Source organism: Mandrillus leucophaeus, unplaced genomic scaffold, assembly GCF_000951045.1.
Source record: "Mandrillus leucophaeus isolate KB7577 unplaced genomic scaffold, Mleu.le_1.0 Scaffold666, whole genome shotgun sequence".
In the NCBI taxonomy this organism is placed as follows: domain Eukaryota; kingdom Metazoa; phylum Chordata; class Mammalia; order Primates; family Cercopithecidae; genus Mandrillus; species Mandrillus leucophaeus.
In genome coordinates this window covers 747,303-808,250 of record NW_012107208.1, presented here as the reverse complement: position 1 = coordinate 808,250, position 60,948 = coordinate 747,303, and the positions used below count along the sequence as shown (strand labels likewise).

General features: G+C 40.2%; 1 pseudogene across 1 annotated transcript; it reads left to right on the top strand.

Annotated features, from left to right (window-relative positions):
• Nucleotides 1-8,340: 8,340 nt before the first annotated feature.
• LOC105554944 lies at nt 8,341-10,259 on the top strand (annotated as a pseudogene). Its single transcript, XR_001008406.1, has one exon. The product of XR_001008406.1 is annotated as an RNA-binding protein 39 pseudogene (transcript).
• The last annotated feature ends 50,689 nt before the right edge of the window (nt 10,260-60,948 follow it).

Sequence of the window (60,948 nt, the reverse complement as noted above, 5' to 3'; positions counted from 1 at the left end):
ATAGATAAAACTGCTAAGACACTGTTTATGGGTTTGTAACTCAGCACTTGGAGCAATGCAAAAGAACCCTCTGTGGCAAGATAGCAATCTGCAGACAGAAAACAATGTCCCCAGTGAGATATTATAAAAATGCCCTAAAGTAACCCCACTGAGAATACGTCAGTGTTCAACACTTAGTCAACACCCTAGCAGGCTTCACCGATGGATTTTAAAATTATAGAACTTTGAAGTTTATTAGGATGTTAGAGATTATTTAGTCCAACTCTTCCAAGTATAAAAGGAGGAAACCAAGGCCCAGAAAGGTTAAGAGGACCACAAGGCTAGCTGATGACAAAGGCAGCGTTGAATTTCTCAATTCTAATGGTGACTCTGCTAACATCCTCAAGGTCACTCTTATAGCAGCAACAGTATAGCAGCAACAGTATAGCAGCAACAAATCTTTGAAAAGACAAAAACTTCTGGAGTATTTCTGTAGCATAGCCAGGCTACCATTGATGCTGTCCACATGCACTCTCCCAATTCAGGGATTTAACTGATGTTTTTTCAAGACACATTATGATGTTTGATGGTTGCAAACAATCAGCATCCTGAAGGCAATAGTTAGCACCCCAAATGTATATACAAACATCTCTCCACTCCTTTGCGTTAACTTAAGACATTAAGACCTCAGAAAACTCTTGTTAAAATGGAAATCTATTCCCAAGAGAGATTATACACGTATCCATTATGGATATTCACATGCTAGCAGTGATTCATTGATCAAATTAGTTAGTTGTCACTTTGCTATACAAGACACCTCCTGGAATTGAGGGACTGGAACTCAGGTCCCATATATTTTTGTTGAGTGTACAAAGAAGTTGGGTAGAGAAAGGCTAGCTGAGCTAGGGGGTGCAAGTGTGGGGGGTCTGTTTGGGGGCTCTGAGGAAGAGGTAAGCTTTAGATAGGGAATAAACACCAAAAAGAAGGTATAAACGGGTCAAAAAAATTCACTTACCTGACAATTTTACCATGAAGAGCTACTAGGAATGCTATAGTTGGAAGCTAAATGTCCATGTGACCCATATTGTGTGAAATATAAAATAATTTTTGATTATCCAACAACCTCTAAGACAAAAAAGGTGGATCTGCAGTGTGGAACTTTAAAAACTTGGATTCCAAACTGTTCATACACCCTGCAGTAATATTCCTACTTCACAGAGAATAGACTAAACTTGGCTAAGATAACAACCATGTTGCTATAAAAGGAAGGGAAGAAAAAATATTATGGAAAAAACCTCTGATATTCCACCAATGATGGAGTCACCCCGTTTGAGGGAACTGTGTCCCCTCTGTCACTAGACAATTGAGACAGATAGATAATGCAAATAGACCCTTTGGAAATGGACTGAGATTAAGGCAGAGTGAATATTTATTTTCTTTACTTTATCTTTATTTTTCCTATATTCATGTGCTGCATGTTGATTCAGCCATTAGAGACCGTGAAGGTTCAGATAAGCTCAGGGAAACCCCACAGGAGTGGTGGCTGTTTTCCATTCTCTCTTTGGTGCATGTATTTGTTTTGCAGCCAGCCATGCTGGGTGGCTGGTTCCCTGGACCCAATTCCTGATACCCAGGAAATTCCAGAGATGCCAGGATCTTTGGGGTCAGTCACAGAGAACTCACACCACACCTGATCTTTGCCCGGGGAATTTGTCCCAGACAATTCTGAGGGTATCTGGGAATGGCAAATTCATTCTCCGGGAGGTCCCAAAGGACTTACTCGTCAGAGAGATGTAGCACTCATAAGAAAGTCTGAATAAGAAAACCGTGACTAAAATGTTCACAAGGGCAGAGATTCCTGGGCAAGCCACTATTCCCTCATTGCTTATAGAACTTCTGATACTCCCTGGTTAACCTCATATCCCTTTCTTGCTCTCCTACCAATCATTAACATACCATTCTGAGCACAATTCTAAGCATTTTACATATATTATCTCGTTTCTTTCCACTGTAACCTTGCTAGATAAGTGCTCTTATCATTCCCCTTTCACAGATGAGAAAAGTGAGATTCAGAGAAGGAAAATGAATCAGCCCAGGTCACAGAATGAGTGAGGAGCAGGACTCAGACCCAGCCTCGTGGAATTACAAAGTACATGGTCTTTACACAAACTGTTTTTTCTCCTCAGTATCTTCGTTTCTCTGGGAAATGAGGAGGCTCCTTATTTCTCTGCTCCATACCCTATTTCCCCAGCCCTTCACTTTGCAGCCTCAGGACTGAGCCCGGCCTAAGAAGAGTTGGGCTTTGAGGAAACAATCCCTTGACTTCTGCTTACTAAAAGCTGCCAAAGGTCAACAAGACCCAGATCCTTCCATGGGTAGTGCCCTCCTCTGGGTTCAAGCCACCTAGTCTGGCTGCCTGCCGAAGACTTTCCATCCCCAAGGGGAGACTGTCCAGGAGAGATGGCCATCTGGGAACAACCTTCTTGATGTTCCTTTGGCTACGCATTTTGTTGATTTCCTTAAGTGTGTTTTCTTAATGGGGTTTCTGTTTCTTTTCTGGCTTGGTTTGTGATTTGACTTCACTTCTGTTTATTTCTTATTATTTGGCCCAACACACTTGTTTTCATTTGACTTTTTTCTTCTCAGACTTCTGGCATACATGACCTAGGGCTCATTTTGCCATACGATATGCCACCCTGTCTGTGTATTTTGTCTGAAGTTCTTGGAAGCCAAAACTTAAACATCATGAAAATAGGATGGGGGGAATTATTCAAGCTTTTTGACTTAGGCAAAGATCATCTTGTGAATGAAATACATAGCTGCTATTGAAATCACGTTACTTCAGTGGTTCAGTACTTTCATAAAGGATGAAAGCTGCCATTAGAAATGTAGCATCCATCACTTTAAAAAGAAATTAAAAAGTGAAGTGTTTGTGACCTTTTTCTTTGGAGATGCAGGCATGGGGCAGACAAGGCTGGGTGATCACCAGCTCAGAACCCTGGGGAAAAGGAGACACTTAATTCTCAGCCCTGAAAACTAGAGCATGGACCAGCTAGGATGGTGTAGGACAAAGTGTAGCAGGGCAGGGTGGACTCAGTCATTTCCCATAGAAGATCATCATCAGACTGAATATGGCATGTCACGTGTATGTGCCCAATCCAAGGTAATGTTCTTAAAGTTTTTTTAAACCAAGCTAGTTTGTAGTCTGCCTGGACCTAATTATTTTCCTCACACATCCAAGAATGTGTTTGGAAGACTTGTAGCAGAAAAGATGAGATATTAAATAATGATACAATAGACTTGAGTTTTAATTCTACTGAGAGTGAAAAGAAAAGGCCCAAATAATAAGCATCCTGGGTTAAAGTAGGAAATATTTTCCAATAATCACAAAATACACAGAGGAGAAGGCCAAGTCGAGTAGATTCCAAATGTAACTAAATACAGAGGACAGTGAAGAGCTTTATAATGAGGCTGTACTGTTCTTGAATTTATTTAGAAGTCTTAACAGTTTGCTATGTGCTAAGGTTTTAGAATCAGTGAGGTCTGAGTTCAGGTCCTGGCTGTGCAACTTACTAGCTGAATGATGTGGAGCATTCAGTTACTTTGTCTGTAAAATGAAAATAATAATGTGTATCATTTAGGGTTGCTATGAGGTTCAACTGAGATAATGCATATAAAGCACTTAGTACAATGCTGACATATGATAACTTTTCATAAGTGGTTATTCTTCTGTGTTATTCTACCACTGCATGTATTTCCTGTTAGCATTTGTTGAGAGCCTCATGCACACAGCCTAGCACCCTATGAAATCACAAATATTGTCTCATGTATACTTACAGTAAACATTGAAGAAGAGTTGCCTTATTGTTTACCTAATTCTGTCTTTATAGAAACTGAAGTGAAGGCTGTCTTGACCAAAAGCATACGGGAAAGCAAGAGGCATCAATCAAAGCTAAAACCGAAAGCTCTAGCAGCTCCTCTCCAACTCCTTTCTCTAGTATCTCCACTACCCCCAGAAGTATAGTGGAGAGGACCTAATACAGGCCCAGACGGCCCAAGAAGGCTTCCAAGAGGAGATGCTAAGATCTGAGATTATAAACTAGATGTGGAAAGAGGAGAAGGAATAGAGAGAACTTTAGATCTGGAAGACCCCACATTGGGGTCTCCCCTCTTTCCTCTAACTTCTTTCCCAAAGAATGTTTATGTCTAGGGATTTGTTGCAAAGTACCCACAATCACCAGCTGGAGAAGTGGGTCTCAATGGGCATGTGTACATGCGACCTTCAGGGACTCAAGAATGCACCAATAACAAAATAAATCCGTCCATAGCAGTCACTTGCATCAATATGTAATAGATGTTTGTATGTTTACAGAGATCATAGGACAAAAAGTGTTCTATATCATTAACAACTGCACTTTGGAGTACCAAAATAAACAAAATGCTAAAATGCATAATAGTGCTCAATTTTGCTAGGTATAACAATATAAAAAATTCTATATAAAAAACAAAATAAAAAATTCTGAGAATGTAGGCGCCAAGGTCAACTTGGAACTTAATTCTAGGTTCAAGTTCTTGCAAACCACCAGCTCTGCTGTGCTCTTTTCTGAGGCAGGAAGGAGAAAGGATTGCCTCTGGTGGTTTAAGTCATTGCTATGGTGGATCTTTGATGAGTTCGTGGGCCCATCACCTCTTCCCTCTTTTTCTGGTAATAGCATGTTTCTTCCTCGGGAGGCTGCTCCTCCCTAACTTCATCCATGTGATTTCAGGGAGCTGCCCTTAATGCTATCCCACCCACCTAATCAGAGATGAGAGCACGTAACTGAGGCCTGAACATCTATAGTGCCACTTTCCTGTGAACAGTGATTACTCAAGGGATGGGCGCATGCTCCTAGCCAGGCTAATCAGTCTTTTCCCTGGACTTTTCTAAATAGAGCTGACAGGGAAGAGCTCTCTTTCCTTCTCTGGCACCAAGACTGTGAGGACATAAGCCTAAAACATTTACACCAAGCTACCATCAGATAGAAAAAGCTCCTCTATAGTGGAAGATGAGTCATGGTCCTGCTGGAGTTGAAGTCCTTGGTTCTAGGGTGTTCCTGGGGCCAGCTCCCCTCCTGCCTTTCCCAGGCACAAGTTGTGTTTCTGTTATTTGCAACTAGGAGTCTTAGATAATAGGGACGGAAAACTCAGCCAGATACGTTCAGGACAAAACAACTGATAAAACTAAAGGGGTAATAGAAGTCATCTATCCATTAGAGAAACTTTTAGAGGAGGGATTGTAGGGACTATGAATCAGGCAATGAAAACAAAAAGATGGAGGGTATGTTAGAGCAACCTTGACTGCCATGCTATCTACATTTCCTAGACTTCAGAGTGGAGCTGAGCTTCTCAACAAAACAACAAATTTGGATGTTTCATCTCTGCACTGTACACATACTTGCATATTTTGTGTAGTATTTCAGGACGGTCACGAACCCCTTGAAGCTGATTAGGAACTGTCTTCTTAAAGGCTATATGAAGAAACTAGTGCTAATGATGATGCTAGTGATTCGAATTTTCACTTAGCCTCTTGCTAGCTGTGTGTTGTTTAACCTCTCCAAGTCATAGATACTTTATTTATAATACTGAAATAATACAAAACATTGACTGTAACAGAAAAGTTCAGAATATTAAATTAGATCATATATGCAAAGCACCTGGTACAGGGGTGGCTCACAGTTGCTACTCAATAAATGCAGTCATCATCATCATCATCATCAGGTAGGCATTGGGATGCTTAAAGATTGATTCACTGAAGATACACAGATACCAAGAATTTAACTTTCATAATCAACTTTATATTTAATCTTGAAAGTGTCATTGTATTATAATTGTGTTTCATTGCATAAATACAGGAGCCCTCTGGTGGTCAAAACCACTTGCAGAATACATGGAAAACACAATCTTTTTTTTTTTCTGAGACGGAGTCTTGCTCTGTCGCCCAGGCTGGAGTGCAGTGGCGTGATCTCGGCTCACTCCGCTCACTCCAAGCTCCGCCTCCTGGGTTCATGCCATTCTCCTGCCTCAGCCTGCCCAGGAGCTGGGACTGCAGGCACCCACCACCACACCTGGTTAATTTTTTGTATTTTTAGTAGAGGTGGGATTTCACTGTGTTAGCCAGGATGGTCTCGATCTCCTGACCTCCGCCCACCTCGGCCTGGAAAACACTATCTTCATTTAAGTATAAAAAGGACTCACATAAGAATATTTTTATCTCCATCCCATAACATAAATAAGAAGTAATAGGTGTACATATAGTATCATGGGCTGAATTATGTCCCCCCTAAAATTCATATGTTGACATCCTAACCCCTAGTCCCTCAAAAAGTGACTGTATTTGGAGATACGTTCTTGAAAATGGTAATTAAGTTAAAATAAGGTCATTAGGGTTGTGCTTAATCCAATAGGACTGTTATAAGAAGAGAAGATTTAGACATAGATATGTACAGAGGAATGACCCTATGGGAACACAGGGAGAAAGTAGCCATCTTCAAGCCAAGGAGAGAGACCTTAGGAGAAAACAACCCTGTCAATAATTTGATCTCAGACTTCCAGCCTCCAGAACTGTGGAAAAATAGATTTCTGTTGTTTAAGCCACCTAGTATGTTATGCTTTATGGCAGCCCTAGCAGACCAAAACATATGAATGGAGGTCCCAATCAATAGATAACATCAATTTTCTGTTCAGTGTAAGTTGTGCCAACAGATGTAACCTGTTGTCTTCTCTGAGGTCCATTTGGATATAACCTGGGATGACATATCCCATAAATCATGGTTCTAATGAGGTTAGGGCCAAGGAGTTCTTTCTGGGTATAGGTCACATGAGATTTACCTTGTTTCATGGTCAAACAGTAATCATTGAAAATAAAACCAAGAAGACCTATCTGAATACAGTATATGGCTAGGTACAGTCCAAAACCATCAATCAAAAATAATAGAAGCAACATGTTCATTGACAAGGTCTAACACATGTAACAAAATTTAATCCTATAAATAATTATAATTTGTAATAGAATTTTCATAATTTGCTATAGTTTTTGCTTAAATTTTTTTCCAAACTTCACAAGAAGTGCCCTTACAATCGCTATTCTTCTTTTTTCTACTCTTAAAGATGATGAAGTGAAAAGTCGGAGAAGGTCAGTAAAGAAAGTTAGTTGCAAAGGTACAGTTCAAACCTTTTTGACTCCATATCCCATGCTCCGTTTACTACTTCCGGCTGCCTCCTCACATTTCACATTTTACATGAACCTCAATTGCTGAAAACTTCTCAAAGCATCAGTATCAAATATGAGATTTTTTTCACAGAGAGTGGCAGCCAATTGTCCTGTAAGCTTGTGTTTATGGACTGAACACATGAAAAAAGTAGGTGGATATGAGATCTCCTGTCCAGAGTGTCAAAATGATTGGAAAGGTACAGAGCTGAGAAGGAAGAATCTTTTCATCCTTATAATTTTATGTTATCCTGTGCAGTAACTGTTTAATGAGAATTGGTGTGATCTCTCTGTGTTGACAGAAGCATACTTTCGTTACAGTAGAGTCCTACATTGCCTTTTCTTGGTTTGAAGGTAATCTCTTGAATAACTGACCCTTGGTTGCATTTTAATGCTGACCATCTAAGAGTGTAAATAAGAATTCATGAGAAAATTATTTAACCAGTGGAATTCAGCACTAGCAAAGCGCTCTCACATCAGATAATTAAATTCAAACATACAAAACTGTTGCATTAAATGCAGTAAGGTTTGATTGATTGGGAGTCCATTAATGCATGATGATTTAATTTAGCTGATGTTAAATTTAATTTAATCTAGCTGACGTTTACCTCTGCACTTTCTCTGAAGAAAGAATGTGCGAGGAAAATTACTATAGCGTGAAGCAGCGGCCGCCATTCCAGGGAGCTTGCCGACGCTGTCGCAGGGGTGGATCCTGAGCTGCCAGAGCTGCAGTCCTGCTCTTCCTGCGTGGGCTTCTCTTTTCTTTTCTTTTTTTTTTTTTTTTTTTTTGAGACAGAGTCGCGCTCTGTCGCCCAGGCTGGAGTGCAGTGGTACAATCTCGGCTCCCTGCAAGCTCCGCCTCCCGGATTCCAGCAATTCTCCTGCCTCAACCTCCCGAGTAGCTGGGACTACAGGCATGTGCCACCACGCCTGGCTAATTTTTTCATTTTTTGGTAGAGACGGGGTTTCATCATATTGGCTAGGCTGGTCTCGAACTCCTGACCTCGCGATCCGCCCGCCTCGGCCTCTCAAAGTGAGCCACCAGCCACCGCGCCTGGTCTCGCGTGGGCTTCTCTAATTCCATTGTTTTTTTGAGATTCGCTCGGGCCTAGCCATTCTCGCAGCCCGATATTCGGGTTGGGCAGTCCCGCGGCCTGGGCGTAGGGACTTAACAGTAACAACAGCAGCGGCGACGGGGGCGGTGGCAGCAGCCGCAGTCTCTTCCCAAACACGAGCACCACAGGCGCCCGAAAGCCGGCACAGGCGTTTAGAGAAAATGGCAGACGATACTGATGTTGAAGCAATGCTTGAGGTTCCTTACAAGAAGGCTGAGAACCAGTTGAGCAGGGCCAACGGCCATGAAGAACGTAGCAAAAAGAGGGGAAAAAAGCAGGAGCAGAAGTCGTAGTTGTGAACGAAAGAGAAGCAAAAGTAAAGAACGGAAGTGAAGTAGAGGTAGAGAAAGGAAAAAGGGCAAAAGCCATGAAAGGAAGCGAAATCGAAGCAGAGAGGAGAGGGAGCCGTTCTGGAAGTCGAGATCGAAGATTTAGAGGCCGCTACAGAAGTCCTTATTCCAGACCAAAGTTTAACAGTGCCATCTGAGGAAAGATTGGGTTGCCTCATAGTATCAAATTAAGCAGACGACGTTTCCGAAGCAAAAGTCCCTTCAGAAAAGACAAGAGCCCTGTGAGGGAACCTACTGATAATCTAACTCCTGAGGAAAGAGATGCGAGGATAGTCTTCTGTATGCAGCTGGCGGCAGGAATTTGACCAAAGGATTTGGAAGAGTTTTTCTCTACAGTAGGAAAGGCTGGAGACGTGAGGATGATTTCTGATAGAAATTCAAGACGTTCCAAAGGAATTGCTTACATGGAGTTCGTCGATGTTAGCTCAGTGCCTCTAGCAATAGGATTAACTGGCCAACGAGTTTTAGGAGTGTCAGTCAATAGTACAGGCATCACAGGCAGAAAAAAACAGAGCTGCAGCCATGGCAAACAATGTACTGGGCCTAAGAGGCTTTATGTGGACTCATTACACTTTAATATAACTGAAGATACGCTTCGTGGAATCTTTGAGCCTTTCGGAAGGATTGAAAGTATCCAGCTGATGATAGACAGTGAAACTGGTCGATCCAAGGGATATGGATTTATTACATTTTCTGATTCAGAATGTGCCAAAAAGGCTTTGTAACAATTTAATGGATTCGAACTAGCAGGAAGGCCAATGAAAGTTGGTCACGTTACTGAACGTGCTGATGCTTCGAGTACTAGTTCATTTTTGGACAGTGACGAACTGGAAAGGACTAGAATTGATTTGGGAACAACTGGTCGTCTTCAGTTAATGGCAAGACTTGCAGAGGATACAGGTTTGCAGATTCCACCAGCTGCACAGCAAGCTCTACAAATGAGTGGCTCTTTGGCATTTGGTGCTGTGGCAGAATTCTCTTTTGTTATAGATTTGCAAACAAGACTTTCCCAGCAGACTGAAGCTTCAGCTTTAGCTGCAGCTGCCTCTGTTCAGCCACTTGCAACACAGTGTTTCCAACTCTCTAACATGTTTAACCCTCAAACAGAAGAAGTTGTGTGGGATACAGAGATTAAAGACGATGTGATTGAAGAATGTAATAAACATGGAGGAGTTATTCATATTTATGTGGACAAATATTCAGCTCAGGGCAATGTGTGTGTGAAGTGCCCATCAATTGCTACAACATTGCTGTCAATGCATTGCATGGTAGGTGGTTTGCTGGTAAAATGATAACAGCAGCATATGTACCTCTTCCAACTTACTACGACCCGTTTCCTGATTCTATGACAGCAACACAACTACTGGTTCCAAGTAGACGATGAAGGAAGATGATATAGTCCCTTATGTACATAGCTTTTCTTCTTTCTTGAGAATTCATCTTATCTTTTATTTACATAAAAATAAAGAGGCAAGAATCTATTGTCATTTGTATACAATTCCTGTTACCTTGAAAAAATAAAAATGTTAACTGGAATGCAGCGTGCTCATTCTCCCTAAAGAGCAAATCTCACTGTATAAAAAACTGTTCTCTTGTTCTGCCTTTTAAAATGTTTGTGTAGAAAATTAATGAACTATAGGAGTAGCTCTAGGAGAACAAATGTGCTTTCTGTAAAAAGGCAGACCAAGGATGTAATGTTTTTAATGTTTCAGAAGCCTAACTTTTTACACAGCAGTTACATTTCACATTTCACTAATGTTGATACTTGGCTAATGGTTGAGCAGGTTTCTGAAATACACATTTACTGTATGGGAATACAAGACAGCTAAAGGGCTGTTTGGTTAGCATCTCATCTTGCATTCTGATCAATTGGCAAGAAAGGGGGATTTCAAAATTATAATATTTCTTGGTAGTATCTTTTCAATTAATTTATCTGTAAAAGTTTCTTCGTAAATACTATGTGTTCTGATGTGTCTTAAAATTCCAAACAAAATGATCCCTGCATTTCCTGAAGATGTTTAGTGAGAGTCTGGTAAGCAAAGCAGTCTGAGAAAGAAATAGGAAATGCAGAAATAGGTTTTGTCTGGTTGCATGTAATCTTTGCTCTTTTTAAGCTCTGTAAGCTCTGAAATATATTTTCGGGTTACTTCAGTGTGTTTGACAAGACAACTTGATATTTCTATCAAACAAATGACTTTCATATTGCAACAATCTTTGTAAGAGCCACTCAAATAAAAGTCTCTTAAAAAGGAAAAAAAAAAAAAAAAAAAAAAAGAAAAAAGAAAATTACTATAGCGTAAACAAGAATGGGTGAAGGTATGTCATCTTGAGTAAGCCAAAATAATTGTTTTAAGAAACCTTGGCACATTCATTGTAAACCAATCATATCCAACCCATTATGTGGGTATGGAGTGGCTGTGTGCCCAGTCTGTTGAATCAGTCAGTGAATAAATGAATACAAAACATGCAGCTTTCCTACCCCTCTTGAAGAAGGCCTATAATTGTGTGTCTGTCCACCAAAATGGTGGTTCTCAGTGTGGTCCTCAGACCAGCAGCATCTGCATCAACCGGAAGCTTGTTAGAAATGCCAATTCTCAGGCCGCAGCTCAGACCTATGGACTCAAATACTCTGGTCGTGGGGCTCAGCCGTCCCTGTTTTAATAAGCCCTCCAGGGGATTCTGGTGCATGCTTAAGTGTGAGAATACTGCACAAGAAAATGGTTGTTTGTTAGATGCCTCAGTGTTCTTAATTACACTCCAAAGAAAGAATTGTCGTTCTTTCTGAGTATTCTGTTCTTGAACTCTTTCACTGTTTCATGGAAGCATCTCCCCAATGAATTCAGGGAGATGAACCACAACTCAGTGTTTGTTTTTAGTGATTCCAAGAGGTCAAACTGATGCCCATTGTCCTGACAGAGGAATGAAGGCTCAGCTGCTGGGCCTGGCTGGGCCTCCTGCTGGTTGAGGAGAATGGAAATTGACCAGGATGTGGAGATCTCAAATGGTTGCAATAACTTCCAAATCTATTTTTCTCTTTCTCTTATTTAGGTTGTGTTGCAAATGAAATCCAATCCATATTTTCCCTAATTTACATTTAAAATGGTTCAAATGTTATGTTGATAGGAGATGAGTGAGTCCCCAAGAGACCTTATGAACCTACTAAAACTTAATCTTCAAAACAGGAAGTTGCACTTTACCCAGTGCAAACAAAGTTTAGCACGAAAAGGCCTGATTTGTATTTAACTTTCTTAGCCCAAAAATTTGGAATATATTTTAATTTTCAAAACACATTCTCTCCCATTCTCCCTACCATCATCAATCACATCTGCTGCCTTTCCTTCTCATATAAACTAAGATGTGAGAGCTCTAACCTTATTTTCATAATCATATTCTTGTCTTTTATGGCTAAGGGATCATGAAACTCTGGAAATACACTAGTTACCTCTAAGATTAATTCAGTTCAACAACCATTTATTGTTGCCTGCACCAGGAAATAGGACTGGCCTGTGGTGAGAAAGGAGATTAAAAAAAAAAAAAAAAATTCAGAAATGAGTTGATCTTAGCTGAGAAATGACTATTTGGTGCGCTAAATATATGTTTGATCATCATTTGCCCCGATTGCTTGAGCATAAGACATAGCCTCTATATTAGATCTCTGAAATTTTTTTGGAGATTCTGAAGAGGATCTCCGTATTAGAGAACAAGCAATTTAATTAGTGGCTAGAGGAGGAGGGGGAGGAGGAAAGAGAGAGAACTGTGGCAACCTGCCTAGGCCAGGACAGGACACAGTCAAGCTGTCTTGTACCCAACTCCTCTATGTTCCCGTGGTACTTTGTACATACTCCCATCTAGTACTCCCCCTCAAGGCAACTAATGATATACACATCTATTTCTCTTAATAGGACCATGAGCCTTTTGAAGGCAAGGGCTGCTTTTTTTTCTCAAGGAAGTTGTGTTGAGTTGCCCCTGCTGCTCAATACAATGTGCATACTTCCACTGCTTCTCTTAGGTTGTTTGCAACTTGAGGCCTCTTGGAGGATTACAGAGATATTATCACTTCGGCCTTACACCTAGGAGAAGAGGCTCCCAGCCAGTGTAGGGCAGGGCCTTTTTAATTTAAAAATGCCAGAATTTAGGAATTCTTTTCCTTTATGGGAACCGATGGCCAGTAACTAGGTGTGGAGGCAGAAGAGCCCTGAGGAAATATGGTGAAAATAGGGAAGCCAGAGAGATGAACCTCCCTCACCCCCACCTCCATCCCCACTCCATTCAGTGCCTCATCCCGAGCCAGTGTGTCAGTGTGCAAGTTATTATTGCTGTATGGCAAATCACCCCAAAATTCTGGTTTTATAAAGGCAGCAATCACTGTATTATCTTTCCAAGCTTTTGCAAGTCAGGAATTTAGGAAGGGCTCTGTTGGGGTGGTTCTGGCATAACATTTCTTGCTGCAGCTGCAGTCAGGTAGTAACTAGAGCTGGAATAGGTGGGGGACTGGAGCAACCAGAACCTGGATGGCCATTTTTCTCACTCTTCATGAAGTCACAGGGCCTCTCCACATAGTCCCTCCATGTGGGACTTCCTAAAAGCATGGAGACTAGACTGTTTACAGGGAGACCCAGGATGGCAAGCATTAGTGTTACAGTAAGCAAGGTGGAAAGTTGAGTGGCCTTTTATGAACTAACCTCAGAAGTCTCACCGTGTGACTTCTGTCATAGTTTATCAGTTGAATAGTGCCACAAAGCACACCCAGTTTCACAGAGAGGGGACATGGCCACCCCTCCATGACAGAAGGAGTGTCAAAACCACGTTGTAGAAGAGTGTGTGAGATGGGAGATACTGTTTCAGACATCTTTGGGGAATATGTGATTTGCCATGGCCAGGAAGAGAGCTAACAGCTCTAACGTCTTTTTCCTTCCCGCCAAAATGGTTTCCTTAACCCCTTTCTCTCCCCACCAACACACATACACACCCTGCACTTTTTATTCCAGTTATATTTTTGGTTTTGTTTTACACTGAAGGAATCTGGCATAACATTAATGTTAAGAAGCCCTAAGGTTTCTGTCTAAGGAATGTGAATTTAGGTTTCATAAAACTTAAAAATGTCATAGGTTTGACTGTTCACATAGATTCCCAAGTAATTTTCCTAGGAAAGACTCTTTCAAGTCCTGTTGGTGGGGAAAAAGGTAGATGAAAATCAATATCGATGGGTAGCATTGTACAAAAAAATGTGTGCTGTAGGTTATACTACCACAGAGGTAGTTTCCTGTGGAAACTTTTTCCCCCTAAAAAAGGTTTGACCGTTCAAAGGTGAAACCTGTTCACATACATTCTCAAGTAATTTTCCCTGGAAATACTGTTTCAAGTTATACATACCTCCCAAATCAACCTGTGTACCACCAGTCGTTTACTGGTGGTAAAGCTCAATTTTAAAATATTTTGAGAAACAGGACAAAACTTGGGTGGGGAAATCTAATTTTCTATTATCCAAAGAAAAGTTCATTAATTAGTATTAACATTTGAAAAGACAAGATTAAAGTTTGTACCTTTTCCAAAGGTAATTTGTAGCATGTTCAATAGTAGATGTCATATACTGGCAAAAAAAAAAAAAAAAAAAAGAAAAAAATCACTAATAAATCCATTCACAAATTGTAGATGATTTTCTTTTTCTAGAAATTTTAACTTTTTAAATAAAGAACTGCCAGATTTTTAAGTTTCACTGAAAGTATCTAAAGCAAGCAGCAAGTAGCTATTGAGCTTGGTGAGATAATGACTATTTTCTTTAATTACCTTCCTACCAAATGTTGTGCTATTGAATATATTCTACACATAAATCATTCCAAAGGCAAGACTCAAGCCATCACAGATTTACATTTCACAAAGAAATATAAATTACCCTTGTCTCTATTTTCCACATTGATGATCTGTGTAATGAGCTGAGGAGGTAAGACTCAGGAAACCATCTTCATTAACAGTAAACTAAGAACAATTAATAACATTTCTTAAAAGAAGGAGGAGAAGCCATTACCCGGGACTAGATAATTGAATTGTATAAACTTATTGAAGCTTTACTGTAACTATAAGTATGTTTGCAAGTAATTATCACCCACAGCATAAATAACTTTATAATATTCTACCTGAGTCAGCGTTAGTCAGATTTGCAAAACACAAAGGAAAATAAGCAATGAGTTGATTCCTTATCCAAGAAAAGCATATTACTTAGTTACAAATAATTCCAAAATTCCCAGGGGAATGAGTGGGCAGAGACTGGTCCTGTACAGCCTATGACCCAACTTCAGATGTGGCAAACAGGTCCCCTGTTGACCGGAAGGCCACCTTCTGATAAATTGCAGCCCAAGCTTCCTTTACGTTTCTGAAAGCCCTTAATAATAACACGGAATTGTAAAATATGGAAGCCTGAGGGCTGGTATTATAACCTGAGACAGTTTTGGGAATCTTCATATGGGTAGTACCTGAAGTACACCTCTTGATTATTCCCAGAAGCAAATTTTCAGAAGATCTTCTGCCAAGAGCTTCAGATCTGTGAGAGAAAAACCTTGGGGGTGGGGGGTAGGGGGGAAGGTAGGGGGTACATAACCATGCTGTGAAATTCCTGGGCTAAATATTCATTTCAAAACAATAAGGTAGAAATGGAAACACTGAAATAGTCTATAAACTATCTAAATATTGTCACTACATGATTTTTCTTATTAATGCACTCATCTCTCTCCCTGTCAAAACTTCTGGCTGCTTTGTTGAATCCTATCAAAATAATTATTGGGGACTCATTTTTCTGGAATGAACAGAGGGCAGGATCAACTTCTCTGAAGCTGAAGTTTAGAGGAATGTCTGTATTTGAAATCTCACTTGTATAACACCCAGCCATCTTATTGCCCATGATTCTTGTGGACAAGAAACCAACCAAGGCATGTGTTTGAATGATTATGGTCTCTAACCTGAGCCCGAGACTGGTAAATTGCCAGGTGCTGACTCCTCACCGAAAGCATTTCTGCCTGGCTCAGTCTTAATTGTCACAGCTGTTTCTCTGAGTACGTATGGGATGTGGTGCCCTAGTTCTTCCTAGGAATGTGCTTCTTGAATGAAGGAAACATGTTATCTGCTTCTTATCTGATTATATGTTTATAAATGCATACCTACTTCTAACCTTGTCCACAGGCCAATTTTGGGTCAGCTGAAGGCACTCATTTGTTGTCTTAACTTTAGAAACTCTGTCCCAATAATTTAAGAAAGCCTAATCGGTAAAAGCCATCAAATTTCTAGGGAGAATTTTTTTTTTTTTTTTAATACACAAGGTGTTATTAAGCAGAGTAACTTGATTTGTACTTTTTCCCTTTCATTTTCCATAGGCTACAGACTGAATGTTTGAGGTCCCCTGACCCCCGGTTCATATGTTGAAGCTCTAATTTCCCAGATGATGGTATTAGGAGGCGGGGCCTTTCGGAGGTGATTAAGTCATGAAGGGAAAGCCCTCATAAATGGAATTAATGCCCTTATAAAAGACACTCCCCCCAAGAGCACGCATCATCTTTCTACCAGGTGAGGATATAATGAGAAGATGGTTGTCCGCAACCAGAAGAGGGCTTGCACCAGGAACAAAATCAGCCAGCACTTCATCTTGGACTTCCCAGCCTAAAGAACTGTGAGGAATACATGTCTACTGTCTAAGCCACCCAGTCTATGGTACATTGTTACAACAGCCCAAACAGACTAAGACATCATCTAAAAATGTCCATTCGCAACTGAAAGTGAACTATATTAATTATTTGTATATTACAAATAATATACAAAACATACCCACCATTTTATTTCTCCTTAAGTTCCATGTATAACAATCCTCTGGGAAACTGAATACTTTTCTCCCTTCATTGCCAGTAAAGATACCCTGTGATCTCGAGAGTTCTGCTATCAGTGGAGAGTAATCATTAAACAGAAAGCACCCCATGTGTAGTAAAAGACTCTGCACATAGTTCTAGTTATACCACCCCGGATTGCTTATTTGCTGAAGAATCCCAATTCTTGGCCTGGCTAACTTAGGTTAAAGAGCCAGACCATCAATATCATATACAAAAAGCAGGAATATTTTTTATTTAAGTGTTAATTTTCATTTAAAATGTTATACCTTTTAAAGCAATACATATGTACATTAGTCATCTATTGTTAACTTTCAAATTCTACAATAGCATTGGCATTTGTGCCTATTTTTCAAATTAAAAAAAAACTCTTTTCCTACTTGCTTTAATGCCTACTCACAAGGTATTAAAGGATATGAGAAGCTGAAGGTCTGTGATCCAGCCACCCCACAGGCTGACACCTTGGTGGTACTTTCTAAGTAACATTTGGATATGCTCTTCTTTAAAAATTGGATTCAGGGGAAAATTAGATTTAGGACTTTGTGGTTGGCATAGGGGTAAGTGTTGAGAAATGTTCTCTTGGCTTGCATGAAGGAAAGAATATGGCCATCCGGAATCTTTTTTAAAAAAACAAACAAGCCTTTAATCTTCTTGTTATACTCAATTTCCTTTTGCATGGAGAGTGTGGCACTGGGGCTGCCTATTTGAAAGAACTGTAAGGAAACAATGAAGAAGAATGGCAAAGGGAGTGGCTCCCAGGGTCCTCTATTCATTCCTATTCTTTATACAATGCATACAAAGACCTATAAAAAAGCATCTGCAGAAGATCAGTTAGGCAGAGGAAATTGGGATCTGGGTATTTATGCCTCTGGCTCCCTTCTTGCTGTTTTGCCTCAGGCTAGAGACATCCCTCAACCACCTTTTCCAGGTGGCAGGCTCTATGACAACTCAAAGACTCACCAGCTCCTTCCCTATTCCAGCAACCATTCCCTCCTCTCAAGCCGTCAAGCCTGAGTGGTAACAAGTTGGTTGCTACAAGTTACAGATACCTGCACTGTCCTTTGTGTTTCTCCTATGCTAACTTTTGTCAATAAATCCTCCTTTAATTATCCTTTTATTGAGCGTGTCAACTGTTTTTTGCTAGAACCCTGACCGATGCATCCATAGGATAGAATGTCTGCACTTTTCAGGGCCTCTGTAGAACATCTAGGAGGAAGTGCATGCAGTAAAAGGTAGGTGGCAACCACTCACAACATCAGCATGGAGTTTTGGGACTGAGTTCCAGACTGGGGGATGCTGGTGGGGTGCGACAGGGAGAGACAGTCAAATTTTTGCAATTTGTAACGTGCCACCACCATGGTGCACTTATTGCCTATTCCACAGGCAGGTGGAGAGAAGCTGCTGGACATGGAGCCAAGAAAACGGAACTCAGTTTCCCACTTCAAGTCCCTTTCAGAGAACTACAGCCTGAGTTTGCAAGGCCCTTCATTGTCACAGTTCCTTGTGAAGGGTACCTTAAGCCATCTTTATGAGTAAGAAGTGAGTGTCCTTTGGATTGTTTTCCCAAAATCTTTTAAACTCTGTAGGAAAATGTCAAGCAATAAAAAGTTATACGATGATACGTTTATGGTAAAGAGATGGTGTTTAAAAACAGTTAGGAATTTTGTGCATGTACTTACTTAAATAAAGAAACATCAAATTACCTAATAGTAATACATGTTTTCTTAATGACATTGCATTAAGAATTGCAAAAGATCATCTGTGTCAACCTGCCACCTACAAGGAAAACCACGTTTATTCCATTGAACCCCGCCTACTCTAGAAGTTCTTTAGGGAAATGGTGATAAAACAGCCTTCAACTTACCCTTGAAGTCTGCATTAAAACAGATATAAAGAGTTAACAGTTATTTTTGCAACTGAAGCTATAAAAGGGGTGACTATGGGATAGACCAGATCAACATCCAATCTCTAATAGAATGTTTTTCTTCCTGTCTCGCCCATCCAGCATTGGAATTCAGGAACTAGACACCTGCCTTATGTTTAATGTATATATATAGTGTCTAGGCTGATGAGAAAATGTCCTGGGAAGAATTTCTAAAACTAGTATATAATCATTTTGGTTCCTCAGCTTGATCTATCCATAGATCATCTTGGCTAGATTTTATTACACTGTATATCTAATGTTTAGACAGATATAGAACATTATTACTTGATTGGAAAAGCATTTTCTAAGCAAAGTAAGGATTTTTGCTGTATCATGACATGGAGATATAGAAATTTGGGGCCAGGCCCTGACTCTGCCATCTAACACATGTACCTCAGGGGTTTGTCACTTCACTGCCAGGGCTTTGGTACACTCATGAAGGGATAGAGGTAAATGATAAATAATGTCTTTTTCAGCTAGAATGAAAACCCTATTATCTGAACATGGGAAGATGGAAGGTCCTAGGTGTATAAATCAGGATTCTGCTGAAATAATTCTCCATAATAACTTCAAAACTTGGTGGTTTATAACAATGAACATTTATTTCTACCTCAAGGATCTGAAGATCAGCTGCAACTCAGGGCTCAGCTGACCTCAGCTCCAAACTTCAACTTGGGTTCAGATTTGCTCCATATTTCTTTTCAATCTGGTACCAGAAACTACCCAAGCATGTTATTCTCATGGCTGATGGCAGAAATACAAAAGAAAGGAGTGAGAGGAAATACACAATGTCTCTTAAGGCTTCAGCTGGGAACTGACACCCTTTCACTTCTATCTACATTTCCTTGGCTGAACCAAGTCACATGACCACGGCCAAAGTCAATGGATCAGGGTATATAATCTGCTTACTCTCTTGAGAAGTACTGCAAAGTCAGATGGCAAAGGATGTGGTAGTATAATTCTATTGCAAGAAAAGAATTAAGAATTAGGAACATAAATCCAATCTGCTATCCCATTGGCCATTGAGCATAGCCTATAATGTCTAAACTCTCCAGCTCTGATTGGTATGTTCCCCTCCTGTCTCCATATAGGGCAGTAAATCCATACATCATCACTGAACTTTACCAGCAAAGCAGAGCTACAGCTCTTTGAGAAGGGGCTGCTGGTTGTCTGAGAGGAAGCACCCTGCTGTTGGCCAGTCACTTCAAGACAGCACAGAGTTCGCATCAGTGGTCTGAATCAGATGGACATTTGTTGAGGACCCTCATTCATCAACATTCAGGACAGCAGAGAACTGTCTTGAGACATTCTATTCACCCTGATGAAGCCCCAAATAATTCCATAACAGTCTTTAAGTTCCCCAGTAAAACAGATTTCTTAGCTCTTCTCAAAAGTTCTCATACAAGAGATTCAATAGAAAACTGTGGAAGTTTCCTCAGTGACAGCCCCAGAAGGCCTGGCAGGGTGGTGGACTGCCAGAAATGCAAATTACCAGACTTGCGTCAACAGAAATCAGGAATTTCATCTCTCATTCAAGATCTATTGAGTCCTCTTGAAATCTGATCTTTATTCTGACTTGCTTGTAGATTTGCATCCAAGTCTGAGTCAGGAAAATCACCAAGCTACCCTTCTCAGAGATACTCAGACCCCTGTGGGGTATTCTCTTCCTTGTTCTCATTTTGACTCTTAGAATTATGGGTTGTAATGGAAATATTGGCATAATCTGAACTTTAGCTGTGGACTGTACAAGGAGAACTCATGGCTGTAATTTTGATTTTTTTACGTATAATCTGCCAACACATACACCCCCATAATGTAAACTTACTTGGTTTAGGTTTATAAATTGGGTGTTTTTGACAAAATCTAAGACCCTCAGGGAAATCACTATGCCATTAACAAGTCAGTTTATCTAAGGAGCCATTAGTGAAAGAAAGGATGGGAGAGAAGAAGCTGAACTTGTATCTTTCTTCCACGTCTTAACCCAAGAAATACACCTCCTTCAGATGGTGAGACCTCCCTTCTGTGGACAGTCATTCACCAAATCTGCAAGAAAACATCATGAGCTGTTTCCAGGCTGAATTATAGCTATGACTTCACACAGCTGCCTCACTTTCAGACAAGACAGTTTCAGTCAGATGATCTTGCTGGCCAGAAAAGGGGAGAAAGTCTCCTATCAACAAGCTACTGGCCATTGGCCAAACTGGTTGTCTCTCAATAGTGACGCAGGTTTAGAGCTACTCCTGGAAAAGCAGCTGTCTTCAAAGGATATGAAATGAGCTCATGCATGAAATAAGACTTGAGCAGAGATGTGATTCTGTTTATGTAATTGCTTTAATTACTACCCTCTCTGTAAGCCATTCCAGTATATTTTGCTTATGGAAATTAATACTTTTAATGTTATGAGATAAAATCAGTAAAAAACAACTTTCCCTTTCAAGAGGAAATGGAGATTTAAAAAGGGAAATATGCAATCAAAGTCAATATTCGCTCCAAAGATTAATTTTAACATTCTATGATACTAACAATGGGTATTGTGGGTGACCATCATACTCACTTCTACTAGAACTGTCTTGGAAGAAACTTTCCCATTGATTAGTCAGTTCCTTTTCGAGATTTAATCATTCACATTTTAGAATCCTTAACTATGTAAAATCTTACTATTTTAAATTTTATATGGATGTATTGGAATAATGTTCTTCATAGGCAGATGACAGTAGAAATAAATGCTTCTTTCCTTGATCATACCATACCTGTGATCTTGTGTTAATTATCTACTCTTATGTCATACTAGTGACCTTGTGTTGATTATCTACTATTGTGTAACAAAACCCCCAAAAGTTAGTGTCTTAAAGCAACATTTATTATCTCATACTTTCTGTGGGTCAGAAATCTGGGTGTGGTTTAGCTGGATCTTCTGACTCAGGATGTCTCACAAGGCTGCATTCAAGGTGTGGGCCAGGGCTGCCGTTTCATCTGAAGGCTCTACTAAAGAAAGTCTGCTTCCAAGCTCACTCACATGGTTGTTGACAGAATTCGGGTTCTCACAGATTATTGGACTGAGGGGCTGCAGTAATCACTGGCCATTAATGAGAGGCTTCTCTCAGTTTCTTGCCAAATGGGCCTCTCCAGAAGGCAACTTACAACCTGGCAGCTGGCTTCCCCAAGAGCAAGGTCTCTGACAGAAAGGAAGTGTATAAGAGATCACAAGTAAAAAGGAAGTCAGATTTTTTGTAACCTGATCTCAGAAGTGATATTCCATTACCTTTGTTGTATCCTGAGAAGGAAATCACTAAGTCCAGCCCCACTCAAGGATGTAAATATAAGAAGATAGAGATCATTTTGCGGCAGTTTAGAGGTTGGCTGACATAGCTCTTTTAGTCATTTAATAAAATATACTTTGAGATAAAGAAAAAAATTATTTATACAAACATACTAGAACTTACAACATAAATATATGGTGTTCCTATTGAGCTAGGCAATTTATAAGGCTCTAACTATTCTAATAATGTCACCTCTACTCAAACTACTTTTCAAATTAATTTTTAAAATTATTTTTCAGAGTTGCCTTAAGTGCCTATGTCACGTTCTTTCCATTTGAATAATGAAAAGAGTTAAAAGTCATTCAAAAAAATAAGGTTAGTTATCAAGATCGATAATGCTGTTTTTAGTCTTGGTTTTTGTAAGCATGAAATGAAAAGACTGATTTCCTTATGCAGCTCATAAATTGGCTTCAAAGGCAATGCCTAAAAAGGATTATTTTGATTTAACCTTCATTTGGATGCTTAAAACCTGATACTTATCTGAAGATTTTCAATCTGCTTCCTTCATAGCTATGGTTTTTGTGTTTACACTTTTTCCTCCATATCTAATATTCCAGGGCAAATAGAAAGTATAGATCATGTTGGGACATGTTGAGACAGAAGGGGACACTGAGGAAAGAACCAGGGTCCCCCAAGTGGGCTCCGGAGTACACTTTCTCTCACAAGCAGACAGAACACCTTTAGAGCAGCATGCACTTGGATTATCTACTGTACATCTAAGACCCCGCTAAGGTTTGCAGTTGGAGTCAGTATGAAACTGACATGCCACATCCACACCCAGGAAACTCCTCAGAACTGAGAGAAATCTGAGGAAAACCCACAGCCACTAATCTTAACCTGGTTGGGAGGAGAAGAGACACTGCATCACAAATAGGGGGATTGTTTTCTGGGGATCCATCCACTCGCAATCCTCAGGATTATAAACTGTTCATGAGATTCCTACTTGTTAAATAAATGCCTTCAATTTTGTCAAACTTAGCATAAGTGATTTCCATTAATCTCCATTTTCCTGGGCCCAAGGCAAGAGGTGAAAGGCTAGGCACTAGTTCTGTGCTGAACCCTGAGTCTGTGCAAAATGACCTCAAACTCTATTTTTCCATTTCCTCAGGCCACCCCTCCCCACTCCCACCCCTGTTTCCCTTTCCTCATACCTAAAGAGCAAGCCTAGAACCCTGATACTGTCAGAGGCATTTGAACCACAGCAACTCCATGTTGAGTAGGGGACTGGGTAAAATAAGGCTGAAACCTACTAGGCTGCATTCCCAGACAGTCAGGCATTCTAAGTCACAGGATGAGATAGGAGGTCAGCACAAGATACAGGTCATAAAGACCTTGCTGATAAAACAGATTGCAGTAAAGAAGCCAGGTAAAACCCACCAAAACCAAGACAGTCATGAGAGTGACCTCTGGTCATCCTCACTGCTACATTCCCACCAGTGCCATGACAATATACAAATGCCATAGCAACGTCAAGAAGTTACCCTATGTTGTCTAGAAAGAGGAGGCATGAATAATTCACCCTTTATTTAGCACATCATCAAGAAATAACCATAAAAATGGGCAACCAGCAGCCCTTAGGGTTGCTCTGTCTATGGAGTAGCCATTCTTTTATTCCTTTATTTTTTTTTTTGTTTTAAATGTTTTATTTCCACAGGTTATTGGGGAACAGGTGGTGTTTGGTTACATGAGTAGATTCTTTAGTGGTGATTTGTGAGATTGTGGTGCACCCATCACCCGAGCTATACACTCCACCCAATTTGTAGTCTTTTATCCTGCACCCCCTTCCCACCCTTTCCCCCTGAGTCCCCAAAGTTCATTGTGTCATTCTATGCCTTTGTATCCTTATAGCTTAGCTCCCACTTATGAGTGAGAACATACAATGTTTGGTTTTCCATTTCTGAGTTACTTCACTTAGAATAGTAGTTTCCAGTCTCATCCAGGTCCCTGCAAATGCCATTAATTCATTGTTTTTATGGCTGGGTAGTATTCCATCATTTATGTATACCACAATTTCTTTATCCAGTTGTCAATTGATGGGCATGCAGGTTGGTTCCACATTTTTGCAATTGCGAATTGTGCTGCTGTAAACATGTGTGTGCAAGTATCTTTCTTGTATAATGACTTCTTTTCCTCTGGGTAGATACCCAGTAGTGGGATTGCTGGATCAAAATGGTAGTTCTACTTTTAGTTCTTTAAGGAATCTCCACACTGTTTTCCATAGTGGCTGTACTAGTTTACATTCCCACCAGCAGTGTAGAAGTGTTCCCTGTTCACTGCATCCACGTCAACATCTATTATTTTTTTGATTTTTTTTATTATTGCCATTCTTGCAGGAGTAAGGTGGTACTGTATTGTGGTTTTGATTTGCATTTCCCTGATCATTAGTGATGTTGGGCATTTTTTCATATGTTTGTTGGCCATTTGTGTATCTTCTTTTGAGACTGTCTATTCATGTCCTTTGCCTACTTTTTGATGGGATTATTTGTTTTTTTCTTGTTAATTTGTTTGAGTTCATTATAGATTCTGGAGATTAGTCCTTGGTCAGATATACAGATTGTGAAGATTTTCTCCCACTCTGTGGGTTGTCTGCTTACTCTGCTGACTGTTCCTTTTGCCATGCAAAAGCGCTTTAGTTTGATTAAGTCCCAGCTATTTATCTTTGTTTTATTTCATTTGCTTTTGGGTTCTTGATCATAAAATCCTTACCTAAGCCGATATCTAGAAGGGTTTTTCCAATGATATCTTTTAGGATTTTTATAGTTTCAGGTCTTAGATTTAAGTCCTTGATCCCTCTTGAGTTGATATTTTTTATAAGGTGAGAGATGAGGATCCAGTTTCATTCTCCTACATGTGGCTTGCCAATTATCCCAGCACCATTTGTTGATTAGGGTGTCCTTTCCCCATTTTATGTTTTTGTTTATTTTATCGAAAATCAGTTGGCTGTAAGTATTTAGTTTTATTTCTGGGTTCACTATTCTGTTCCATTGGTCTACATGCCTATTTTTATACCAGTAACATGCTGTTCTGGTGACTATGGCCTTATGGTATAGCTTGAAATCAGACACTTTACTCTATGGACGTGCCCTAAATTCTTTCTTGGGTGAGATCCAAGAACCCTCTCTTGGGGTCTGGATCCGGACCCCTTTCAGGTAACAATACCTTTCTGGTAATAACTCTCCTGGATAGAGAACTGCGTTATTACTCCATGCCCACACGCAGCAACAAACTTCTGAGCATAACATGGATTTGCCTTCATAAAACTAAGGTAACAGGATGATCTTAGTAAGTTTTGATATCTGGATTCCTTTCTGTGCCATTTCACTTTGGTGATGACCCCTCCTGTTCTTCAGAGACCAGATTCTTTTACTGTTTGGTGGTGGATTGGCACACTGGTAGTCCCTGAATTTCCCTATATTTATGCCTTCATGTAGTTCCCTCCCAAAATGATTCTGAGTTTGACCAGGCACCATGTGACCTGCTTTGGCCAACAGGACATTAGCAAGCAGAGACCTAGTAAATGCTTGCACACTGGGGGACATGCCCTCTTAGAGAACTCATTGGAAGTCTCTTGCCACGGTATAAGGAAGTTTAGGTCAGCTATTGAGTGTGGAGAGGACACAGGCAGAGAAATCCTAGAGGGTGAGAGGCCACCTTGGATGTTTCTCACCCAAGCAAGCTCCCAGATGAGTTCAGCTACATGTGTGACCTCAGCTTTATGATATGGAGCATAAGGTGGCCTGAGTTGAGCCTCATGAACCCGGATAATCATTAGAAATGATAAATTGTTGCTTTACACCAAGTTTTAGAGTGACTTGTTATGCGGCAGAAGAGAAGTCAAACACTTCCTTCTCTTCCCCAGCAGCAAAGCAAGAAAGTGGAAAACAATCATCTTTACATCTGAAAATTGATTGCTTGGTTTTAAGCATCTGAAGGCCTGAAGTATGTTGCTTCATCTGCATTTCAAATTGTGGATTGGAAGATGAGGTTATTTGGAGAAGCATGTCTTCTTATATAGGTATAATGAAAGGAGGGCTTAGTTTTCTACAACTTCTAGGATTCCACTCTGGTAAGCAGCCAGGAAGAGAGGATCCCTTACTCCTTAATTCATCTCTTTCTCCTTTACCTTTTCTACTGACCAGGATCCAGCCTTTATTTCCCTTAATACTTACTCAGTTGATTCATCCATTTCATGTTTTCTATTGTGTTAAAAGATGTTCTGCTGACTATTTTCTCAGTTTGCTCTTCCGGCTCTGTGTTTCTCCTTTCTCATTCCTTCTCTGTGCCCTGGGTTGACCTCTGTGGTAATGCGGCACCTGAGCTCACCAGAACTCTGGTTTCTTATTGAGTTGGGCCAAGGGGCAGCACTCACAGGAAATCGAGGGCTAGAGGAGAGTGGTCAGGAAATGCATCCCAGCCCCACCCTGCCTTCCTACAAGTCACAGTCTCCTTTATGGACAGGTAATCCCTCTCCCACAGCAAGAGCTCTCTCTGGGTTCTAGTAATGGTGGCTTCTCCCTGCCCCTTTAAACCTTGGGTGGTAATGGATTCCTACTTTTGTTAGTCCCTGGCGTGCATCACCAACCTTGGTGGTTCCATTAACCCTGTCCACAATTCTGTAAAAGGATTTTTTTCTCATCTATCACCCCTTGAGTGTGCCATCTGTAACAGTGGTCACATCTGTTTCCTCAAGGATCTTGATTGATAAAAATGCTAACTAACTAACTATACTTATTGTAAAGACATTTTCAATTTCTTACTAGAGATGTGCATAACTGTTAATATCTTCTTACCTACATAAAGCCAAGAGCCCCATTGCTGAGTTGGTATCATTCCAGTGAACAGCAGAGGAGGGCTGGGTGCCGTGGCTCACACCTATAATCCTAGTACTATTGGGAGGTCAAGGTAGGCGATCACTTGAGCCCAGGAGTTTGAGACCAGCCTGGACAACACAGTGAGACCGTGTCTCTAAAATAAAATTTTTGTTTAAATTTTTTAACAGTGTAGTGGCACATGCCCGTGGTCCTGGCTACTCAGGAGGCTGAGGTGGGAGGATCACTTGAGTCCTGGAGGTCGAGGCTGCAGTAAGCTGTGATCATGCCACCACACTCCAGCCTAGGCAACAGACAAGACCCTTTCATCTTCCCTCCCCCCAACCCATAGAAGCAGGGGAGCACTTGGGGTAGAAGTTACAACATGACCACTTCTTTGTGTTTCAAGGAGTAAGGAGGACATGTCTCTATCTCTGAGATAGAGTCCCCAGGACTGGGAAGAGGAGTGGGATTTATAGTTCTGTGAGGGAGGTGGATGACCGAACCTCATCTGGCTGGCTGGGGGAGTGTGCTCTTCCAATAGGTCACAGTAGCCTAGGGCCAGCAAGATTTCACTGGAACACAGCCAACAACAGCTGGCAGACAGAGGGGACCAGGGCCCCTTGGAAGCTTTGAGGAGTCCAGGAGGGATGGCAGCTATGCAGCAGCAAGCTGACTGACGCCAGGAGTGGCCTTCAGGTGTCCAAGAGGACAGATTGTAAGCAACTGATGGGGAGTGGGGATAGTTGACACAAGTAAAGCGTGCTGGGCCTCTTGCCAAACTGCCTCTTCATTCATTTTAAATTTAATTTTGAGAAAGAAGATGTGATGGGACCAGATCCCTGATGGTTACTGAGTGGATTTTGGAGAACTACTTTGTATCGACAATGTTTCCAGTTATGGAAATGTTTATGATTTTATTTAAAAATCTGCTTCACCGCCGGGCACGGTGGCTCAAGCCTGTAATCCCAGCACTTTGGGAGGCCGAGAATGGGCGGATCACGAGGTCAGGAGATCGAGACCATCCTGGCTAACACGGTGAAACCCCGTCTCTACTAAAAAAATACAAAAAACTAGCCGGACGAGGTGGCGGGCGCCTGTAGTCCCAGCTACTTGGGAGGCTGAGGCAGGAGAATGGTGTAAACCCGGGAGGTGGAGCTTGCTGTGAGCTGAGATCCGGCCACTGCACTCCAGCCTGGGTGACAGAGCGAGACTCCGTCTCAAAAAACAAACAAAAAAAAAATCTGCTTCACATAAAATAAGATTCTACAAATACATAGCTGATCACTTAGAATCTCTTCCGCAAGGCACAAGCCATCCTAGGAGGGTATAAATTCTAAAGTTCAGTTGAAATCAATGATATAATCAGGTCTAGCTATGGGTGGTTAATGGGAAAAGATAACTTCAATTTCTGGAGGTTGTTTTTTGTTATGACTTTCAAGTGTAACGTGCAGAGTTACATTACAGAGAATTTGAAAGGATACTAGTAGTTAAATGTTAGGATAGATGACAGGCTAATACCTCTAATATATTCTTTGTCACCTTAAAAAGGAAGAGAGAAAGGAAGGAAGAAAGAAAGGAAGGAAGGAAGAAAAAGAGGAAAGAAGAAAAGAAGAAACTGTTGGAAAAATACAAAATATTTTGAATAGAGAGATTTCAAAAAATAAGTCTCTAAAAACATGGCCACACTCTTCCAATGAACAGCATAGCAAAAGAAAATGGGCTTGAATAGTGAGTAAGAGGACTCTACTCCCACTACCTCCTTCATCCCATAAGGTCTCTTTTTTTTTTTTTTTTGAGACAGAGTTTCTCTCTGTCGCCCAGGCTGGAGTGCAGTGGCGTGATCTCGGCTCACTGCAACCTCCGCCTTTGGGGTTCAAGCAATTCTCCTTGCCTCAGTATCACAAGTAGCTGGGACTACAGGTGCATGCCAGCATACCTGGCTAATGTTCTGCATTTTTATTAGAGACGGAGTTCACCGTGTTAGCCAGGATGGTCTTGATATCCTGACCTCGTGATCCGCCTTCCTTGAGTGCTGGGATTCATAAGGTCTTAAATCATGATTTTAAAAAAATGTCCTTACTACAAATTAGAACTTCCAACCTGGACACTGAAAAAGAAACTTTAAATATATATTAATAGATGTGATTATAGATAAGATACTGTACATACATTATCTCCCTGAATCCTTGCACTAATTCTAGACAATAGATATTACCCCGATTCTACAAATAAAAAAACAGGCAGAGAGAGGTTCAGTGAAATGCTTAATGACTCATGATCAGAAGGTAGTGAAGCTGGGAATTGAGCATAGGTTTATGCTTTTTCAACAGCTTTACACTGCCTTCTAAATAGGAAAAAAGTGTGTGTTGGGGGTGGGAATCAAGCAACTGGCATTTTTAGAAAGTTAATTTAGTGAGAACATGTGGTATTCGGTTTTCTGTTCCTGTGTTAGTTTGCTGAGAATGATGGTTTCCGACTTCATCCATGTCCCTCCAAAGGACATGAACTCATCCTTTTTAATAACTGCATAGTATTCCATGGTGTGTATGTGCCACATTTTCTTTATCCGGTCTATCATTTATAGGCATTTGGGTTGGTTCCACGTCTTAGCTATTGTGAACAGTGCTGCAATAAACATACATGTACATGTGTCTTTATAGTAGAAAGACTTATAATTCTTTGGGTATTGGGATAATACCCAAAATCCCAGTAATGGGATTGCTGGCTAAAAGGTATTTCTGGTTCTAGATCCTTGAGGAATCACCACACTGTCTTCCACAATGGTTGAACTAATTTACACTCCCACCAACAGTGTAAAAGCATTCTTATTTCTCCACATCCTTTCCAGCATCTGTTGTTTCCTGACTTTTTAATGATCACCATTCTAACTGGCATGAGATGGTATTTCATTGTGGTTTTGATTTGCATTTCTCTAATGACCAGTGATAATGAGGTTTTTTTCATGTGTTTGTTGGCCACATAAATGTCTTCTTTTGAGAAGAGTCTGTTCATATCCTTCACCCACTTTTTGATGGGGTTGGTTGTTTTTTCTTGTGAATTTATTTAAGTTCCTTGTAGATTCTGGATATCAGCCCTTTGTCAGATGAATAGATTGCAAAAATTTTCTCCCATTCTGCAGGTTGCCTGTTCACTCTGATGGTAGTTTCTTTTGCTGTGCAGAAGTTCTTTAGTTTAATTAGATCCCATTTGTCAATTTTGGCTTTTGTTGCCATTGCTTTTGGTGTTTTACTCATAAAGTCTTTGCCTGCTGGGTGCGGTGGCTCACGCCTGTAATCCCAGCACTTTGGGAGGCTGAGGCAGGAGAATGGTGTGAACCCAGGAGGCGGAGCTTGCAGTGAGCCGAGATTGCGCCACTGCACTCCAGCCTGGGCGACAGAGCGAGATTCCATCTCAAAAAAAAAAAAAAGTCTTTGCCCATGCCTATGTCCTGTGTGGTACTGCCTAGGTTTTCTTCTAGGGTTTTTATGGTATTAGATTTTACATATAAGTCTTTAATCCATCTTGTGTTAATTTTTGTATAAGGTGTATGGAAGGGGTCCAATTTCAGTTTTCTGCATATGGCTAGCCAGATTTCCTAACACCATTTATTAAATAGGGAATCCTTTCCCCATTGCTTGTTTTTGTCAGGTTTGTCAAAGAGCAGATGGTTGTAGATGTGTGGCGTTATTTTGAGGCCTCTGTTCTGTTCCATTGGTCTATACAGCTGTTTTGGTACCAGTACCATGCTGTTTTGATTACTGTAGCCTTGCAGTATAGTTTGAAGTCAGGTAGTGTGATGCTTCCAGCTTTGTTCTTTTTGCTTATGATTGTCTTGGCTATATGGGCTCCTCTTTGGTTCCATATGAAATTTAAAGTAGTTTTTTCTAATTCTGTGAAGAAAGTCAATAATAGTATGATGGGGATAGCATTGAATCTATCAATTACTTTGGGCAGTATGGTCATTTTCATAATATTGATTCTTCCTATCCATGAGCATGCAATGTTTTTCCATTTGTTTGTGTCCTCTCTTATTTCCTTGAGCAGTGGTTTGTAGTTCTCCTTGAAGAGGTCCTTCACATCCCTTGTGAGTTGTATTCCTAGGTATTTTATTCTCTTTGTAGCAATTGTGAATGTGAATTCACTCATGATTTGGCTTTCTGTTTGTCTATTATTGGTGTATAGGAATGCTTGTGATTTTTGCACATTGATTTTGTATTCTGAGACTTCGCTGAAGTTGCTTATCAGCTTAAGAAGATTTTGGGTTGAGACAAGGGGTTTTCTAAATATACAATCATGTCATCTGCAAATAGGGATAATTTGACTTCTTCTCTTCCTATCTGAATACCCTTTATTTCTTTCTCTTCTCTGATTGCCCTGGCCAGAATTTCCAGCACTGTGTTGAATAGGAATAGTGGGAGAGGGCATCCTTGTCTTGTGCCAGTTTTCAAAGGGAATGCTTCCAGTTTTTGCACATTCAGTATGACATTGGCTGTGGACTTGTTTACCTAGTTTATTGAGAGTTTTTGGCATGAAAGGGTGTTGAATTTTATTGAAGGCATTTTCTACATCTATTAAGATAATCATGTGGTTTTCATCGTTGGTTCTGTTTATGTGATGGATTACGTTTATTGATCTGCATATGTCAAACCAGCCTTGCATCCCAGGTGTAAGCCGCCTTGATCGTGGTGAATAAGCTTTTTGATGTGTTGCTGGATTCAGTTTGCCAGTATTTTATTGAGGATTTTCACATCGATGTTCATCAGGGATATTGGCCTGAAATGTTCTTTTTTTGTGTGTCTCTGCCAGGTTTCGGTATCAGGATGATAAAATGAGTTAAGGAGGAGTCCCTCTTTTTGTATTGTTTGGAATAGTTTCAGAAGGAATGGTAGCAGCCCCTCTTTGTGCCTCTGGTAGAATTCGGCTGTGAATCCATCTGGTCCTGAGCTTTTGTTGGTTGGTAGGCTATTAATTACTGCCTCAATTTCAGAACTTGTTATTGGTCTATTCAGGGATTCGACTTCTTCCTGGTTTTTCTGGTTTAGTCTTGGGAGGGTGTATGTGTCCAGGAATTTATCCATTTCTTCTAGACTTTCTAGTTAATTCTGTAGAGGTGTTTGTAGTATCCTCTGATGGTAGTTTATATTTCTGTGGGATCAGTGGTGATATCCCCTTTGTCATTTTTTATTGTGTCTATTTGATTCTTCTCTCATTTCTTCCTTATTTTTCTGGCTAGCCATCCATTTTGTTAATCTTTTCAAAAAACAAACAAACAAACAAACAAACAGCTCCTGGACTCATTGATTTTTTTGAAGAGATGAACAATGAGAACACATGGACACAAGGAGGGGAACATCACACGCTGGGGCCTGTCGGGGAGTCGGGTGATAGAGGAGGCATAGCATTAGGAGAAATAACTAATGTAGATGACGGGTTGATAGGTGCAGTAAACCACCATGGCACGTGTATACCTATGTAACAAACCTGCACGTTCTGCACATGTATCCCAGAACTTAAAGTATAATTTAAAAATATTAATTTATGTAAACGTTTCAACATTTTCTTAAAAAAAAAAAATCTCAGCCTGGGCAACATAGCAAAACCCTGTCTCTACAAAAAATACAAAGAGTAGCCAGGCATGGTGACATGTGCCTGTTGTCCCAACTACTGGGACGTGGGGATAGCTAAGGTGGCAGGATCTTCTAAGCCCAGAGAATTGAGGCTACAGTGAGCCAAAATCATACCAATGCACTCTAGCAGCCTGGGCAACAGCAACCCTGTCTCAAAAAAAAAAAATCCTTCTATTTTATTTACTGATATTAACTCCAACTCTATATTAGTTTTATAATAGTGGCTTGTTGACTACAGACCAAAAAAAAAAAAAAATTAATTTGGAGTAAAAACAGTAGATTTGGAAGAGGGAGTCTTATCCCACTAGATTAGTTGGGTAATGCGACCACATTTCTCTGTTTCATCTTTTCGTTCCTTGATGGGCTCTTACAAAGGAACTAATTCATTCCAATTAGTTTTGAGAAATGGTTTTAGTGCCTGGGCATTAAAGCATTAATATCTAAATCTATAGGAAAAATAAATAGTATAGATATTCGTGCAATTCTCCAACATATTTGGTATACATTCCGGAAGAAAAAGCTTAAGTTCTTCTTCTTGCTGAAAAAGCATATGGATAAAACTTAAAAATCCAAATCTGTATTGAATGTGAAAAAGAAACAAACTCCCAGCATTCCATGTACTAGGTTGAATTTTCTCCTCTACCTCTCAGACGGAGACAATTCTATTCTAACCTGCTCCACCCACCATGTGGATATGACTTGATCTATCTTTGCTGTCTTTCTTTCCCGGAACACAGAGAGACACCATCCACAGGGCACAAGGGAATTTGCCCAGTCTGCTCTGGGCATATAAATCCGTACTTGATCAATAATGGGGGAGCAGGGAGGAGGTTAAATGACTGGAAATGACAAAGTGTCATATGCTAAACCTGGTTTACCCCTGGTCCAGTCCTTATTTCCTATACAATCATAGCCCATGACCTTTGCCATGGAAACTAGGTCACTGTGGCAAGATAGATCTTGAATGTATTATTCATCTCTGATAATATTTTGAGTAGACTGCTGATGTCTATGCCACAGGAATCTGCTCCTGAAAATGAAATGGTAGTTTCTTCTAGATAACTTCATGTAGATATAAGCAAAGATTTAGTTATTCATGTAAATCAAATTACAGGTGTGAAAATGAAGTTGTGGGAATCTAGGTGCGTGGTAACGAGTATTAATGTCTGAGGGAAACAGTGTCAGTTTATTTTTTAACATATGTTTGACTTTAAAAGCTGTGAATGTGGGAAAACTCACAGGATGTTAGCATGTGTGAACATGGCAAGATTCGCAGTCAAAGAAGACCTGGGTGAAGAAACTATTGCAGTGGCATCCTGTTGCTGATCTCCATCCCACTTTCAGCTCAAGAGCAGCTGCCTGTGAGTGATACTGAATATCAGGAAAAATATGTTCAGTTCTAGGTGAGAAGCAGAATTAAAGCCACATCACAGGCATATATTTGCAGTACTATGGTCTCTGGAACCGGTGTCCGGTAGTATGTTGGTAAATGCTTAACAACCAGCTCTCCAGGAAATTCGAAACCCTGATCTGTAACGGCTGCCAATTTTCATGGTATAAATACTCCCACCCTAGTCAATTTCAAACTACCAGCCTGACCTCACTGCAGACAGAATTAGGAAGAAATGTGAAGCTGGCTCCAGTGCGCCCAGTGTAACCCTTTTCTCCTCCAACCCCAAGCACTCCACTCGCATGGGACAAGCACCTGAAAGAAATGAAACTGGTCAGTTTCTGTTTCTGAAGAAAAGTGATAGATCAGCCCTCTGGGTTTTTGCTCACACTGGCTCGTCTACCTCAAACACATTTTCCTATCCATCTTCATTCAGCTCAGCCCTTCTCATCCTTCAGAAGTAGAGAGGTATAGAAGTCTTCCTTCATCCCCAACGCCAAAGCTAAGTGAGGTTCCTTTCCTTCAACTCTGAGGTTCCTGTCCAGATAACATTCTGTTTTAAGAGTCTGTTCACTGTTTTGGGAGCTCCTTGAGAGCAGGTCCAGGAGCCCTTTCACCATTATATCCCTGATGCTTAGCACAGGGCTTAACACAGAGAAAGGGGGTTAATAGGTATTTATTGATTGAAGCAGGGAGGGAGGGAGAAAAAGAGTGAGAAATGGACCTTGAATTATCATCCTCAAGCGGCCTCCGCCAAAAAACACAGCTAAGCAGTTGGAGTTGCAAAAGCACTGTTGCGGTTTTAAATGTGTTAATTTATTTTATCACTTTGATTACAAACCATCATTAGCCATCTAGCATTTCCATGTGGACTGTATAATATGACTTTGGACTGAGACTCCCTGCTTTGAACTCAATTCCTTCATTTACAAGCTCTGTAACTTTGCAACCAGCTCTGTGTTTTCTCTGTGCCTTAATTTACTTTTCTGCTAACTGAGGAGAGTGGTAACACCAAGCTCACAGAGTGGTCACAAGAAAAAAGGAAACAATGTGTTCCACACTTAGCTGAGTGTTTGGCTCATGATCAGAGTTTAATAAATGTCAACTAGTACCAATAAACTGCTGTGCTCTGTATTTTCAGTCAATTGACTTGTTTAGGGGAAAAAAAATGGATTCCCCAGCCATGAACTCCTAACTCAAGAAAGCCACGTAGGTGTAAACAACCAGTTAGTTATTCCTTTCTTTTCCCTTTGCTTGCTCGCCCCCTGTGACTGCTCTGGTTAGTAAGTGCAGTGAGTTGGCATGAAGGAGGGTCTGATGTAACAGACACCAGGGCCAACAGTGTTTTCCCGCCACCTCCTTTCTTGTTTTTGAGACTGTGTACATTTCAATTCATTCCACCTTGAGCCACCTTCCTCTTCTTCTTTGTTTCTCTTTGCTTTGTCTTTTTCTGTTACTTCACATAATCTCTTTATTCTTCCCATCCCTCTCCTCCTTTCTCTCTCTCTACCCTCTTCACACCAGTCATGCATCAACATGAGGGAGACAGAAGGTGAAGAAAAAAAAAGAGAAAATCATTATAATTAACTTCTACAGCCCTTTAAACAAACGTGGAAGACTCCTAATCACCCTTTACTTTTTCAAATGCTTCCAAGCCTGCATTCACTCCAAACCTCAGCATTCTAAGTCATTAAAAACATGTATTTAAATTTTTTTCTTAACACTTTGCAAAAGCTTTGTTTCCAACTAACTGTAGATTATTTATGCTAATAATATTCCCACTAAAAATTTTCTGCTAAAAATATTCCAACATAATTCCAATTAAAATGTACATTATGGGTGCTGGGGTTTTCTTGGCGGCCGGAGGAAGATGTAGACTACTCTAGAAACCTGAATAGTCTAATAACATTGCTTCTATAGGAGAATATTTTACAGCACAGCCTGTTTGCAAATGTAGAACTCCTTGTCTATGTCGTTGATCAAGTAGTTTAAATTACGGGCTCCTTTTGTCCCTCAGTGTCCGTTTTAGCTCCAGGAGAGCCTGAGCAAGGAGAGATGACCCCAAGTACCACATATACACCAACACAAACACAGTGAGAGCATAGCGTGTGCTTTTCTACAAAGAAACAACACTTTGCTTTTGTAAGATAGTCTATTCAAAGTGTGTGGAGAGTGAGTACAGCAAGACCCAGCAGGATGTATGTTTTGCTGAAAATCAGTATGTTGATCCTAGACACAAAGCTTATCTGCTTTGCTCAAAAAAACATATTTCTGAGCTTTTGCAGGATTGGATGGCAATCAACACGAGGACTCCACATCGACTCACTGTGAATGCTGTTTAGCTGAAGAGCCAGGTTGTTGGAAGGGCATCTGCCCTTTAGAAGTCTAAACTGAGTTCAATTATTTCTTATCCAATGACCTTTAAACTTGTTTTTTTAAAAAAAATCCCCTTAATGTAGGAACAATCCCTTTATGACTCCAAAAATGTGGTTATTGTATAAATGATATAGTCACTGTACTAAGACATATTGGTAGGCTGGCAAAGAGGTCTTTATAAGGTGTGGAATCCTGGGATGTCATTTCCCGTGGCAGTTACTTAGACAAGAAGAATTTCTTTAGATCAGAAGCCAGGTCTGAATGCTAAGTTCCTAGGTAGGTAGAGGAAACTTGGTATGTATGATCTTCATTATACAAAAACCAAGTTATCTTGAGAAGTCTTGGGTGATGGGGAAGGCCACCAAATATAATTGGAAAAGTTGTTCACTGCACAAGAGTGCCTGGCTGAGGGAGTAAGTAGACGCTGAAATCCATGCTGCCCCTTGCTCCCCAAGACAAGAACCTACAAGGGTTGCATCTGTCCAGAGGGGGCACCTTTGTCAAGTTTACACACAGATGTCTTATAGGTTAGCCAAGGCCCTGGGTGGCAGGGCTTCATGATGGCACCAGCCACATGCAACAGAAACACAGAAACCATGGAATACTATGCAGCCATGAAAAGGAAGGAGATCATGTCCTTTGCAGGGACATGAATAGAGCTGGAAGCCATTATTCTCAGCAAGCTAACACAGGAACAGAAAACCAAACACTGCATGTTGTCACTTATAAGTGGGAGCTGAACGATGAGAACACATGGACACATGGAGGGTACGACACACACGGGCCTGTCAGGTGGCCGGGGCTGGGGAAGTGAGCGCCCCAGGAAGAATAGCTAATGAATGCTGGGCTTAATTCCTGGGTGATGGGTTGATTCGTGCAGCAAATCACCGTGGTATACATTTACCTATGTAACATATCTGCACATCCTGCACATGTACCCCAGAACTTAACAGTTGAAGGGAAAAAAAAAGAAACAGTCAAACAGGAGCTTGACAATTTGGGCTTGAGGACACAAATCCTAACACAGCACATGAAAAGCAATATGGTCTAAAAGCTCTGGAAACACACGGCCCAAACTAAGTTCAAAAAACTATTTTGTGAACCTCGTACCACTATCTGTGTTTATTTCCTTTTGTTTTTCCTTAGAATTATATAAAGATTTTGCAAGAGTTCCAGTTTGTCTTGACTGTGTTTAGAGGAACCATGGGAAAGGTTTTGTTTGATGTTTGTGTCACACTATTACAGAGTCATCTGCCTCCAGGACCCAGAAAGGTGGTAATGAAAGAAATTAGAACTGCCCACCTTTACCCCCACTCCCCTCCCAGGGCATCTTATAGAGCTCAGCCTACTTGGAAATCTTTTGGTTTGATTTTTCTTTTAATTAGGAGAGGTTAGTAGAATTTCTTTATGTGCTTTTTGGGGGATGAGTGGGGGAATGCTGAGGACCTGTCAGCCAACCCCAGAGTTGATTCTCTTTGGGGGAAACAAAGGAAATTGTCCAGAAAGAGGTTAATAAAATATTACTTTCTGCTTTTTATGAGGATCTTCAAGGAATTCAATTTCATTTCAGCCTCTCCAAAGACAAATCAGAAGCTCACTCTAGCAACCATCGGAGTAGGAAGCCATCTGTTTGGGTGCCTTCTCCTCATAAAGTTGTGAAAAAAACAAAGTGCCCTTTCTGGCACTGTTGAGGCTTCCAGCAGGGCCTGCAATCTTCACATAGTTAGCACGCAAGTTAGCAGAGTCAACTGTCTATCCCTTCAGTTCTTAGAATGAAGACTTCCCTTTTTTTCTTCTCCATTAGAAGAGGATAACTCTGGGTTATCACATGGGATGGCACCTAAGAATGTTCAAGAATTTCTGAGATGAAGCTGGATTGCCTGTCCAGTCAAAAACACCTTCTGTGGTCAGTTCTCAAATTCCCTGGAGTTTGTAAGAATTGCCTTTAACCCTTAGTATGTTGCTCTGAGACCAGAGAAAGAGCAATGCCTTGGACTGTGCGGGACATGTGCTTAATGCGCACTGTGGCCTGGAAAATCCCAAGGCTCCCCTGATACCATGACTTTCCATTTATTTCTAATGTTTTTCATTTTTTCAATTAAAAATAAATGTTGTGGTGAAATAAACACAACATAAAATTTATCATCTTAACTATTTTAAGTGTACAGTTCAGTAACATTAAGAACATTCACTTTGTTCTGCGACCAACCTCCAGAACTCTCTTCATCTTGCAAAATGGACACTCTATACTCCTTTAACAACTCCTCATTTCCCCCTTTCCCAGCCTCTGACCACCACTACTCTATTTTGTGTCTCTATGACTCTGACTATTGTAGGTACCTCAGAAAGGTGGAGTCATACAGTATTTGTCCTTTTGTGTCTGAATTATTTTACTTAACATAATGTCCTCAATGTTCACCCACGTTGTAGGATGTGTCAAAATTGCCCTCCTTTATAACCCTGAATGATAATGTACGGTCACATCACATTTTGCTTATTCATTCATCCGTTAATGAACACCTGGGTTGCTTCCACATTTTGGCTATTGTGAATAAAGTTGCTATGAACATGAGTATATAAACTTTTCTTTAGGACTCTCCTTTCAATCTTTTTGGTTATATACCCAGAAGTGGAATTGTTAGACCATAAGGTAATTCTACATTTAATTTTTTTTTTCAGAGCTAACACGCTGTTTTCCGTAATGGCTGTACAACATCACTTTTCTATTTATTTATTTATTTATTTATTTATTTATTTATTTATTGAGACAGAGTCTCACTCTGTCACCCAGACTGTGGTGCAATGGCGCAATCTCAGCTCCCTGCAACCTCTGCCTCCCGGTTCAAGCAATTCTCCTACCTCAGCCTCCCAAGTAGCTGAGATTACAGGTGCCCACTACCACGCCTGGCTAGTTTTTTTGTATTTTTAGTAGAGACGAGATTTTGCCATGTTGGCCAGGCTGGTCTCGAATTCCTGACTTCAGGTGATCCACCCTCCTCGGCCTCCCACAGTGCTGGGATTACAGGCATGAGCCACTGCGCCTGGCCACGACACCACTTTTCATTTAGACCTACCTGTGCATCCTCTGTATACACTTTAGGAGTTTTCACTCATGAAGATGAAAATGACCATCCTTTTAAAAATCTTTTTATACAAGTGTTTTATTATAGAACATTTTAAATATATACAAGATAAACAAAGTAGTATAATCGACCTCTGACTCAACATCAACAACTACTAATCAAGTGCCATTTTTTTTAAATCTATGCTTTAACCCATTCCTCACCCTCACATTTTTTTTAGTTCTTTTTGTGTGTGTCAGGTCAGATGTACATACACTGAAAGGCACAAATTTTATTTATTTATATTGTTTTGCCTTGTCTTATGATGCTGATGAAAGGTACAAATTTTAACTGCACAGTGGAAATGACCATCTTGGTCATTTGCGACAGCCTTTCCCTCTCCCCGCATCCTTCATCAAAAGCAAGACACCTTGGCAGAAGAGACTATTCACATTAGCCTCAATGACAGTTTTGTTTCTTGAATTGGGAAAAACATGTTAAAGTTCCGTTAATGGTATAGTTTAATCCATATTTTCTTTTCTTAGGAGTATTTTGACCAAGACTCTTCACTGAATATAAAGTCACTAAAGTGTTGGAGACTTTATATGGTTTTGCACTTAACAATGGTTGATTTCATTTCAAGATCACAAAAGACTTCATTCTCAAGTAGCTATCATGATTATAATTCTATGGTAGTGGAGGAATTGAGGAGCAAAATGTTTAAATTACTTACCCAGGAAGATCCTGGAATGTAGTGGCTGAGCGAAGAAGGAATGCCAAGAGTCTCTGGTCCTCTGTCTTAATCTCCAACCTACATTTGTTCAAGGAGCATGGCAGATCTAGCAAGGGCCATGGGTTCCAGGAGCTGCCTTTGAGAGACTGACAGGTTAGCCAGATGCAGCCGAAGAGAACTAGCAACATTTGACACCAGGCTTATCTTACCAAGAAGAGGCGAATCTGAGCTTGGACAACGAAAAAATCTCAAGGGAGGTTATTTTCTAGTGAAAAGAGGAAGAAGGAACTCTCTTAAGATTATGATCAACAAATAAGAAAACAAACAGTTAAAATGCATGTGTGAGGGTTTGGAGACTATCACCAACTAATGAAAAGTTACAGGCACATCTTGGCTTCTAGAAGCATTCCAGCCTAGTAGGAGTAAACATGGACGATATGGATCAGCAAGGCAGCCAATCATCTCTCTGGCCCAGTGAACACAGACCCTGGTTCTAATAAAAGACTCATCATCCTGTTGTTTATGAGGTATACACAACTCCCTCAGGGATCCTGTAAAATTCCTTTGACTTGCCTGCAACATCCCTATATTCCGGTGTTTTGCATTTTCTAGATTATGTAACAACAAGGAAAAAATATGCATCCAGCTATATTAACATTTGCTTATTTTCTGTGACGTGACGGTAATTTACAGAGATGCAGTGGAGCAAACACTCCTTTCTCGCAGAAACACTGCATAAACAGAGCTGTTAATCTTCCAAATGAACATATCGTTCTTTCTATTGTATGCCTCTGGAAAATGTTCAATCCAGTTGGGGTCATGTGGGCTCAGTAAAAGTTACAAACCAGTTAGACCTTGTCCTTTCAGTGGCCACGCAGAAGTTAGAGATGGAGGAAAACAGATGAGTTCTTCCAGACTTTTCTTGTTGTATATCCCCTGCACATACAAACAACAAGATAATGTTTTAAGTGATTAATTTCTATAAGGGTATTGGGGTCACATGAGTCTATTTCAGGTGCATAAATCACCCATAAAAAGATAGACTCCAATAGAAGAACTTCCCTATTTTTAAAGTGATTTTAGGAAAGATTTCTCTGATTATGAGAGAAGCCTGAACAGAGTCAGTCCTAGAGCAGCGGGGACAATGGCCTGGGACCCTTTGCACTAGAATGACTCAGGGGACGTTGAGGGGAGCAGAAGGAGGAAGCTCTATCAGCTGGGGCTAAAAATAGTTGGAGGCACAGGCAATTGTGCCATCTCCTCATGACTCATGCCCAAGGCCAGGTTGGTGATACTGGCCCTTCCCTAGGGCACATCCTTCCAAGAGGCAGCCTTCTTTTCTGGTTTTAATCTACTTCAAGGCTGTTTGAGGCTTACTTTAGCCTCATTTTAAGTTAATAAGAATGCTGTGGTTAGAAGGTAGAGAAAGAATGGAAGGAAGGAGTCTATACTTTGTCCCAGGGTTTAAATCCCCTGCCCCTGAGTCATCTGTATTGTTTCAGGTCATATTCTATTGTGTACTGCATGATATATGATACATCTGAGAAGACTATCCAAAGGTCTTCAAATTCTTCTCTTTGTGAAAATTTTGCATAGGCAGTTACCTGACTAACCATAAAGTAGTAAATTGGTTAAATTAGAATGCCTCACTCTGCAAAAGCCTTTAGCAAAAATGTACAGCCGTATGATTGATGGTGGCCTTGCTGTAAATCCAAAATGTGTCACAATCCTAATGCATTATTAATTGCTTCCCAGGATCAGGTTAAATCAGGCTTTCTATATTTATTTTTTTTTTAATTGGAGCCAAAAGCACAAAGCAAAAGGCATTCGGTGAAACATACAGGGTAAGACACACAGGATTATAAAAGCCTGAGCAAATGCTGATATGTCACTAAACGCATCTAAACCTCTTCCTTTTTCTTCTTGTTTTAAAGAAATTCTCCAAGTTGGTAGTGATTGCATTTGATGTACACTCAAGAAACTCAAAGAGAAAAGTATCTATTTTCTCCAAATTACTTTTATACTGCCCCTCCCCCCAAAGCATTTTTACATCTCTGACTTCACAAAATCCCTGGGGAACTCTAAGTAGAACGAGGATTAGTACTGACTCATCCTGGCAGGTAGGCAATGGGGTGTCATTCCAGTGCTCCCCACAGCACTTGTGTGAAGCAAGAACTGGGCTCTCCCGGAGGTGAGGAAGACACTGACTAGCCTACAGGATCGCCACGCAAGCAATCCTCAGCTCATGCTTAAAAGCCACACTGCTCTGTGTTCTTATTTTCTCTTCTCACTGACTGTGTTCTCCTGATTGGCCCAGGCTATTCAATGAAGGCCAGAATAACTTTTCTTGAGTCAGCCAAAACCACTTTCCAAGAAGAAAATCACATGGAAGATAGCTCCAACAACTTGGGCGACTTCTCCCTCCCTTGATTTCATGAGGGCACTGAGAAGCTATTAGTGACCTGAGCCATCCCCAAATGGGAATCAAAAGAACTAACTTGTCAGGGAAGAAAGCCTGACTGGGGTCAACATGCTCCTTATAGTTTAGTTCCTAAGTGCTCTTTGTTTCTTTGTGTTCTGTGCCAATTAGTCCATCATGGTATGTCTCTCATGAGGAGAACATACTCGTAAATCTAACTAGAAACCGGAACGTGGCATAACCATTTGACTATGGGAAAAATCGATTTGATTTATGAGGTATTATGAACCAGTGAGCCGTATTGTACTTTCTTCTCTGTTGCCTGGCTTAACTGCGCTGGCAATGAAGTCGGTCACTCAGTCTCACAATTGCAGGATTCATGGCTTGCCTCTAGCAGCGAGATGGGTCAGGGAGGACAGGGTGAAGAGCCCGAGGAAGAGCTGCTCTTTAATTACTGCTTATTTGAATATTAAATTATTCCTCATGAAAACAACTAGATTCAGCAGTCTGTGGCTCAGGCCACATTTTTCTGTTAATGTGACCTGGAGCCCTGGCTCCCAAGAACTCTGAGAAAGCCCATGCTCGTATAAATATTCTGAGGAGTCTTGTGAATCAGAGACAGGCAGCCATTTCCAAAAGGGACACCATTACAAAGTCCTCACAATTTAGCTACTTTAAGGAAATTTAGTCCAGAGAGCACATTAAATACATTGTGATTCCTCTGAGAATATGTCTATGTACATCTTTCTTGCACTCTAAATGGCATTTGGTGGGGGCCAGTGACTTTCTCTCCCGTGGAACAGAAATCTATTTTGCTTCCATCTGTATGGTGAATGTGGGTTAACTCAAAGTGGGGGAAACTTGTCCTCCCACACGGATACAATCTGGGTGCAACTTTACTTTTTACAGTAAACTAAGAAACATTTTACTCAGTAGGTCACTTTCTGGATTTCCAATGGAAGTATTTTTGCCCAAAAGGGAATTACTATTGTCAAAGTTGTCTTTATGAATTGCGCTTGAGGTCAAATTAAGAACCGCCTTTGGGGCTCAATTACAGAATCATAGAAATCATAGGCCTTGAAGGAAAAATAGCTCTTTTGCTTCCTGTAAAAAAAAAAAAAAAGTCAAACTTGAACTTGTAAAGATTGAGCCACACCAAGAGCTAAGAAAGGAATATTTCCTCTTCTTTCTCTTATTCCAGGGCTGAATTCAACTAATAAAATGAAGCAGAATGTTCCACTCAGGAACACCACTTTCTTTTTTGTCAACATTTTAAAAATATGTTTAATCTTTAATTTAATTTACATTTATTTGATTACTAGTAAGTTTACATAATTTTAGAAATTATGTGTATTAGTTACTTGCTTTTCTTTAATACTTTAAGTTCTAGGGTACATGTGCACAACGTGCAGGTTTGTTACATATGTATACATGTGCCATGTTGGTGTGCTGCACACATTAACTCGTCATTTACATTAGGTATATCTCTTAATGCTATCCCTCTCCCCTCCCACCACCCCACAACAGGCCCCGGTGTGTGATATTCCCCACCCTGTGTCCAAGTGTTCTCATTGTTCAGTTCCCACCTATGAGTGAGAACATGCAGTGTTTGGTTTTCTGTCCTTGCGATAGTTTGCTCAGAATGATGGTTTCCAGCTTCATCCATGTCCCTACAAAGGACATGAACTCATCCTTTTTTTATGGCTGCATAGTATTCCATGGTGTATATGTGCCACATTTTCTTAATCCAGTCCATCATTGATGGACATTTGGGTTGGTTCCAAGTCTTTGATATTGTGAATAGTGCCTCAGTAAACATATGTGTGCATGTGTCTTTATAGCAGCATGATTTATAATCCTTCGGGTATATACCTAATAATGGGACGCCTGGGTCAAATGGTATTTCTAGTTCTAGATCCTTGAGGAATGGCTACACTGTCTTCCACAATGGTTGAACTAGTTTACAGTCCCACCAACAGTGTAAAAGAGGAACACCACTTTCAAAGGAGGTATGATAAAGTGTGCTTCTGCTATCTCTGCAGAGGGCCCCACCCCAGAGTATTTTGGGAACTCCTGGTCATGAGGAAAGAGCAAGCAAAGAAGGGCTGAAGTGGGAACTGAGAACAAAACTCTCTGGGGCCAGCAAATGTGCCTCTCTCCAGGGAAAGTATATCAGGGCAAATCTCTAAATCTAAATGGGCATTGCAAACTTAGGTGTGTCCAAAAGTAGAGCAGGGAGGTGATGAGGCTCCCAAGCAGTAGTGTTAATGATGAATGAGCTTAGAAAATGGGACCAGGCTTATGGAGCTGGCAGAAAGTATGTTTGACTGTAAGCCCCGTGAAAGGCTCCATCTGTCTTATTTATACAGTGCCCTGTGCTCAAGGCAGGGCCAGCCACACATTAGGGAATCAATAACAATACTTGGAATGAACAAAATAATTGAGGCGCCCCAATTGACAAAGTGAGAACACTAATGGGTATAATAATGGTTGTATCTGTCTCAAAGAGTAGTTGTTAACAGGTAAGATGGCATTTGTTAACATACATACAGTGCTTAGAATACCGCCTGGCACATAATGATCTCCCCCTGTCGTGTCTACTCATAGAACAAGAGGCTACATTCACTCCTCTTCACTATTGGTGATGGAGTCCCCACTTCAGGCCAAGCCTCCATTGATTCCAGGCCACACACAAGTGGGGACAAGGCTGGCAGGGACCAACAGACATATTGAGGCCTGGGCAAAGTACAAGCTTGGGCCTTCGTCCTCACTTGTCTGTAGCCAAGTAGTTAATAGTTGGGGCTTTGGAGTTAGAAAGTCGGGTTCAAATTCCTGCTATTATGTTTTTTGTGTGACTCCAGACAAGTCACAAAATGTGCTAAGCATCAGATCTCTCATCTATAAAGTAGGGACGATAGTGGTCTTTACTGAAGAGTTGTTGTGAGAGCTAAATGAGAAAATACCAAATTTTGAGCAGAGGGACTGTGTTAGTCTGCTTTCACTGTTATAAAGGAATACCTGAGGCTGTGTAATTTATAAAGAAAAGAGGTTTATTTGGTTCATGGTTCTGCAGCCTGTACAAGCAGCATGATACTGGCATCTGCTTGTGGTGAGACCTCAAGAAGCTTAAAGTCATGGCAGAAGGCAAAGGAGAGCCAATGTGTCGTGCGGTGAGAGTATGCAAGACAGATATGGAGAAGGTGTCTGGCTCTTTTAAATAATCAGATCTTACATGAACTCATAGAGTGAAAACTCACTGATTACCGAGGGACCAGCACCAAGCCATTCATGAGGGATTTGACCCCATGACCCAAACGCCTCCCACTAGGCCTGCCTCCAACATTGGAGGTCACATTGCAACATGAGATTTGGAGGAAAAAAACATCCAAACTGTGTCAGAGACTGATCCAAAGGAAGCACGCAATAATGGTAGCTATAGTGAATACTGTTATTAATAAGCCATACTCTGATCTAGTGTCCTATTCTCACTGTGCTCATGCTTAGGACCCTGAGATATAGTGCCTTGCACGGAGTGAGTGTTTAATAATTGCATGTGCCTAACTCATCCTCCCTTTCTTTACCTCTTCTTCTGGGCTTGCTCATGTGTCTTTTAGGTTGGGGCAGGGAGGGCTAACAAACAACAGAAGAGCTAAGCTTCATTTCAAGCTGCAGGTGCAGCTGGCTCAAGTGAGCTCCAAGTGTGTCTCATCTTCTTCCTGGGACCTGTGGTTAGTTGGGGCATATTATTCTCATGGCAGTATCTGAAGCACAATAGTGCAAGTCCAGACATGCAACCGCATTTTAAGTTATATTCGCTAACATTGCATGGGTAAGACATGTCACATGGGCAAGTCTAAACCAAACTGGGGGAAATAGACACTCTCTGGGAAGAACAGCAAGGTCACATGACAGAAGGCATAGCTGTATGGAGAGATGACGAATTGGGACCAATAATCAGAAAGTATTTCCTGATGATTCCCCAAGAAATTAGAATCCCACTCCTGGAGTGCCATAATCCCTTGGATATGCTTCTACACTAGTACTTGCTCACTAGCTTCTAGATATCTGTTTTCTGGGTTCCCCCACTAGACTAGGAGCTTTTCAAAGGCAAAGACGTGTCTTATTCTTTTCTCTATCCCTAGCACCTAGCACAATGCCTGGTGTGTAGCAGGCATCTCATGAATGAATGTTTGTTTTCATTGCTGAATGTATGTTTTTTCCACGAATGAATGGATGCTCTCATGAATGAATGGATGTTCATTACCCTTAGTTCATCATTTCTCATCAGTCTCTGGGCAAAGTTTGGGGTTACTGGGGCATTGGAATCTGTGATGAATCCACCCAGTATCATTAGGGACCCATGCCCCAGATGGCACTCCCTTTCATAAGTGACTCATAGACCTCCTTATTGGCTGCCTTCATCCTTATTCCAAAGCTCCAGCTCACCTTCCCACCCATGCTGAGGACGACTCTTAGGAGCAGGTCTCTGTTTTGTTTTACCCTCAAAGAAGGGAAATATTTTCCCCTCAAATTATCACAGTTTTATCCAGCCTGAATGATTTAACCGCAACTCTTTTTAGGTCCTCAAAAGTCGCCCTTATCACTCCACCATCAAACTCTCAGGTCCAGAGAGCATTTCTGTAATGACCGACAAATATCTGAAAGCCATATACTTTTCAGCTCTGTCCCTCCCTGGAGTGAGTCCCGAGTAACAACTCCTGACTCCTTATACATAATCCCAAAGGGGGCTTATCAGCTTTCTTTCCTCTTTGTCTTGATGCTTAACTCTAGTATCCCAGGAGGCCATGAGGCTCTCATGCAACTAGAACTGAAGTCTTACCCTGAAAGTCCAGATTTCTGAAGGTAGATAGCAGATTAGGCTGTTTGCATGGTTACATTTGATACATGCTGCAGACAGATCCACCAAGGAAGTTGAGTGCTGTTGGTTTTATTATTTTAAAATATTCTGAAGGGGTCAGTTTACTTTTTCTTCTTCATCAGATTTCATAATAGTGGACAATTCTATGTTCTGTCATAGACTATTTGCTTTTCTAAATACACTTTTTACAGTGAATTAAGAAACATTTTACTCAATAGGTCACTTTCTGGATTTCCAATGGAAGTATTTTCGCCCAAAGGGGAATGAGTATTGTCAAAGTTGTCTTCGTGAATTGCACTTGAGGTCAAATTAAAAACAGCCTTTGGGGCTCCATTACAGAATCATAGAAATCGTAGGCCTTGAAGGAAAAATAGCTCTTTTATTTCCTGGAAAAAAAAAAATCAAACTTGAACTTGTAAAGTTTGAAGCACAGCAAGAGCTAAGAAAGGAATATTTCCCCTTGTTTCTGTTATCCCAGGGCTAGATTTAACTAAAAAATTGATCGGTCTTGCAATGAAAGTGTCCCTAACACCTTTTTTTGTGTGTGTGTGCCCAGTTTAGTGCTGTGGGAAAGACAAAAGAATCAGAAGACTTGGTGACTTCTCTCTAAAATCTACAAGTTACACAAGAGAAATGACAAGAAAGCATATCAGATTGTACAGCATGTTCTAGTCCAGAGATTTTTAACTCTAATGTGCATACAAATCACCTCTGATTCAGAAGTTCTGTGGCAGGGCCCAAGAGTCTGTATTTCTCACAAGCTCCTAAGTGATACTAATGCCACTAGTCTGTGGCTTACACTTTGAGTAGCAAAGTTCTAGTTGTGGAAGATACTGGAGTCTTGTGTAGGAACATAAAGGTGAGGGAGATAATGGAGGTGAGACAGTCAAGAAGTATGCAGATTAGGAGCAATGCGCATCTAGCAGAGCCAAAGGCCAAGAAAGGATTCTCATTTATAAAGGCCCCATGAGGAGCCCGAAAGAATCTTGGAGTGAATTATAAACATGGTGCCCTTAACTCAGTTTTGCCCACTCACATTCTTACTAAATTGGTAAAATGTAAATTGATTCTGCTCCCACCTAAGAAGGTATGGTCCTAACATGTACATGACACAGTTAGTATGATATTAGGTAACTGGCTGATCTATTCCCATTGAATGTTTTGTGATAAAAACATGCAAGTACAACCACGTTCTGCTGTGAGTAGACATATGCAAACCTACCCCTAAAGGAAGCTGGGAGGCTGAAGAAAGAGGCTGACAAATCCAATTTCTTAGAAAGAAACATTTAATAAGGACTTACAAACAGAAGCCATGCCTTGGACAGCCACAAGAGGAGATAGTGGGTCGCTGAACTATTACCCCGCAGACCCAGGGCTTATATACCATAGGGAGTTCACCTGAGGACAGGATTTATGGCAAGTACAATAATATCTAGGTTGTTTTGAGCCAAAGGCAGGATTTACAGTAAGTACATCCTCTTATGCAAGGAACAGTAGATGAAATAAAAATCTTCGAGGCATGCACAGAACTGGGGTTAATCAGAAGTCAATATGATGGATTAGCATCCAAGATGGAGTTGCTTTAGTTTCCACAAACCACCACAGAATAACCACCTAAAACTAGTTATAATCAAAAGAACAAATAATCAAATGAACTTCCTGACCCAAATAATGTTTGCTGGGGATCGTCTACCAGAAGAGAGTGATAGTTTTAATAACCTGTATTTTAAGCTTCATAATATGCCTCCAAAAAAGTGATGTGACTTGGGAAGTTATAAAAGAAAGCCAAAGAAAGAACAAAAACGACTTAAAAGACAGAAAGGTTTTGTTGACTTTTCAGAACATTGACTCTGTTGAGCCCTTGGAAAGGAATTAGAGAGTGAATCTGTTTCCTTACATTATTTTTATTAATAAAAAACTAACTTTTCCCTCCATCACACACTAAAAAAACGCTGAGTAAGTATTTAAAGACTATCAGTGTGAAAAGCACCAGATGATTAACCTGTTGTCCCAACTCACTCTAAAGGGAAAGGATTTAGATTGGTTGAAGGGAAGAGCATTTTAGGCAGGAAGAGAGTTCAGGCAATAGCGGTAGTACTGTTTGCTTAGAGCTGGAAAGGGGTTGTGGAAAATAAGGTTGCCAAGGCAGGTTGTGGCCAGATGGTAGAGAACCAGCTAAATACCTAGGTAACAGTCTGGATGCTCTTCTTTAAGTAAGCACATTTTTGACCTAGAGATGAAATAAAATATGAAAAGGGCCATATTGAAGTAATTGGTAGTTGACACTTGGCCATGCATACTATGGGCCATTCACCCATTTGACAGCTCCCAGGGGGTTCTAAGGGTAGTTCAGTGGGGAGGAGTGTCCAAGTTTATGGTAAATGCAACAGCAGACCACTGAAGAGAAAGACAAACTAATCTCCAGTACCTTGGGACCAGACCCAAACCAGAGACTTCTCAGAAAGCCCAAAAGACTTAGAGCCCCTCTGGTCCTCAGAGGGGCAAAATGCCTAGCAGGTCCCTGAGAGACTGGGGGGCATCCATATTTTTCTCATTAACTTATTCATGACAAGAAGTATTATGTCTTGCTGAGGATGGTGGAAAATATTTCACTGAAGTCTTAAGTTGGAAAAAAAATTTAAAGTTTTTTTTTTTTCCTCTTTATGACCCCAAGCCAAAGAAAAAGTTTGTCACTCTGAATGTTTATGAGAGGGGTAAGCCAGAAGAGCAGACACAGCCAAATCCCTCTGACTCATTACTGAGCTGTAGGAGCAGCATGCTCAATTAGTAGGCAGTATAATTTAGCCAGCCTCCAGGGTGGGGGCAAGGGGAGGTGGTGGTGAGGCAGAGGGTGGGTGCTGGGGGTTGGGGGTGGCGGGGGGTTGAGTGAAGTGGAAATTGGAATTTTCAAAGTTATAAATTCACGCAAGAGAGCAAGATAGCAGGTGACCTCTCTGAGTGAAGTCAGGTCTACATGGCCGTCAGTCACTTCTGAGCTCCAATAGGTCATTTATTTGACCCTGCTGTCTATACAGCTAAAATGAGTAATGTATTAGCAATGTGAGAAGCCTCAGATCATAAAACCAAAGGGAAATAAATCAGCCAAGATTGTCAGGATGTGGAAGAGGTGGAGATTTAGAGCTGGGACTCCACCAGGCTGGGGACTACTCTTCTTGCTCTAAAGATGCCAGGTCAGGGTAGCTGGAATGCTGCCCAATATGATCACACACTCTGGACTAAATTTTCTTCTGTTCCTGTTGAGAGAGGGCTGCTGGTGATGAGCAGCATCCCCATGGGTTGTGAGATGATCTTGATTGTTGTGTTTTTAAACACACCTTTACTCTCTGTTTCACACTTACATGCTCATTCATTATTTTCTTCATTTAGCTAAGATTGTTTACCCATCTCCTATATGCCAAGTGCTGTGCAAAGTATGAGGAAGACAAGGCTGGCCAAGACCCAGGCCTAACCTCAATGAGCTTTCAGTACAGATGGTCCAAGGACAGTCTGAAAGTGTCTAGATGATTCCAGAATCACTCATGCAAGAGGTCACTCCAGACCACAAGGTGATTTAAGTCCTTCTCAGAGCAAACTGAATGTGTCTTCTGGTTTGGACTCCACAAGAGGTCCCTGACTGCCTTGTAGTAAGGAAGAGGAGGAGATTTGGTGGAAATTAATCTAGAACTTTCTTCTCTTTGTCATCCTGTGTAAGTGATGGAATGTATGCCTCCCTACATGGATTCTCAGAATCAAATCTGGGCCAACATACCTGAGACTTCACTTCCTCTTCTGAGCAACCTTCTAACCAAGCCTGGGCATTGTACATTCCTAGCCCACGTCCCAAGCTCACACTCAAGGCTGCCCTCATCCAACATTGGCAGTTTTGTCACAAGTGAACACTGGCTCCTCCATAATGGATGTTATGAAGAATCTAAGAGTAATGAACTGATTACCATACCTGAAAAATAAAGAGCATACTTACTACCATATCCCAGAATAGGGATGGGTCTGCCAGGCAAACTGTTCTAGTTCCATCTTAATGTGACCAGATAATTTTTGAGGTATTAATTTATGTTCTCCCTTTCCCCATATAGTTTTCCTTTTATTCTTCTATTTCCAGCTGGTAACCAGACTCTGGGCTTCCTCACCTAAGACAAAGCTGGCGGTAGGAGAGCTCAAGTTGATTATGTGGCATGACACTGGGGCTACAGGAAAAGAGGGGGAGTGTCTTAAGGTAGTTACTCTGGAGGATAGAGAGCCAGGGAAACCCAGAAGGAGCCACATTTTGTAGCTTCAGGAAACAGAGGAGACCTGCATTCTAGGGAGGGAACCACACAAATCTCAGAGGAAGACTGTGAGATGCCCCAGGGAGGTTTCCACTGGCTGACACTTAAAGATGACTTTGCATTTTTGTTTTTCTCCTTCCTTTCTTTCTTTCTTTCTTTCTTTCTTTCTTTCTTTCTTTCTTTCTTTCTTTCTTTCTTTCTTTCTTTCTTTCTTTCTGTCTTTCTCTTTCTTTCTTCTTTCTTCTTTTTTCTTTTTTTCTTTAGCTGGGACTACAGGCACGTGCCACCTTGCCCGGCTAATTTTTTGTATTTTTAGTAGAGATGGAGTTTCACCATTTTAGCCATGATGGTCTCGATCTCCTGACCTCGTGATCGGCCCGCCTCGGCCTCCCAAAGTGCTGCGATTACAGGCGTGAGCCACTGCGTCTGGCCTGAATTTTTCTTTTACATTAAATAAGGGTTCCAAATGTGCTGACCTTTTCTGAGATGACAAGTGATCCCAATGTTTGCATTTAGCAGAAACTTTTTGTAAAAGCACATAATCTACCCCTTTGAAATAAAAAGTTAATGTGTTTTAAATGGGTGAGAAATTAACTACTTTTTGAAAGAAATCTATGCCATGAAAAGCACATAGATGTTTGGAAGTTTCCTTCATTGTGTTATTTTTGGTGCAGAAGACTATGTATAAAGACTTTCCTGTCATCAGCCTAGGTGCCCATCAGTGGTGAATTGGATAAAGAAAACGTGGTACATATACACCATGGAATATTTTGCAGCCATGACAAAGAATGAAATCATGTATTTTGTAGCCACATGGATGTAGCTGGAGGCCATCATACTAGGCAAATTAATGCAGGAACAGGAAACCAAATATCACATTTTCTCACTTATAAGTGGGAGCTATACATTGGGTACATATGGACATAAAGATGGAAACAATAGACAATGGGGACTACTAGAGCAGGGAGAAGGGAGGGGAGGGCAAGGGCTGAAAACTCCATGTTGGGTACTATGCTCACTACTTCGGTGAAGACCATTTGTGTCCCAAACCTCGGCATCACACAATATACCCATGTAATAAACCTACACATGCAACCCCTGAATCTAAAATGAAAGTTGAAATTTTTAAAAAAGAAAAAAGTAGGAAAAAGGGGAAATAAATATATTGGAAGTGATCAATATTCATCACTACTTTTAATAAAAAATTGAGATTGTTAATAAAGCACCTGATTGTTTTTTATCACATTTCTAGGAGAAATCAATATATTCTTATATAAACAGTGAAAGACATAGAATAAATGAGTAACTGAAACTTCAATCCTATTCTTGTAAGAAGTTATGAAAGATTGACTCTGTATGTATTCTTATTCATTTGCAAATGAATATTTGTTGCAAATATATAGGTAAGTATAGAAGTATATGTTTTTCAGTTTCTCTGTTTTACAGCTAGTCACAACGTATTTTTGAATTCTTCCAAATTATACATTTATTTGACTAAGAAAGCTGTAAGAGCACAATTGATTGCTCTAGGGACCATTTACAGGAAAGAAGAACTTTTTTGTGTATTTCATATTTTTGTATATTTTAGACTGGCTTATGCTGATGAGAATTTTCTCCTATAAATTTTAAGGATAGAGATTCCATCTTGTATTAATGCCAATGAGAAATGTGTCATAAATATTATACTTTTTAAATTTTGCTTTATCTCTTAAATAGAGTTCAAATAAAAAATCATTGTATTGTATAGATAAATGATTGATAGTTAAGAGATTTTAATTTAAATGGTCATTGACTATAAACTGATTAACTGATTTTAGAGACTGCAGAATATATTATGTCTGGAATATGCTGTTCTATATATTATATTTATAGATTAAGAAATGCATGTGCAGAGTGCAGAAATTGAGTTCTGAAATCAATACAGGCAATTATAAATTGATGTGCCTCCTTTAGAAAGTGAAATTTCACAATGTAATTACTGCATTTCTTGACTGAAGTAAAAAAAATTGTGAAACTGTAAAACAAAACTTTCATATCTGCACATTTATAAAGAAAACATAGACATGAAATCTTCAATCCTGTTTAAATATCTTCCAAATGAAATTATGTTCAAAATGCTGCATCTTCTATTTGTTTTATTAGAATAGTTTGACATTAAAAGATGGAAATTCACTAGCCTAATTTCAACAAGAATCTTTGCATAATCAATGTTATGGTTATTTTTATGTGTCAACTTGACCGAGCCACAGAATGATTATATTAAACGTTATTTCTGGATGTGTCTGAGTGTATTCCTGGATGAGATTAGCATTTAAATTGGTGGACTCAGTAGATTGCCTTCCCCAGTGCGGATAGGCATCCAACAATTCATTGAGGGCCTAAATAGAAGAAAAAACTGGGAAAGGAAAACAGGATTTGACCCCTTTCTGCTTGCCTGGTTGAGCTAGGACATTGGTCTTCCTGTTCTTGGATTGGGATCCAAGAACCATTCACTCCTCTGGTTCTCAAGTCTTCAGACTGGGACTGGAATTACACCAGCAGCTTTCCTGGGTCTCCAGCTTGCAGATAGCAGATCGTGGGACTTCTCATTGTCCATCATCGCATGAGCTAATTTCTCATAATAAATAGGTATATGTACACATGTGTGTGAAACCAATAAGAGACATAGATCTACATCTGTATATGTGCATATCCTATTGGTTCTTTCTCTGGAGAATCCTAACTAATGCAATTGATACGTGGCTCAAAAAAGAGAGTATTATGATTACTCAATGCAGCCAATAATCTAGTCTACATATCTTTATCTATGTCTTGGCCAAGGGTGTCAAGCCATTAAAACCAAGTTTTATCAAAATAAACTGAAACTGAAACCAGACATTCAAAGTACACTTCCACAAAGTACTAAACTATGATTTTCCAAAAGTACAAAATACATTTAATCACATTGCTCTCATTTAAAAAATAGAAAAGTAAGGTGAAAAAGGGTTTGGCCCTTTAGTTAATAAGAATCAAAAATATTTTTACCAAATAAGATTTATTCTAGGCATGCAACATTCAAAAATCAATTAATGTTATTCATATCCACAAGTTAAAGAAGAAAAATCACATAACTATAACAATAGATGCAGAAAAAGCATTTGACAAAATCTAACACTCATTCATCATTAAAAGCTCTCAGCAAACTAGGAATAGATAGGAACTTCCTCAACTTGATGAAGAACAGCTACAAAAAACCTACAGCTAACACCATATTTAGTGGTGAGAAACTAAGTTTTCTTATGAAGATCAGGAACAAAGCAAGGACATCTCCCCTCATCACTGCTTTTCAACATCATACAGGAAGTCTTAGCTAATGCAATAACACAAGAAAAGAAAGTAAAGAAAAATACAGGTTTGGAAGGAAGAAATAAAATTGTCTTTATTTGCAGATGACATGTTTGTTTATGCAGAGAATCTGAAAGAATTGACACCAAAAACCTTCTGAAACTAAGTTATTTCAGCAAGGTTTCAGGACATAAGGTTAATATATAAAATCAATCTCTTTTCTATATATCAACAGTGAAGAAGTAAAATATGAAATTAAAAACACAATACCGTTTACATTAACACCTCAAAAAATGAAATATTTAGGTATAAATCCAACAAAACATGTACAAAATCTATTTGAGGAAAACTATAAAACTTTGATGAAAGAAATCAAAGAAGAACTAAACAAATAGGGAAAGGTTCCACATTCACAGACAGAAATATTCGATATTGTCAAGATGGCAGTTCTTCTCAACTTGATCTACAGATTTAATATAAACTCAATCAAAACCCCAGCCTACAATTTTGTAGATATTGATAAAATGATTCTAACGTTTATATGGAGAGGCAAATGACTCGGAATAGCCAATACAATGTTGAAAAAGAAGAAAAATGTTGGAGGACTGACACTACCTGACATCAAGACTTACTATACAACTACAGTAATCAAGACAGTGTAATACTCTCAAAATAATAGACAAATAGATCAATAGAACAGAACAGAGAGCCCAGAAATGCAACACATAAATACAGTCAACCAATCTTTGACAAAGGAACAAAGGCGATAAAATGGAGGAAAGACAGTCTTCTCAACAAATGGTGCTGGAAGAACTGAACATTCACATGCAAGAAAAATAAAGCTAGATGCAGGCATTATACCCTTTGCAGATATTAACTCAAAATCAATCATAGACCAAAGTGTAAGGTGCAAAACTATAAGGCTCCCAGAAGACAACACAGGAGAAAATTTAGTTGACCATGGATTTGACGATGACTTTTTAGGTACAACACCAAAGTCATAATCCATGAACGAAATAATTGATAAGATGGAATTCATTAATTTTGTTTTATTTTTGAAAAGACATGTCAAGAGAATGAGAAGACAATTCACCAACTAGGAGAAAATGTTTTCAAAAGACAAATCTGATAAAGAACTGTTATCCAAAATATAAAAAGAACACTTAAAACTCAACGATAAGAAAATGAACAACCCAACTTAAAAATGGGCAAAAGAACTGAACAGATACCTCACCGAAGATATACAGATGGTAAATGAGCATGCAAAAAGATGCTCAACATTATAATGTCACTAGGGAATTGCAGATTAAAACGACAGTGAGATACCACTGCACACCCATTAGAATGGCAAAAATCCAAAATACTAACCACAACACTAAATGCTGGTGAGGATAGAGCAACGGACACTCTCATTCATTGTTGTGGGAATGTAAAATGGTATAAATGATATAGCCACTTTGGAAGATAGCCTGACAATTTCCTACAAAACGAAAAAGACTCAACACATGATCCAACAGTTGGACCCCTTGGTATTTACCCAAATGAGTTGAAAACTTATGTGCATACACACTTATGTATGCACACAGATGTTTACAGCAGCTTCATTCATAATTGCCAAAACGTGGAAGCAACCAAGATGTCTTTCAGTGGGGTGAATGGATAAATAAAGTGTGGTACCTCCAGACAATGAAGTATTATTTATTGCTAAAAAGAAAGAAGCTATCGAGCTATGAAAAGACATAGAAAAACCTCAAATGTACATTACTAAGTGAAAGAAGCGAACATGAAAAAGCTACATTCTGTATGATTCCAACTATAAGACATTTTGGAAAAGGCAAACTATAGAGACAGTAAAATGATCAGTGATTGCCAGGGATTAGGATGGAAGGAGGGATAAACAGGTGACGCACAGAGGATTGTTAGGGCAACAAAACTATTCCGTATGGAACAGTAATTGTGGATACCTGTCATTATACATTTGTCAAGATCCACAGAATGTACAACACCAAGAATGAACCCTAACGTAAACTATAGGCATTGGATGACAATTATGTGTCAATGTAGGTTTATTGATTGTTAACAAATGTACCAGTCTGGTGCAAGATATCAATAGTGGAGAGGCTGTCTGTATGTGGGAGCAGGTGATATGTGGGAACTCTCTGTACTTCCCACTCAATTTTGCTGTAAACCTAATAAAGTCTATTTAAAAAAAACAGAATGACCACAGACAGTCTAAGAAAGTGATTGCTCAATTCTTTTACGTTCAGCCCATCAGCAAAATATTTAGAGTATGCATCCTCAGTAAATTCATATGTATCTTTCGTATGTTTTGTAAGTATTAAATATAATTATACTACCCTATTTTGTACACTATAACTAAATAGAAATCTTAAGAAAATCATTGCTTATTTTATGTCTATTTCACCCTTTCAGAATTTCTTAGTGTATGTTTTATAGCATATATAATGAAGTAATCATAAGTATATATATACATATATATATTTTTTAGATGGAGTCTTGCTCTCTTGCCCAAGCTGGAGTGCAGTGGCTCAATCTCAGCTCACTGCAACCTCCACCTCCTGGGTTCAAGCGATTTTCCTCCCTCAGCCTCCCAAGTAACTGGGACTACAGGTACCTGCCACCAGGCCTGGCTAATTTTTGTATTTTTAGTAGAGTAGAGGTTTCACCATGTTGGCCAGGCTGGTCTCAAACTCCTGACCTCAAGTGATCCAGCCTCCCAAAGTGTTAGGATTACAGGCGTGAGCCACCAGGCCCTACCATGAGTATAATTTATAAACAAATAAATATGCATACGTTAGGAATGAGCTCAGGTTTTTTTTTTTTAATTGAGAGGGGGTCAAGTTCTACCAGAAGCAGAGCTGAGGCAAGAACCTGGAGGCAGGAATTTCATCTCGACGGTAATCCTAGAAAGAAGAGTGAAGAGACAAGGAGTATGAGACAGGAGAGAAGGAAAAGTCAATGCATCGTGGAGCTGGTTACCTCTGTGTGCAACTGAGGCTTAGTCCTACTAGGGATCAGCTGAAGAACTACCAAATGTGCCTCGGAAATGTTCTTTCAAAAGATGGAAATCCGGGGCATTTATCTCTTGACTGCCACCCCTCATTGGTGGGGGGTTGCCCCCAGACGTGTTAACTCTGCCCCCTACCCCACACACTTCTGATGTGCCCTGTGTGGATTAAGTTCCTGAAAGCAGGTGGAAGCGGTAGACACTGGGGTAAGACTCTGTCAATGTGTGTGGAAACTATCTGCCGCAAGGGATGTGATATGGAACACTAAAAGCATTTGCTGCAAGGACTATGTTAAAACAAAAGTTTGGAGATCCCTAGTTTGTTGAATAAATGAACCTATCATCCTCCTCCACCCTTTAAAGGCAGCACATCCACACAAACGTCAATTATAAAGTGATCACACTAATTATTACGTACTATTTATGCATATTTCTTTTTCCACTGTCCTGAGAGTAGGATTTTTTTTTTTTTTTTTGAGATGGAGTCTCACTCTGTCGCCCAGGCTGGAGTGCAGTGGCGCGATCTCGGCTCACTGCAAGCTCCGCCTCCCGGGTTCACGCCATTCTCCTGCCTCAGCCTCCCGGAGTAGCTGGGACTACAGGCGCCCGCCACCATGCTGCCGGCTAACTTTTTGTATTTTTAGTAGAGATGGGGTTTCACCATGTTAGCCAGAATGGTCTCCATCTCCTGACATCATGATCCGCCCGCCTCGGCCTCCCAAAGTGCTGGGATTAGAGGCGTGAGCCACCGCGCCCGGCCTTTTATTTTTACTTTTATTTTAGGTTCAGGGGTACATGTGCAGGTTTGTTATATAGGTAAACTGTGTGTTACATGGTCTAGTGTACAGATTATCTCATCACCCAGGTAATAAGCATAGTGCCTGATAGGTAGTTTTTCTGATCCTCTTTCTCCTCTCACCCTCCACCCCCGAGTGGGCCCCAGTGTCTGTTGTTCTCCTCTTTGCCTTCATGTGTTCTTTAGCTCCCACTTATAAGCGAGAACATGTAGTATTTGGTTTTCTGTTTGTGCATTAGTTTGCTTAGGATATCAGGATGTTCTGACATCAGACTGAGTTACGCAAATATCCCAGGTAGTTCACTTTCTGGATTCTTTATTTCTGGCTATGTGACTCTGAGCAAGTTATTTTACTTTTCTCAGCCTCAGTTTCACCATCCGTTTACTAGGAAAAATAATGCCGACCCCAAGGCATTGAGATAGGCTTAAAGTGAGGATTCAAGTAAGATTATACATATATGAAGTGCCTGGCACAAAAACACCAGCTAATAAATACAGTGTTTTTGGTGGTTTGGTTTTTTTTCATCCTTTGCCTCTCCTACACCTGGACACAGAAGATAGACATCTTCTGGTTAGCTTGAGGGTTAAAATGCAAATCTTAAAGCAGAAAGAGTTGGGTTCAAAGTCAGACTCTACCATCAGTTTCAGAACCTTGAGCAAGATCCTTCAGCCTTGTTAAGATTCTTTCTATAATTAATTAATCCACCACTTTGTCTAAGCATATATAGAATATTGAACATAATTTACAGTGCCTATCAGACTACTGCATACTTCCATCATACATATATTTCTTGATTTTGCTTTCTCCCTTGAGATTCAGGATTTTACAGTGCCTTGATTTACCTTTCTTTTATTATGGAAAACTTTAAACACTTACAAAAGTAAAAAGAAGAGTACGATGAGCCCCTATTAGCCAACTTTAACAATTACCAATCTTCTTTCGTCTATACCCTCACTCTCTTTTCTGTCTCTCCCATGTTATTTTGCAGCAAATCACAGACATCAGATCATTGCATCTGTAAATATTTCAGTATGCATCTTCAAATGATAAAGACTCTTAAAAAAATAAGCTCAATACTATTATCATATCTTAAAATTTAATAAGTTTTAATATCATCAAATATCCAGTCAGTGCTCAAATTTCCATTTATCTCATAAATCTTTTTTAAACTATTTGTTGTTTAAACTAGTGTCTAAATAAAGTTAATACATTTTAATGGAATAATTTGCCCCTTGAATCTCTTTAATTTTGTAGGTGTCTCCTCTATCTCTATTTTTTCTTTCAATTTGTAAAGAAACAGGATTATTTGTCCTATAGATTCCCTACAGTCTGGATTTCATTGATTGTACCTCCATGGTACCATTTAACATGTTCTCTGTCTTTCTATTTCCTGTAAGCTGGTAGCAGGATCTAGAGGTTTGATCAGATTTGGATGTGCACTTTGTTCATAAGTGGTGGATGTGTTCTTCTATCAGAAGTACGTAATATCATGTTGCCTCTCTATGATGTTATCAACCATTGATGATCAATGCCTAAATCTATTAATTTCCTGTTGCAAGCTGATATTCTAGGTCATTAATAGAGATGGTAAATAAAGACTCATCTGAAGGTATCCCCCAGTGGCTCTGTTAGATGTCTCTTTCACAAATTAGAAAGCCATGGAAGGATGAGCTTAAGCAGGACACTTCATTATCCCAACTTCCCTTTGTTCATGACTTTTCAATCTGCTTGAACCCATTGGGACGACCTCCAAGTCCGGATTCAAACCAAATTTAGTTTGTTGAATACAAGCATTCTCTTAGTCTTTGGAACAAACTGATCATTAAAGACTAAACGTGTGACATGTTCCACACTCACTGGATCCATGGTTTCTATAGTTCACTGAAAGGAGACAGTTTGTTGTGATAACACAAAGTGTCCTTTTTTCTTCATTCCAGGGCTTTCTAACAGAGCCACCTGTGGTGGGGGTGAGGGCAGGGGGCTTTACTGTCAGTAAGTCCTTATTTAACATCTTTATTAATGACCTAAAGTAGATTAAGCTACCCGTGAATGAGTAACCACTGAACTGAAAACAAGGACAGGTCATGCCCGAAATGTAGAGGTGACAGCAGTGTGTTGTGGTATTGCGGGCAAGCTCATTGTAGAAGCTCTGGTTACATGGGACTTGGCCAGACCTGTTGCCTCACTCCAGCACGTATAGGAAAATGACTGGCCCACCACTCCGAAGGAGGTCTGGACTGAAAAGGCTGTGCAGGACAATCATAAAAGCGCCTGTGTAAATCTTACATAACAAAACTGAAAAGGGATTGCCTGAGAAATGACAGAACTTTATACGATAGTTCCTCTTATCCGTGATTTTGCTTTCTGCAGTTTCAGTTACCCACAGTCAATAGCAGTCCAAAAATATTAAATGG